This window comes from Dysidea avara, chromosome 1 (genome assembly GCF_963678975.1).
Source record: "Dysidea avara chromosome 1, odDysAvar1.4, whole genome shotgun sequence".
In the NCBI taxonomy this organism is placed as follows: Eukaryota; Metazoa; Porifera; class Demospongiae; order Dictyoceratida; family Dysideidae; genus Dysidea; species Dysidea avara.
Genome location: NC_089272.1, coordinates 59,545,154 through 59,617,242, shown reverse-complemented (window position 1 = coordinate 59,617,242; position 72,089 = coordinate 59,545,154). Strand labels below are relative to the sequence as shown.

At 38.1% G+C, this 72,089-nt stretch overlaps 5 protein-coding genes across 7 annotated transcripts in view; 3 read left to right on the top strand and 2 right to left on the bottom strand.

The window, feature by feature from the left end:
- LOC136251364 (uncharacterized) overlaps positions 1–223 on the top strand; it is a 12,833-nt gene extending 12,610 nt beyond the window's left edge. The window contains exon 3 of one of the 2 annotated variants that reach the window (XR_010699052.1): positions 51–131. Coding sequence is in view for 1 of the 2 variants with exons in the window: in XM_066043800.1 (XP_065899872.1) it covers positions 51–85 (35 nt within the window). In the remaining variant the exon portion in view is untranslated. Of the gene's footprint in view, positions 1–50 lie in introns of both variants that reach the window. The other variant, XM_066043800.1, reaches the window with a different exon arrangement.
- A 1,387-nt stretch (positions 224–1,610) lies between these two features.
- On the top strand, positions 1,611–4,736 carry LOC136251354 (uncharacterized). The gene is made up of 2 exons (XM_066043796.1): positions 1,611–1,627; positions 3,671–4,736. Exon 2 carries the CDS (start codon positions 3,775–3,777, stop codon positions 4,651–4,653), a length of 879 nt encoding a protein of 292 aa, XP_065899868.1. The 5' UTR covers positions 1,611–1,627; positions 3,671–3,774; the 3' UTR covers positions 4,654–4,736.
- Positions 4,737–16,469: 11,733 nt separating this feature from the next.
- On the bottom strand, positions 16,470–29,187 carry LOC136238254 (uncharacterized). Of its 2 annotated transcripts, XM_066028614.1 has the most exons (3): positions 29,049–29,187; positions 18,697–18,753; positions 16,470–17,573 (listed from the first exon to the last, which is right to left on the bottom strand). In XM_066028614.1, exons 2-3 carry the CDS (start codon positions 18,743–18,745, stop codon positions 16,582–16,584), a joined length of 1,041 nt encoding a protein of 346 aa, XP_065884686.1. In that variant the 5' UTR covers positions 18,746–18,753; positions 29,049–29,187; the 3' UTR covers positions 16,470–16,581. The 2 variants fall into 2 exon arrangements, with proteins under 2 accessions (XP_065884686.1, XP_065884690.1); XM_066028618.1 differs by lacking the exon at positions 18,697–18,753.
- A 6,964-nt stretch (positions 29,188–36,151) lies between these two features.
- Positions 36,152–63,316, bottom strand: LOC136238244 (transcription initiation factor TFIID subunit 7-like). The gene is made up of 9 exons (XM_066028604.1): positions 63,170–63,316; positions 62,842–62,914; positions 62,201–62,253; positions 59,950–60,030; positions 54,834–54,927; positions 45,879–46,013; positions 38,118–38,160; positions 37,078–37,154; positions 36,152–36,487 (listed from the first exon to the last, which is right to left on the bottom strand). Exons 1-9 carry the CDS (start codon positions 63,224–63,226, stop codon positions 36,411–36,413), a joined length of 690 nt encoding a protein of 229 aa, XP_065884676.1. The 5' UTR covers positions 63,227–63,316; the 3' UTR covers positions 36,152–36,410.
- Positions 63,317–63,408: 92 nt separating this feature from the next.
- LOC136238233 (mediator of RNA polymerase II transcription subunit 15-like) lies at positions 63,409–69,908 on the top strand. The gene is made up of 5 exons (XM_066028596.1): positions 63,409–63,610; positions 63,863–63,918; positions 65,511–65,651; positions 65,709–65,745; positions 68,926–69,908. The coding sequence occupies exons 1-5, from the start codon at positions 63,585–63,587 to the stop codon at positions 69,770–69,772; spliced, it is 1,107 nt and encodes a 368-aa protein (XP_065884668.1). The 5' UTR covers positions 63,409–63,584; the 3' UTR covers positions 69,773–69,908.
- The last annotated feature ends 2,181 nt before the right edge of the window (positions 69,909–72,089 follow it).

The following is a 72,089-nucleotide window of genomic DNA, read 5'->3' as shown; positions in this document are numbered from 1 at the left end:
TTGTTTGCTGCTGTGTGCCCTGTTATATTCTGATGTTGCTTTCTTTGCAGATTTGAGTACTGCTGCTGCAGGACTACATTTATGACAAAACTCTGTTTTGATTATAATAGATAATGACCTGAATACATGCAATAACTATACAGCATGGAAATGAGTTAGCATATAATTACATGTTAAAAAATAATTTGAAGCCAGTGTAGCTATTATAGTTAGCTATATAAGATGTGTGTGCAATGAGTTTAATAATGGCTATGGGAGACTTTCTGTTTATATGGCTTCTGTTGATGGTTGGTGGCTGCACTCATGAATACAAGCTGTACCCTGAACACAAGCTGCAAGCTACGAGTGATCACGTGATGCTAAGAAACGCTGCTTTGGTTCGAGATTAGCATTACTGTGAGTTAGATAGATTAATGCGTGAGTTTAGGGGTGTTGTGAGTGAGAGAGTGAGATTTTGCTTCGATGCGTGAGAGTTGAGAGCTCTGCTGATGTGACTTTCTGATGTTATTTAGAGCATGGCATCCAGCCTAATACTAACAGTGAATCTCTTCAAGTAGCCATTGGTAGCTAAACTTGAGATGCCAGCGCATCAACACTAATCCCTTTTTCAATCTGTTATTAAGGTGTGAAACATTCGGAAAATTTGTACCGTTGAAGTTGATGGTACAGAGTCAGGCTAGTAAGGGGGCATCTCCAAACTGATTTTGGTACGCTTAACGTCATAATGACGCTAACGTCACATTATGAAACAATGCATTGGAAATAGCTAGCTAGAAGCACGGCAAACGTTATATTCTTTACCTGCCAACATAGTCTACAAATAGTCTCGCGCAGCCAGACCACTATTTCTCCCAACGGCGCTTATCGATTAGAGATTATAAGCGCCTGCTCGAAATAGGGTCTGGTACACTTCCAATAGGCCAGTTGTGACAGCACCTCGATTAGAATTTATAGGTGTTGATAATGCACCCTTAAAATTTAAATAAAAAAGAACCAGCATGCAATGGCGAATTCTTACGTGTGCTTGTTAACGCCTTTTCGAGCGGTGTAATCGACACTTCACATTCCTGCCGGGTGCTGTCACAACTGGCCCATTGGAAGTGTACCAGACCCTATTTCGAGCAGGCGCTTATAATCTCTAATCGATAAGCGCCGTTGGGAGAAATAGTGGTCTGGCTGCGCGAGACTAGTCTACAAACAGTATAGCTGTTTAATCACGTCACTTTCTCTGTTCTATAGCTGTTTACACTATAACTGCTTTAATACTTAAAATTAATAACGTCATGGGCTGAGCCCCTCTCCCCCCTTAACGTAATTATGACGTTAAGCGTACCAAAATCAGTTTGGAGATGCCCCCTAAGTGCAGCACTAGCTAGTCTCGCGTGGCCAGACCGCTTTTTTCTCTTTGTCATTGGGTAGGGAGAAAAAGAGTCTGGAACAGTTCGAATCCCACACTCGTCTTGTCACTCCCCGGTTAATTCGGGGGTGTTAACCAAACTGAAACGTGATGCGTTTTCAAATAGTAGCCGCTTGCGTCAATCAATTTCAAGCGCGTATTTATAAACCTATCAGCATCTAAAGCTGCCTTTGAGGCGATAATAGATTGAATCGAATGTTAGCTGTTTAGGTAAGCTAAGTCTTTGTTTATTGTTGTGCTGTGGCATTCTTGTTACAATGGAGTTTAAGCGCATGGGTTGCATACTTGTGACGTAGCCTCGTGACGTGTCAAGACGATTGTGGGATTCGAACTGTTCCAGACCCTTTTTTCTCCCTACCCAATGACAAAGAGAAAAAAAGCGGTCTGGCCACGCGAGACTACAGCATTAGCTAGCACGTGTCAACACAAGCAAGGCAAATCCAGCAGCTCTATACGTAAATGCCAATTGATGCATACAAATTTTCCTTTTTCCCATCAACCATCAAATTATGGAACCAACTCCCTGCTGATGTAATTAATTCCTCTACTCCTAATGAGTTTTGTAATAACTTAAGTAACTTTTATGATCACACCTGTGCGTTATAATCTTTTGATTGCTGCACAGTAATCGTAAATATAATAATAATGCCTTTCTGGCTACTCATGATCAGGAAATACTGCATTTGAGAATTGCCGCCCATTATTCCGCTAATAATGCCAGTTTATTGCTGTATCAGGCTAGTCTCGCATGGCCAGACCGCTTTTTTCCCTCCCTACTCAGGCCATCACAAATTAATTTTATGTTTCTCGGATGCGGCGGGTCAACAATTTCACTTTTCTGAAAAAATAAAAATCACATGATTGGTTCATGTGAACTCACATGGCTGATGAAACTGGCACCACAGCTTCACGAATCGTTTAGTGTTGTTTTGAAACGAGGTGCAGTCATCGTTAAAACAGAATAATAGTGAAGTGCTCCTGCGAAGAGACATTTGGGTCACTGGTTAGAAAAGTCACTCCGGCGGAATTTCAAGAAGAAGAGTCAGGTAATGGGAATATAGCTTACAGTGGCTACTTGGCTTTAGTGATTCGACATGCTAAACATACATGTTAATGGAATTTAAACATATAAATTGATATCTAATAGTGAGAAGGGACATACCAATGGTATGTATAAAGTTTGTCTCTTCACTTGAACTTTGTGGTCACGGCAGGTTTTGCTGATCCAGGTATAGTGTGGCAGCTACTTATTATGTACATAGCCTACAGCACAAACATGGCATATAGCTATACATGCAAATGATATTTAAAAACTCATGTATTTTAAGATGCACACTGATCATATAATTTATTGCAGCTATATATGTTCTGCTGGGAGTCAATACACAGTATTGTTATAAATCTATGTATGTATTTTAATATAGCTACATGTGCCATCCTTTTCTTTCTTTTTTTTTTTTTCGACCTGCCAGGTCACCCTTGAGGGTAAAATAATCCGAGAAACATAAGATTTATTTGGTATGGCCTCAATGGCAAAGAGAAAAGGCGGTTTGGCCCCGCGAGGCTAGTATCAGGCCATTTTCTTGAATTCTTTAGCTGGTTACTGTATTAGAGTATTCCATTTCAATGTGAGAGCTTTATGACTACTCTATTAGAGTATCTCGATATTTTTTAACGGAATTGTGCAATCTGCAGATTTTCCTACTGTTAAAGCTTTATTATCACCTCAAAATGCTAGCATAACAACATACCTAGATGCCTGAAATTATGCTGGCATAATCGCCGCATCCCTAACAATGGCAGCATAATAGGATGATCAATGTGCATACCAAAGATACTGCAAAACACATTATCATTTCAAGAAATGTGTAATGTTATTATTTTTACTGTTTCTTGGCTGATTATTCACACAGGATCAAGATACTCTAATATAGCAGTCAGGTTTAATAGTCAGCTCTAAAACTTTTGAAAGCTAATTTTGAGCATAATGTGATTGATTGTTTGAGTTGCACTTCTCAAAAGCACAATAGGCTATTTTCAAAGCACAATGTTATTGGCTCAAGCCTTGCTAAGGGCTTACGATAAATAAAACTCTACCATTGTAGTAAGAATTATAAGTGACTTTACTTTACTTAACTGCCACAATCTGTCAGTAAGGATTAAAGTTATTCTGACCTTCTTGCTTTTCTGTGTAGTTGCATTGTAATTATTCATTGTGTGTGTTTTTGTTATGGTGTTGATTTTTTGTAACAGTGATCCTCAGCAATAAAGTGGTAATTGCTGCTGATGAGCAGTGTGGAGTTTATCATTTTTCAACACCTTTCTTTCCTGGAGGGTCATGTGAAACCATCTATAACATGAATCCAGAGAGTCATGCCAGGCCAGGATATTACTGGATCGCTGATGGGCCCACCCAGGTTTATTGTGGAATGAACTACACTGGATCATCTTGTGAGGACATCTTTGCCAATAATCCGGAAACTCGTGACAAGGAGGGATACTATCGTATAAATGGTAATCAATGGACACTTTGTAACATAACTTCTGGTGACATCCCCACCTGTGCTGGTGTGGGTGGAGGATGGAGAAGAATTGTTAGTATCAATATCAGTGCAGGAGATGCTTGCCCTAATGGATGGCGTGAAGAGACAAACTTCGGTGTTAGTTTTTGTCGACTTGACAGTGATACTGGTAGTACTTGCTCATCTGCCTACTTCTCCACTAATGGAACAAGCTACCAGAGGGTGTGTGGTAGAGCAAAAGGATTTCAGAAAGGTGAAACTCTTGCCTTCCATGGTGATTCCTTTAGTAGTCAAACATCTATTGATGGCTACTATGCTGATGGACTATTACTCACTTATGGTAGCCCTCGTCGACACATTTGGACATATGCTGCTGGATCTTTTGATAACCGTACTGATGGTGACTTCAGAACTTATAATTGCCCATGTGCTGCTGATGGAGGAACAGCCCCTCCGTCTTTTGTGGGAACTGACTATTACTGTGAATCAGGATTTATTGTCAGTGCGGTTTATACTGACTATTTATTTGCTGACCCACTGTGGGATGGATCTGGCTGCTTTACCAGTAGATGTTGCGAGAATCGTGTTCAACCATGGTTTTCTCAAGTTTTGAATGAAACCACTACAAGTGATATTGAAGCTAGGCTTTGTAGTCTTGGAGAAGCCTTTCGCAGATTTGTCATGATTGTGGAACTGGAGTTATATATTCAGTAACTTTACAGTGATTGATACAACTGAAAGATATTCTAGTCATTAGGTTTTTTTTGACTCTCTGTTGTATACTTTCCATGAATTTTCAAATAGTGTGATTCCATGGATAAGAATTATTATTGTAGTCTGAAACACTTTTTTTGGCCAAACCTTGCAATATGGTCTAATATTACTTTATACTACAAACTAGACAAAATTCTCTATCATGGGCTACTCAAAATCATCTGCTGGACCTCTGTCGACATTGAGCAATTTACAATATTCACTCAGGAAATTCTAGTATTTTCAAAGCGTTCGTTTCCAGACTCTCAGCCATAATTATATAATTAGCTCATAAGTACAACAGTTATTTATATAGGTGCTAATTAATTTATCAGCTTACTTTTTTACAATTTTGGATGAAAAGAAAGAATTATATACACAATCTTAAAATGTTTTCAGATGGTTTTATTTTAAAATGTTTAAGGGTACATATATGACAATCAAAATATTCTAAACAGTGATATAGCTATTCAGTACCTGAGACCCCAGTTTCTGAGATTAAGTTAGTTTTTAAAACATCACATCAACTTGTCGCTAAAGTCATTCCTTGAAAGTGTAAATTTAAGAAACAATTAAGCCAGTTTGCCTTCAAAATAGCATGCACAACAAACAGAATATAACTATATCCCCAGATTAAATCTCTAAATGCTTGATTTTAAAAGATTCCTTGTTTTCCCTTATGTATATAGCTATAGCCAGGAAAAATACACTAATATATTCCATCTCAGATAGCTACAGTGTGGCTTGCTTTCTTGAAAGATATCCACTTGATCTTTTGGATTGGTAGTGCATACAGCCAAACCAATATCTCATACAAATTATCATCGTTTATATATTCAAACATTCATATTATGCAGGGGCGGTGGAGCCGGCAGGCCAAAGAGTGAGGGGGCCATGCCAGCTGTAAGTTGAAAACCAAAAAAAGGGTCACTACCTGCTAACAATAGCTGCTCTCCACCAATTATATCTCCTTATTACACACAATGGCGGATCCAGGATGGGGCATTTGGGGCAAATGCTACCCCCCCTCCATCCTTTGTGGAGGAGCCATAGCTACTTCTTTTGATTGAAATACTACACCTTGTCAGCCCATGATCAATAGTATCTATATAACTTATATAATATCCATATATTACTACTATATACTTAAAACAAAACTTAAAGCAACTGTCAAACTGTCACCCAGCACCTTCGTGCGTACTAAGCGCCTCTAATAATAATTATCGTATTGCTGGTTCTAAAGAAATTCTAACCTTTTAAGACTTCACAAAGGCCAAAATAGCAATAATACAATACTAAGGTAGGGTCCGCAACACGAAAAATCGATATCCTCCAATCAACTATTATTATATTTATTATTATATTTGTTACTGTGCAGAAATCAAAAAGATTGTTATGCACAGGTGTGATCATAATGAATGTTCAGGTTAGTACAAAACTCATCTAAGGTAGGGGAGTGAATTACAAAGGGGGGGGGGGGGGGGGGGGGGGTGTGTTCCAGAGTCTGATTGTAGAAGGGAAAAAGGAAAATTTATAAGAATCAATGATAGTGTCAAGCTGTTTATAATAACCTTCTCTTGATGGACGATGATTAGGTATTAGATCATTTGTGGGTATACTTAGATTGCCATTAATTATCTTATACATTGTAGTTATCTTAGACTTGTTTCTTCTTTCTTCGAGGGTAGGTAAATTTAATGATGACATCATTCTTGTTACACTACTAAATCCAGAAAAATCATTGTAGCAAAATCTAGCTGCTCTCCTTTGGATGGACTCAAGTTGGTTTATGTTGGTGTGGGTGTGGGGGGCCCAGACAGAGGATGCATATTCAACAATGGGACGGACCATCATCTTATAAGTTATAACAATTGCTCTTAACAGAAACAGGGCATTGGTGAAGGTTACGGCGCAAGAATCCATTAACCTGGTTTGCTTTGCTAGTGACTACCTAGCTATTGTCATGTGTTAGGCTAAGTGTAATAACACCAGCGTGGCAGCCAAGTTTGTCACTTTCTTCTGGTAGAAAACGATACAAATGTCCTAAAATCACGTGATTTTTCGTTGCAGCAGTTCGTAGGGTTCTTCGTATGCCACGATATTCACTCTCAACATTGTTCAAGTAGTCTTTCATCAACTCAAAGTATTGTTGGTTTGATTTTATTGGTCAGTTTTCGGTGGCAGCACGATCTGTGCAGCTTTTTGGCGACAGACAAAATGTTTCTTGCTTTGGAGCACAGGAAAAGCAGAGCAGCAACTGCGCCGTGGGTCAGCAATGACCAGTACTAAGTAAAGTACCTGCATGCGGAGTATGGTTATAATTGAAGCTTGTTAGCCATCTGGCTGAGCCATCTATATGCTGAAATTCGGCCAAAATGACGCGATTTCTGCAAACAAATACCAAAATGGTTGATACATCAGTGAGACAGTCTCCAACAACAATGATACGAAGCTTATAAACAGCTAACAATACGGCTATCTCGTCCAGTAAACGCATAGAGCAATCCAATGCATGAAATAGGCACTCACGTAATCGATATTCAAATCTCGGAAAATACAACCATAATCTATTCCAATGACATTAAAATCACTTGGAATCAAGTGAAAATCAGTTTGTGCGCATTAGGTTCAACATCTCGATTAACCCAGCAGTCTGAGACTCTCCCTATGATGCCATCACAGCATAAAACACACCTGCACTGGCCCAGACCACGCCTGAGTGAACAATTAACACAAATACTTACAAAAGGAGCAGCTCAATGCAAAGATCATTTATAGTCACTAACTGTTCAGTCAAAGTTTGAGAGTTCCGCTGAACTAGAGAGCTCCTGTAAAACTTGGAACAGGCTACTGAAGGGATTCCACCCCGGTCAATTGTCATTCCTCCTTTGTGCAGCATCTGACACTCTACCCACCGCTGTGAATTTACAGAGATGGTCCATCCTATGTGAAGCGAAGTGTTTGCTTTGCGATTCACGGCGCCCAACAACTGCTCATGTTTTAAGTAGCTGCCCTGCAGCATTAAATCAACAGCAGTATACCTACCGTCATGATCAGGTTCTTCGTGTTTTGGCCACTAAACTTTCTGAAGCATTTGCTGACATCCCATTTGTTAAAGTGTTTGCTGATATACCTAATTTCCATGCTGATAATTCTCCACAGTCTACAATTCCGATGAGTCTCCTTATTACATCCTACCGTCCAGACATTGTAATATATAATTCCCAGAGTTCTTCCATCACTCTGTTGGAACTAACATGCCCTCTGGACTCCATCCATCACATCCAGTCTGCTCGCAATAGGAAGCAGAGCAAAACTGAGTATCTGCAGCTGTTGGCTGAATTTGATCGCCTAAATATTGCTAACTATTATGACACCATTGAAATCACGGTACTTGGTCATTTTCAAGTGTCTTCCATCAAGAATTTATCTAGTTTGTTAAACTTCGTTCAAGCTGATATAAGGATTTCGAAGCACATTATTAAGGAATGGTTAGATGCTGCTGCCTCTGCCAGTATCTCTGCCTCTCAGAGAATTTTTCTAGCACGAAACTGTACAGAGTGGTGCACAAATTAGACAGTTTTATTTTTGTAATTACAGTAATTAGCTAGTCTTTTTTGTTGTTGTTGTTTTGCCTTGCCATGCCCACAGTGTAGTCCTCTACTTTTTGTGTTCGCATGCTGTCCGAGGTTTCACATGCCTATTTGTTTTGTTGTACATCTTTTCATCACAATTGTCAATGATGGTTCTCTCTCAGTGCATGGCTCCCATTCAGAAATGAAAGCAATTTCATAGGTATTTCCGCGATTTGAATTTCAATCACGTGAGTGCCTATTTCATGCATTGGATTGCTCTATGCGTTTACTGGGCGAGATAGCCGTATTGTTAGCTGTTTATAAGCTTCGTATCCTTGCTGTTAGAGACTGTATCACTGATGTATCAACCATTCTGGTATTTGTTTGCAGAAATCGCGTCATTTTGGCCGAATTTCAGCATATAGATGGCTCAGCCAGATGGCTAACAAGCTTCAATTATAACCATACTCCGCATGCAGGTACTTTACCTAGTACTGGTCATTGCTGACCCACGGCGCAGTCGCTGCTCTGCTTTTCCTGTGCTCCAGAGCAAGAAACATTTTCTCTGTCGCCAAAAAGCTGCACAGATCGTGCTGCCACCGGAAACTGACCAATATAATCAAACCAGCAATACTTTAAGTTGATGAAAGACTACTTGAACAATGTTGAGAGTGAATATCGTGGCATACGAAGAACCCTACGAACTGCTGCAACGAAAAATCACGTGATTTTAGGACATTTGTATCGTTTTCTACCAGAAGAAAGTGACAAACTTGGCTGCCACGCTGGTGTTATTCAAGTTCCACTTAGCCTAACACATGACAATAGCTAGGTAGTTGATTGGAGGATATCGATTTTTCGCATTGCGGACCCTAACTAAGAGGTGATTATTTGCTGCTTCTATAATCCAAGAGAATTTGCTCTCCCCAACCACCTACAACTTAGCCTGTTTGTGCCCCTCCCCTTGCCAGCTCCTGGATCCGCCCCTGCGGTCATGTGAAACCATCTATAGCAGGAATCCAGAGAGTCATGCCAGACCAGGATATTATTGGATCACTGATGGGCCCACCCAGGTTTATTGTGAATGAACTATACCGGATCATCTTGTGAGGACATCTTTGCTAATAATCCTGAAACTCTTGACAAGGAGGGATACTATCGTATAAATGGCAATCAATGGACACTTTGTAACATAACATCTCCACATGTGCTGGTGTGGGTGGAAGTTGGAGAAGAATTGTTAGTATCAATATCAGTGCAGGAGATGCTTGTCCTAGTGGATGGTGTGAAGAGACAAATGCTGGTGTTAGTTTTTGTCGACTTGACAGTGACACTGGTAGTATTTGCTCATCTTCCTACTTCTCCACTAATGGAACATTCTACCAGAGGTGTGGTAGAGCAAAAGGACATCAGAAAGGTGAAACTCTTGCCTTCCATGGTGATTCCTTTACTGGGGCAAGTAATCAAACAACAATTGATGACTACTATGTTGATGGGCTATTACTCACTTATGGCAGCCCTCGTCGACATATTTGGACATATGCTGCTGGAGCATTTGATAACCGTACAGATGGTGACTTTAGAATCTACAATTTCCCTTGTACTGCTGATGGAGGAACAGCCCCTCCCTCTTTTGTGGGAACTGACTATTACTGTGAATCAGGATTTATTGTCAGTGCTATTTATACTGATTATTTATTTGCTGACCCACTGTGGGATGGATCTGGCTGCTTTATCAGTAGATGTTGCGAGAATCGAGTTCAACCATGGTTTTCTAAAGTTTTAAAGGAGACCACTACAAGTAATATTGAAGCTAGGCTTTGTATCTTGGAGAAACCTTTCGCAGATTTGTCATGATTGTGGAACTAGAGTTATATGTTCAGTAACATTACAGTGGTGAAAGATATTCTAGTCATTATGTTTTTGTTGTTTTTTACTCTCCGTTACAATTTTCCATGTATTTCAAATAGTGTGATTCCATGGGTAAGAATTATTATTGTAGTCTGAATGGCTTTTTTGGCCAAACCTTGCAATAATGTTATGGTCTATCATTATTTTATGCTACAAACTATACAAAGTTCTCTCTACCATGTGGACTACACAAAATCACCTGCTGAACTTCTGTTAGCATTGAGCAATTTACGATATTCACTCAGGAAATTCTAGTATTTTTTCAAAGCATTCATTTCCAGACTCTCAGCCATAATTATATAATTAGGTTCAAGCTCATAAACATAACTGCTATAGCTAAGTGCTAATTAATTGTTTATATAGACTCTTCAGTTTATATGTTAAGTTTGTTTTGATTGTGGATGAAAACTAATGAAACAAAAACAAGTTAAGAATTGTATACACAATCTTAAAAAATGTTTTCAGATGATAAAATTTTAAAATGTCCAAGGGTACATATACAACAATCAAAAATTTCTAAACAGTGATGGCTATACAGTATCTGAAAGCCCAGTTTCTAAAATTAAGTTTATTTTAAAACAGCATGCTCAACTGGTTGCTAAAGTCATTCTTTGAAAGTATAAATTAAAAAAAAAATTAAGCCAGTTTGCCTTCAAAATAACATGCACAACCAACAAAAATATGATTATACCCTCAGATGAAATCTCAAAAATCTCAAAATGCTTAAGCTTAACATTTAAAGCTAGCTTGATCAAGATATTTAAAGATTCCTTGTTTAGAATATTCCATCTCGGATACAGTGTACATAGCTTGTTTTCTTGAAAACTATCCACTTGATCTTTTAGATTGCTAGTGCGTTGTGGTATCATACAGCCACAGCAATATCTCATACAAATAATTATCGTTTATATATTCAACACATTCATGTAGTAGTAAAAGAATTGTCATGTGCATGCACATGACTGAGCAACACTCATGCATTAAACTCTACCAGCCATAGGATCTGGCCTTACCTGTTTATGAAAATCACCATGCACTCTTATAACAAGCAAATATTTTTACGGGTGTGAACTGGGATAAGTGTACTATATAGACTTTCTCCCAGGCAGTTATCCCTCACATTCCCCAAAGAAGAAATCCTATAGAATAAACACTGCATGGTAACCATAATGTCATGATCTGCCTTCCGTGCAAATCAAGGTACAAACCCTCTAGTATCCAACTGGTAGACTTGATATTAAGTTGATAATAATAATAATAATAATCATACCATCAATTTATTACTTACGCTGTATTATTAATGTACGTATTTAATTGAAGGATCCAGTGGCAAAGGGGACAAGTGTCATTGGAAATTTAAGAGACCATGTAGCTAGTGAGCATTAAACAGAGTTTTGGGACTTGATTGAATTGTTGTAATATTTGCTAAAAATTAATAATTTGAGATTGCCATGATTAAACTCTGTTGTTTACTTGGTGAAAACATTAAACACATGGCTAAAACAAGCCATTCTATTTTTTTTAGAAATGGAAAATCTAAAATGGCACATGTCGCCTTTTCTCACTGACCCATTCAATTATTAATACATAGCTATTGTTTTTAAAAAATACATATTGCATGCTGTGGTCTTGTCGCCTCCTGACCCACCTTACCTTTTGCTCTGAAATCTCGCTATAACATAATTTTTTTTTTAAATTTAAGGATTTGAAATTTCGTACAAGAATTTTTCGAGTTGTTGATCTGAAATGAGCTAGCTAGCTATAATCAAAATTAAACAATTCCTGAACAAAATGTGAAACTTGAAATTTTGGAAGTGCATGCATTGGTACACTATAGCTATAGCACGATAAATACCCGAGTTTCCGTATACGGGGCATCAGATGATGTGAATAAATTGCATCCCATCTCCAAAACTATCGGCAGCATTTACTTGAAATGTTAGTAGGCATTCCAGTATCCGAGATTTTTTAATAAAAAAATTCTCCGTATATTCCCCAATAGAACCCTGGCACCATAGATATTAGAGAGAGCTCTAATATTTTTTTTAATTTATTTTATTTTATTTTTATTAATTAGCAAACACCCAACAGGGTTTTTACGCTAATGTACAAGGTACGTACACATAAGTGCCTAGTTTAAGTTACAATAACATAAGTGCTATAATTTAAGTTACAATATTGATTAGCAGTGGCGATTCTAGACCTGACCTACAGGGGGGCCAAGAAGGGAACAGCATAACTATTGTTGTTTGGCTATAGTATAAAGTAGAATTTTCAGGGGGGTCTGGGGGTGCAACCCCCAGAAGCTGCAGGATTTTTGCAATTTAAAGAAAACAGCCTAAAATTTGTTCTAAAAACATGAAAAATGCTAAAAATAACAATGCCAATCTATACAGCAACTTTTCTCCAAGATTTTTTAAAAAGTTATTTTTTAACAGCCCCCCCTTAGAATCGCCTATGATGATTAGTACTAAGTTACAATAAGTATTAAGTTACAATAGGTGCTAGGTTACAACTAGTGCTAAATTACAGTAAGTGGTAAGTTACAATAAGTGCTAGAATTACAATGAGTACTAAATTACAGTGAGTGCTAAGTTACAATAAATACAATAAGTGCTAAGTTACAGTTATAAAGTAGGAGATATGCTGGCACAAAATGACAACTCGTGTTTAACTTGGGATTGTTCCGTCGTCCGAGCTGCAATGAGGATGAAAATCGCTGTGGGGTTTGTCCACACGCTGATCATCATGAAAATCTTAGTTTTATCGTGCGCGTTACATATAAGTAAGTTCTGTGTTGTTTTGTAATCTTTTCAAACCTTGTAATGTATGTAGAATACTTTAAAACTTAAAAAAACGTACTGTCGGGTGGAAGGTAGTCACTGGTGCTTACTTTAAAGTGCGTAGTTACTTTACTCGGATTAGCGATTCATTTCAGCTCCAGAGCAATTTTCTGATGGCTGTGTCATCAGCTCCAGAGCAATTTTCTGATGGCTGTGTCATCAGCTCAAAAGTATAAACCACTTCAAAGTCGGCATAACAATGCCATAATTGAAACCACAACTCCACCTTAGGTATTGTTGCATCATTGTGGCACCTCCACTTTAGTTGTTTACCTTTATAAGTTGCTAACTTGATGTTTTTACCAACTTGAGATAGCCACTTGCCTATGGGTATACACCACTGTATTGAGACGTGTGCAGTAGGTGAAACATATTTGCTCACCACAAAGTATACAAAGATCGCTGAGATCCAATAAGACCTGAAGTTACTCTCATTACATGTACAAATTTGCAGCTAGGAGCAACTGCAGTTTCGAGATAGTCCAGATCGCTAGATGGCTTCCTGATTCAATTGTGCCATTTTTCCTTGTAAAATGTATGGGGAGCCCTGGAGAAAAAATGCATGATGATGTATCTTTTTCCAGTTTTTAAGCACTGTGCATGCCAAAGTAGCTAATTCCAACCAAACAAACTATATATTTCTGAGATCGACAATCAATACTCTATCTATTGAGCATATAAAAAGCCCGTTTTTCCAAAATTTAAAAATCGGTCTGGAATGCCTAATGTTAGGTGGTTAATGCTTCATATACAATGATACTGTTATCCCTAAAATCAGCTTAAAAGTCCTGGTAGTTTGTCTAAACGAGGTGATTATTTATTGCCGTGTGTGGCAAAATTATCAAAAATGCTTCGATAATCACTGCTTATTCTCAAACTCAAAGAGCTATCTGGCTCATTTTCATACAGTACAGAGGAACAACTATGAATTACCACTGTACCAAGTTTCGTTTGCAAACAATCAGCCAAACACTTTCTATGGACGATTTTGTAAGAGCCAGTCTCATTGATGCTGCATAAATATTTGCGTAAATATACCTAGATTTGAAATACCCAAAACTCGGAAACGAAAGGTACTATGACTCTCAAAATCGAGTACGAGGTGGGCAATAGATGGAAGTTTAACGTGGTGGTGTTTAAAATTCGAAATCAACTTCGAAAGTGCTGTATCAGGCGTGATAAAAAGTGTCCGGAGTTAGGAGCATGCGCGAAATTTACACATTGTTGAATTTTGGAGCGCAGCTCCTCGAAGGATGGAGATATTTTGATGAAACTTGTAGGACTGATGCACCATAGGATAGGCTTTATCACCATATTTCAAGGATTGAGTAATTCGCTTGCATGGCGGAGATAGAGCACCGAAAGCAAACACTGTCCGGAGTTAGGCGCACTTACCTTACTTCGTTACTAATGACAACCAACAATAACCCACAAAAAAAACAATAACCCACAATCGATCCCTAAATTCGTTTTATCTTTCTTGGGGTACGTTTGATTACCTGCTGGAAGTGCCACTGATAACTTGTACAGCAATGGTAAGCTGCAAGCTTCAATCTGAGAAAGCATTCTGTTCCGCAGTTTAGTCCATCATTCCGTTCCGTTCCGTTCCGTAGAATAGACCCCACCTGCAATAATAATTATTGACATAACACATGTACATACTGAAAGCTACACCATACTACTACTTATTACCTAACTATATACTTATTACTACCTACATACTTAACTTAACCAATGTCAAAGTCAGGAAAGTCGTCTTCAGCAGTAAGTGAATACTGGCGGAGTATCATTGCTACACTCAATACTGGCGGAATACTGGCAGAGTATCAATGTCAAAGTCAGGAAATTCGTCTTCAGCACCTGCAATATCTTCTATATCCCTTTCGCCAGCAAATAACCTTGATCCATGTATTATTTTGTAGCTGCCAAATGAGTGTAGCACTGTAGCCAGCTACGTACTACTACTAGTGTAGCAAAGGTTAAGTAGCGTAGCTAATATAATATGCATGGCGTCGCTGGCAACTGAAAACAATGGGAGAGACGATATCTACAAACGATATCAAGATAACAGTGACAACATGATGCTGTGACAGTCTTATTATAGTTATACTTGCAGGTAAGTCTCCCATGGAGCACAAGCACTGTTCTAATTCTGAATGACATAGCTACAGCAAGCCGTGGCTTCCATTGACCTTCCTCATTGTTAGCTGCGAAGAATTGGATGAAACATGCAGCGAATGTGATTGTGGGCAATCTGTGCATATATGCATGCAGTGGGTATGTATAGGAGCATGAAAGTGTATTTTTAGAGCAATGACCTCATGATAAAATGATCTACATAATAGCTATATACACATCGCAAGATTATGTTGAAAGTCAGCAGTGGTTTATAGGTTGCAACCATCAAGATTTATCTTGTTGAATGTGCTGCCTCTTGTCCACCACCTAAATAGTTAAGTTGACTCCTTATAAAATTTTATTACACTATGCATTGGACACAGGACAGTCTTGAAAAGCATGTTTCACTTTTATTAATAGTTTCCATAGATTTCTTATACAAGCTAGAATTACCAGTGTTACATCCACATGCTTGCTTCCCATTATCACATATATATAAAACCACTCAACATCGTGAACTAGACCCAATGATTGTAAGTGCTATATTCCCCGGTATTCCACTTGGGACTGGTGAGAAAAGTAGTATATACCTGTCATTATACAGTCAGAACTTTATAAATGAAACCATAAGAAAGATAAATATTCTAATGTACTGTGTGTTAAATGATTTTTCAGCAGAAGTATTCTAATGTGACTTAGTTACAGTATAACATGTATGGCTTTTATTTGCATTCAGACACTGCAAAAGGTCCATTTACTCTTAGTACTCGACGCATGAATCTGTAGTTAATGTACACACAGGAATGTCACATGACACCCTGTTTACCAAGGAAAATAAATTTCCTGTGGCTAATTGTAATTAAATCTTACAGCTTACCAACTACTGTACACCACATCGAGGCTGCATAGTAATGGGTTTCAGAGCAATAGACAAAACTGTGTCAAAAACAAGTTTAATGTATATAGCAACACTAGTAATGTTATGGCTACATCAGATATATACAAAGAGTTTTATATATATATTGTTATCAGAGGCATAGCATTTTAAAATACTAAAAGCAAAATTGGTTGTTTGTACGATGGCTAGAATTAGATCACATACTGTAGCTAGACATTTATCCATTGCCAATTCTGATGTAGAATTATTCATAGTAAACATGTAACACAATGAACATCCATCAGGCTGTGATGCTATGATAATTGTTATAAAAGAAAATTTCTTGGAGAGAAATCTTCTTTATAATTATATGTAAATGTTACTTAGTAAAGTGCGTTGTATGATTGTGTAGGTATAGTAACTAAGCCATGTAAATCAATCTTTTGCATGGAATTACACTAACTGTAATGCATAATAGAAATGCTTTTAAATTTGTACAATGCTGCATGTATGTAAAGTGAATAGCACAAAGCAAAACCAAAAGCTTATACTGTCCATACCAGGTTTACTGAACATATAATTCTAGTTCCACAATCATAACAAATCTGCGAAAGGCTTCTCCAAGACTACAAAGCCTAGCTTCAATATCACTTGTAGTGGTTTCATTCAAAACTTGAGAAAACCATGGTTGAACACGATTCTCGCAACATCTACTGGTAAAGCAGCCAGATCCATCCCACAGTGGGTCAGCAAATAAATAGTCTGTATAAACCGCACTGTCAATAAATCCTGATTCACAGTAATAGTCAGTTCCCACAAAAGACGGAGGGGCTGTTCCTCCATCAGCAGCACATGGGCAATTATAAGTTCTGAAGTCACCATCAGTACGGTTATCAAAAGATCCAGCAGCATATGTCCAAATGTGTTGACGAGGGCTACCATAAGTGAGTAATAGTCCATCAGCATAGTAGCCATCAATTGATGTTTGACTACTCGCCCCAGTAAAGGAATCACCATGGAAGGCAAGAGTTTCACCTTTCTGAAATCCTTTTGCTCTACCACACACCCTCTGGTAGCTTGTTCCATTAGTGGAGAAGTAGGCAGATGAGCAAGTACTACCAGTATCACTGTCAAGTCGACAAAAACTAACACCGGAGTTTGTCTCTTCACGCCATCCATTAGGGCAAGCATCTCCTGCACTGATATTGATGTTAACAATTCTTCTCCATCCTCCACCCACACCAGCACATGTGGGGATGTCACCAGAAGTTATGTTACAAAGTGTCCATTGATTACCATTTATACGATAGTATCCCTCCTTGTCACGAGTTTCTGGATTATTGGCAAAGATGTCCTCACAAGATGATCCAGTGTAGTTCATTCCACAATAAACCTGGGTGGGCCCATCAGTGATCCAGTAATATCCTGGCCTGGCATGACTCTCTGGATTCATGTTATAGATGGTTTCACATGACCCTCCAGGATAGAAAGGGGTTGAAAAACGATACTCTTCACACTGCTCATCAGCAGCAATCACCACTTTATTACTGAGGATCACTGTTGCAAAAAACAAACACCGTATAACAAAAAAACACAAAATAAATTTCATTTTTCAACAATGTGCGACAGCTACACCAGAAAACAAGCAGCCAAAGCAATTTGTCCCAACCAACAATTGTGGCAACTGAACAAAGTAAAGGTGCTAATAATATTGCTAAGAATTGTTTTCTAAGTTGCTAAAATGTATCCTGATTTATACAAGACCTAACTATAAATTCAACCCATGTGGTAGCATTGCTTATGATATAGCCAACAGTATAATTATAATATTACTCATAAATAAAATGATTATAGACAGATTGGACGCCATATAGAATTTGTTAGCTCACAAGATTGTAGAATAGCTAATGATGTACAGTTTAATAATATATCAATGCATGGTTGAAATTACACGATAAAAGGTTCATAAAAACTAAGTAAAACAGACCTATTATAGTAATTTGATGATGGCAGCCTACAGCTATATTACATGACAGTAGCCTTGATCATCACTGGGTTTCCTTTGATATGAGAAGTCAAAGTGGCATGTACAAAGTAATTATCTGCATCTAGCTATGTACAAACTTTTCAAGTAGCTAAATGTGTGTTCTAGGAAACTTAAACCCTCTGGATGTCATTATTAAAACAAACAGATCATACAACCATGTCTGATGTTTAGGCCTGAGTCAATATGCTCAAAATTTACCCTAAATACTTTCAGGAATTTCCCTAATTAAAATTTTTCCTATTTTACTCTTCAGTGTTCCATTACGCTTGCTAGTTTAACAACATTTCCTACCATGGTTTAGTAACTGCTTATTAGAGTATTTCAGTGCAAAGTGACTGTTCTATTAGAGCGTATGAGTACTCTATTGCAGTTTACATTTTTCACTGGCTGCTCTATTAGGAAGTATCGATCAATTTTCAGGCAATAATATTATGCTCCATAGTTACATAATATGCTAGCATAGCACTCTAACCAATAATATGCTGGCATATTTGACACAGGCCTACTGATGTTAAAATTTAATCCATGATTTAATTTAGTCAAGCAGAGATGGTTCATACTGTTTTATAGCTTCTCCTTACATACAGTAAACACTTTGTATCATTATACAATTAGCACTGTTACAGTTCTCACCTGAGCTGATCAAACCACACAGAACCAAAAGCATCTTAAAATCAGACATGCCTGGACCTGTATAAGTAATAATACTGTCATGCTACTGACTTACTGCATACAAGCTTTTTTATAAGTCATAGGGACACTGACAACTAACAGAGACACCACTAGCATGTGAACAATCAAGACACACACACTGAAAATGCTCTCAGGTTCATCTAACGGTGAAATAAACTACTAAAGCATTCCATGTTGGCATGCTTGTATTTTACACATTAAAGTTTCCTTAGTTTCTAACCCTGTATGTAAATGATTGCAAGACTTGATTGTACCAAAGAGAATTCAAATAGTTGTAGTTCCTAGCTACTATAAAGTTCAAGTTGTTTGCATTTCCCTCCCTCAGATGTTCTGTGATTTTTGGATATCCTGATACTTTTACTAAGTTATGGTGTCCACCCTCTCCTCCATTCCAACAAGTGTCTGCTATTGTAGTAGTAAATACAGTAATAATGATAAAGCTATAGTCAAACAGTGCTATGTGTATACATGTACTGTAATAAGCCAGGGGGTCATGCAGGGACACTCTCACACATGCATAGTCCCTATAGTACAGCGGCATACCAAAAGTATTGTGCACTTTTTGATAAAAGCACCAAAATTGGTACACATGTAGATTATTACCTAATAATTATTTTTGGATATGGAGGCACTCCCAATTGTACTCGTAGTAGTCATAGCAACAGTTAACAAAATGGCTGCCACGTAAATGATTTCAAACCACTATTAGGAATTTCATTGCTACCAATGAAAAGTTCATGGCAACAATTTTGTACAAAAATGACTGCATTTCTTCTATAGAATCATGCTAAATCTTTATTGACATGAATGATGAATAATGCAAATATTAATCATTTTATCTTATTTATAATAGACAATTACTGCACGATTGATTATTATAGTTATAAATACTAGAATAATATATTATAAACTCTCTGTGTGATACAAAATTGAACATTGTTCAGTTTATTGGACATTCTCCCTCACACTTACAGAGAGCAGTGCATTGAAGACCGGCTTTTTTGCACTTGCAGTTGGTATGACACCCCTTCTTGCAGCCACAACAGATCAGCTCATAACAGGTCTTCGATGCTTCTTGAAGTGTGGTCCAGTGTGGTTCATATAGGTCACCATCTGTCTTGATCCAACCCCAACTAGGAAGTACAGGGTCTGGAGTAAGTGCTTGACCCCAGACATGACCACCTTGGAAAGCAGCTTGCTTGACATGCTGCTCCAGAGCAGCGCGTGTGGGTGGAATTCTCTTTACAGATGCTGTCTTTGCAAAAAGCTTCTTCCTAGCCTGGTTAACATCAGTGCAGGTGCTTGTTCGGTCATAGATAAGAATGACAAACCTCTCAATGACACGCATGGCTTGTTATGAAATCTCAGTTGGTGCATGTGCTAGCTCCAGCAGTGTATTAGTAAGTTCTGGGAATGAATTCCATACAGCCCATGCAGTTTTCTTGCCATGTCCAACAAATGCTGACATGGTGTCACATCCAGTTAGTGCATGGAACAGAAGAAGGGCATGCAACTTCTCTGATCCCAGACAAGCTGCAATTTGATGGGCTGCCAAGTATCGGAAATTTTTTCCTGCTCCAAATGCTACCCAAACTTCATGTTTAGCTGGTAGAGTTTCAGCTACCATAACTGCCAACACCACAACATCTGTATCAACAGTACGTACTAGTATTTGATGATGGCCATGTTGTGCAGCATGTGCAACATGCAGCATCATGCGACTGTCAGCCTCTTCTATGCTGCATGCCGGACCAATTAAGTAAGCGTCTTGTTGTTGTGGCACACAAAGAACCTGAACCCCATCTGTGACAACCAGTTCTTTGTTACTCTCTTTGAACGAATCAACAAGTGCCTTTGAGAGGAAACTAAAAAGTTCTTTCTTGTTGAGGTCTACACGCAAAAAGTCTTGCCAGTTTGCTGGTATGGGTGCAGATTCAGCAACATGTTGATGTACTCCTTTTCCTCGTTTTGCCCTGGTTGTTGCTTTGAGAGAGTCAGCTACATAGCTGTTCCACACCAGATCTAGCCGTGATGCATGTTGAAGATGTCCTAAGATGTAAGGGAGAAAGACCTGATGAGCATATTGCTCAAATGTCTCTGCAGCACCTGGCTTCAGCATCTGAACAATAGCAGCTCCGTCAATGACAACAGTGGAGACTTTGGCTGCTTCAGACTGTGCCTCAGAAAGATCATCCAGACACACTAGCATGTCCCTTCCTGCAACAGATAGTGCTGGGGGACATGCTTGATTTTCATGCCGGAAAAATTCTTCCAGATTTCCATCACATGTCTGACAGCTGATATATAATCTTGCAAAGAGTTCAACATCACACTTCAGGGAGTTCAAATGTTGCTTTCCTTTGGAAGCTTTAGATGCTGGGGTGCCAAGCAGTGGTAGCTTGTTGTGACGAATTGTATCATCTATAGACTTAGTCTTGTCTATGAAACATTCTTTTGTAAAAACATCAAATTGATCCTGACCAATGCGCTTTACATTATTTATCGTGTTCAATACAGCAGAGTCTGCAATTTCCTTTGTATCAAGAACAAGCAAGTCCTGACTCTTCTCTTCAAATGGGTTTCCAAACTCTTCAATAACAGCCAACAGAGTGTGAACATCTTTTGCAAAAGATGTCTGCACACTTGTTGTTTGGTCATGGTGATGAGTGTTTACTCTTCCATTTTCCTGTTGATCAGAGTTTTCAAATTCTCCAATTATTCTAGCAACCTCTGGCCCAGAAATCATCCACCTCTGCAGGGCACTTGGATTATCAGTGAGGCCAACTGCACCCCCATCACCCTTTACACAGGCATTATTTTGTTCGTGTGCTTGGTCTATAGGGATTGCTGAGAAAACTCGCTTGGTGTTTTGCACCGTGAAATGACCAATATTGACTCTCCATAAACATCTGGGTGTGTCTTGGGAAGTTCAGCCATATCTCTTAAATGCACTGGTATCCAGTGAGCATAGTTCGTGTGGTCTAGTGCAAAGAACCAGGGAACAAGTTCTGTTAAGGCATCTAGATACATGGAAAAGTTGGCTTCTCTTAGGGATCGCACGTAAGTTAGAATACAAACTTCTAGCTCCATTGTTGTTGCCCAGTACTAAAACTGGGGACAATTCTGTTTTCTCTCATCACACCAGGTCTCAAATTCCATCTGGGTCTGACCATCTTTCAAGCAGGTAAGACTATAATTTTCATAGGCATGGTGTTGCAGAGTATATAAGGCAGCAGCTATAATTTGGTGAGCCTTTCTTGTGCGCATAACATGTGATGCCTTGTACAGCTATTCCTGCTGTTGCAATTTCTGCTTGAACCAGTGCTTGTGCCCATCTGCTGCTTTCTAGCCAGTCACTAATAATCTTCAGTGCTGCCATCTCGATGTGTAAGCCACCAAACATAACAACAAACTTTTTCTCTCCGTACTTCTCTGGCCACTTCCACTGGATTTGTTTAGCCAAAGCAAAGAGTGGCTGGTCAAATGTTGGAACTGGAGTCTGTCCTGTATTGAGGTGCTCAACAGCACTCTTTACTACGTCCATTGAATGTCTAATCATTGCAACTGTGTGAGCGTTCTCCTGAAAAAAGGGGAGTAATGCTGTTGGTGTGATGATTCGATCACACAATTCCTGATGCTCTGCATGATATGCAGCCCATGATACATTCTCCAGCTCAGCATTTTCTTCCAGAACATGCCTTGTGTTCTCTAGCCATCTGTACTCTCCCTCAGCATGCTTCCTGTAGTTATCCTGTTTAAGAGATATCATACTGGTGGTAGGAAGAGTTGACTGTTTCATAGTGGATGTAATAGGCGGCACATCAGTATAGAAATGTGGCAGACAGCTAATAGTTTTTGAATCGGCATTACTTCCCATGATGACGGTGCCCATACACATACCCCCATTAGCACTAGTGGTATGCTGTAATAAAGAAATTCCAGTTCCATGGAATGAATCCTTGGCAGTTGTAGCACTGGGATTATGGTCAAGATTATCCACAGCAGCTGTTGTAAACGTGTTGCCCTTCAACGTTGGTGGACAGACAACTTGCTCCACATGAAAGCGCTGGCATACACTGTTTCCCATCTCTGCTGAAAGACATAGCACACGATCATAAGAAATGTTTAGGCCAAGGTTGAATAAACTGTCCACCAAATCTCTCTTTCAAGTTTGTGCATGCAGCAATAGCCCAACATAGATTGGGAGTGGTGTTTCTTGTGCAGAACTGTGACGGAGAGATGAGGTGACATCTACCTGTTTATGCATGTGTTTAACACTGTTATACTTCAAAATCTGGGCAATGAAAAGTGCTGCTGGTACGGTGTTGAACATTCACGAAGTTGGTCCTTGATACTTGGACCTTCCAACGCCATACTTACTAATGAAAGCAGTAAGTGTGGCACAGACCTTTCCTGACAATTTTCTTCAAATGTTCCAGTGAAGGGTGTGGGGTCAAACATGTGTTGGCGTACAATCTGTGCAGCACGTGCTAGATAAACAGCTTCACTGTCACTGTCTTGGTCACAGGCTTTGTCAAGTGCAGCACCAATATCTTTATCAAATACAAGCATAACACCTCTCTCCTTACTCTGAGCTCGCATATCTGGAAAGTGTGCAAGCAGTCTTTGTTTCAGTCAGGTTGTATGCATTCTTTTGTCCCTCATGACTCCAAACTGTTGCATTCTAGACATGTAGAGTTGTGAAATATCAGTGAGTTTGAAAACTGGCGAAATGCTTGCTTCCAAACAAACTTCTTCAATATACATTACAAGCTCAGCAAATATGATTCCTGATACTACATCATCTTTACTACTTATTTGTTGCTGAGGAGCCTGCACCTTCCTTGCACGGTTGTACAGAGCCAATAAACACTTGGTATGGTACTTAGCTTCCAAAGCTACCATATCACCTAAACTCAGTTTTGCCAAGAGAAAACTGTCTCCAGTGAGTTTAGCACACTTGTGTACACGTTGGTCCACTTGAAAAGTTGTCAGCTCATGTAGGCCATCAGTACCACCTTCTTCACCACAGAAAAAGCACAATTTCCCATCAGACTTAAGTAAAGACTTCAATCGACTACACTTGCGTGGAGCATCATCTATTTCTGGGCTTTGATGCTCCCTTTTTCCTGCTCTTTGTAGCATTTGGTTGTTGTAATGGAGCCTACATGTCTTATGCCACTTAACCTTATTGGTAATCATAGCTGTTTCAATACCTTGTCCTTCGTTCAGTCTGTCTAAATGCAAGGTCCTTGGTAACTTTCCCAATTCATCAAATTTGACCAGGTTTTCAGCAAGTGATTGATATCCCTTTCCAATGTCATTTCTTTTTGAATTCAAAGGAGAAGTAAGTGGTTCTGCTGTCACTTCCTGACATATAACACAAAGCTCCCAGTTTGTACCAGCTGGCTGTTGAGATGAAGATGTTTCCCAAGTGTCAATAAGTTTAAACTTCTTGGAGGATGACATGGTTGTGTTGACAAGCTAGTCCAATGGAACTAAGAATGACCTGATACACAATGGTACAATATATATTATATTGCTTGCATAATATATATACACATGCATACAAACTTTTCTGTAACTGCTAACTTTAGAATTTTCAATAAGAAACCAAACTAAAAACTGCTGAGCTGCTCAGTACTTCAATTAGAAAAGGTACCATGTGCTTTGACAGTGCTCTATTCAGAATAAATGCCATGTGTTCTCTATGCATGTGGTAATTTGTTTGTTAGTTATTGTGTAGTTGTTTACTTGTTTATATGTTTATTTGGTTATTGTGTACTGTTGTGGCAAAGTTTTCAGCTGTTGCAACAAGAAATAGTGTTTTTGTAGCAGCCATTTTGTAAATAGTTGCTATGGCTACCGTGAGTACATTTGTGAATGCCTCCATATCCAAAAATGATTATTAGGTATTTACCTACATGTGTACCAAATTTGGTGCTTTTATCAAAAAATGCACAATAGGCTTGATATGTTGGACTATGCCGCTGCACTACTATGTCTTTATCTACTTTGTTTGACCTGACACTAAAGGATGTGTCAATATCATTAATGGTGGACTTTATAATACTGTATGCACGTGCACCTTTCACCACAAAAATGCAATAATTAAATTATGTTCATCCCACATCTAGTCCTCTAGTTGTGTGACTTATTGATAATGCCACACAACAAATGAACACACAAACTTCAAGAATGTTATGTCATCCTGTTTACTTCACAAGTTATACTTGCTGCTATGATTACATTTGATTAATAAAATTTAATTTAATACAGAGCACAACAGATCAAGGAATCAAAACTGCACTGAAGGTTTTACTCTTGTAAGTAGCTATATTTATGCACATAGCTATAGTACCAGATGCGTGCCAGCTAGTGTGTATTGAAACGTGATACCTGCTTGACTATCCCAAGAATCTGCATTGATATACGTATTGTGATTGGATTGGCTAAATACACACACTATAGTGCTTCAAATACATCCAAATGAAGTAGTGTATATATGTGCAATGGCATAATAATTGTATACACCTTTATAACTTGTATCATCATGGGTAAGGCTAGCACCATGCAACTTCTATATGATATAGAATATTCTATTTCAATCTTTCAATACCCTAGCATCATCATTAATTTTAATATCATTATAATTGGGTGGTCCTCTGGACAAGTCATGAGTATCATAATCCTGACTTAACTACTTCACATTCAAACACTGCTGTGCAGGGCTGCAAGCAAGCCAGTTCAGCTGCGCTATATGTACACATGAAATTTGTTTCCATCTTAGCTTTGATCCAGTATTGAAGGGTGTGTCCAGAATCAACAATGTTGAACTATGAACTTTATGTACACCCCTCACCACAAGAATGTCATGTGGTGTTTCTTGTAGTAGTAAAATAGTAGTTAAATCTAATTACGATTTACAACTCATAACATGTCACTAAAAGTCTGACAACAATAAATTTATGTGCAATGGACAAAATTTTGTTGAAAACAAGTTAGTATTTTACACTAATTCCCAGTATAGCAGTTTATTCTAATATCAGTGATGTCAATAAGTTTGCATCGGAGGAATGCATAATCTATTGTCTAGCTCTGGTAATGACTGGTATAGCTAATCACATGTGCTAAAAGAGTTGATATAGCTACTGCATGTAGCTATACCGGTTTGCTGACAGATTATTAGTAGTAAGGGTTTTATGGGACACCTGGTTCCGCTAGCTGCAGCTAGCTACAGCTTGTTTAAAGATGTTAGCTATAAGCAGGCCCGTACGCAGGAATTTCAAAAGGGGGATTCTAAATTGAAGCGGTAGGTGATCCCAGACACGGGGGTCTGGGAGCATAGCCCCCAGACGCTGAGAAAGGTTTAATATTCAATATCCTGAGAATAGCCTCAAATTGCTTAAATGCAGAAATGCATGCACTGATTAAATAAATTTGTCACACATCATTGTGCCGACACAAATTCCTCTCAACATGGGCCAATCACACACTAATGCAAACAAGAGATTAAAATATGGTTGTAGTGCATTTACACTCCATCATTTCTAAGACTGCTCAGAGTCATTCATTTGAGCTATAAGCTAAGCATTACATTTCACCATTGTCCAAACATGCATGGCCCATGATAATAACAATAATAAGGTTAGCTAATATGAAAACAACTGACAGACTCACACACTTAACACTTTAGAATTCATATCATTGAATGCAACAAGCCAGGCTTACTTGTGTTATAGTTAAAAGTCTATCAGTCGCAGTGTCCATCCAGTCTGGTGTTCATCATTGCTATTCCGGGCTCTTATTAGAAAATATTTAACGAATTACGATTGGAATTAATCAAAATATATAGTATAGTGTGGTCATGGATGGCCTATATAGCTACTGTATGTAGAATAATAGAAGCCTTAGCGATAGAGAGATAACCACTGTCTATATTCATGCATCATTAAAGTGGACCTCGAAGCACTATATCAGTGGTTAATCGAAGTGCTATGGTTAATTATGGAAGCCACACGCAGCTCAGTTGGTAGCTATAGGAGCTCACCTAATATCGGATGGGCTCCAATATCGGACACTATTTATCCTAAACTACAATGAATATTCAAACATTCTGCACATCTCCAGGTAGGCCAATGCTTCATAAACTTGTGTACCAAGTTTCAGATGTCTCGGGTTCTTGGTCTCGGTACAGCAACCTTTTGAAGACCAGTCCGAATAATACGTAAAATCGGAAAAAACGCTTAATTCAAGGACAGCCATTGTTTGCAGATCACTCTTGCATTAAATCAAAAATTTCATACCTTCAGATTGTGGGGCTACTCATTTACTTTCTAAATATGTATGGTTTATTTCATTTAAAGTATTGTACTGATGAGTTATAAACCAAAGAAAAGAGGCTGTCACTGCATGGAGCAATAATCGCCCTAGCTATTTTTGCTCAAAATCAGAAAAAATGGTTTGAAAATGCATACAAGGTGGATGATTGCTTTCGATTGTGTACTGAAAGTTGTTAAACACTATAGTTCCTGCAAATCCAACACTATAAAGACATAAAATACTGCAGATTTGACTGCAGAAATAACAAAATCTTTAATATGGCTGTCAAACACTCTAACATAAAAAGTCAACCATTTCAGCTGAAAGCCTAAAACTATAGGCGGCGGAAAGGGGGGACTGGGGGGCTAAAGCCCCTCCCCCCCCCCCCCCCCCCCCTCAGAATGATATCACACCGAAATTATCTTTCTTGGAGTGGAGCTGAAAACCGTGATAAAGATCGAGATACTCTAATAGAGCAGTCACTCTAATAAAGTAGTCAGTGTGTAGCGAGCTATGTAAGGATTTTTATGTAGTTTATCAGCTAGAAATGGTAGCTGGTGAGGTGGAAAGCTCTTGTCAGTTGGTTGTGACCTTTTTTTTTTTTTTTTTTTTGTGGTCTCACCTTACCAAACTATAGAAATAGGTCTGGGTCAGCCCAGCCCCCCCTCATATCAACTACTTCCTCCGCCGCTGTACACCTATCAATGTATTGCCCCACCACCCCCCCTCGGGCGTAAGTGGGGCTTTACAGGGGGAATTGACACGAAACTGCTGCCCCACTATGGGGCATTTGATGATCGTTCAGTAGCCACAATAGATCTTGAAACATTTAAGAACGCTGTAAGTAATATAATATAATATGTGATTGTAATGCTCATTAGCGTGTTGCCCCTAGTGGGCTTTGCTAATTAACAATAATAATAATATAATAATAATAAGCATCCAAATATTTTTTTTGTTGTAACTTCCTTCGCTATGTCAAATCCCACGTTGCAACTGGGGCCAACGGTGGGGATTTGACACGATAGGTTTGCCTTACTATGGGGCATTTGACATTCGGCTGTGTCAAATCCCCACTATAGCCCCATATATGCCCGAGGGGGGGAATACATTGATAGGTGCATTATACCATAGATAATAGAGTAAACGGATAGGAAACGCAAGCGATTTCCGGTTTAATTTCCGTTACGCGTGACTTGAAAGGACAAGACAGTTTTGTGAGAATTAGTGTTCTAAGCAGCGTAAATAGTAATCCAACAGACTACAGTAAGTATTTAGGCCTATATGTGAGAGATTTTGGCGAGAGAATTCAGACCGTAGATTTTGTAACAAAGCGTATCGCATTAACCATGATTGTTACACGCTGTCACACTTTCACTCATCGTACCTTCATGCCTCGTCCATACCGCTTCTTTTATAACCGGTTCCACTTTCGAATCTTGTGGTAAGCTAGGCGTGTCACCAACACAGTCTTTTACTGTTGCGTTGTACTGCAAGGTGGTTAAAACTTTTGGTTAAAAATGGAAGATACTTAGTCGTTTCTTCAAGCAACAGTTCCTGTTTTGCTCCGATATTTCCTCTGGTTCCCTCTGTTAAATGGTAAGGAATAGGTTTATCACAGTTAAAAGGATAGAATATATTTACGAAGAAAGTAAAGTGGTTTAAAGTAATTTTTGGGCCGTTTTTTTCACTTTCAATCTCCTTTAATTTTGCGTATAACTTCCTTGAGGGTTGGTACCATCCTATTTCCCTCGATTACTTACTTGAGTTCACTGTAGCGAAGTTTCACAGTCGTTGGTTACAAAATTCTGTCGTTACAACAATTTGTTTCTCTTTGATACAAGCGCAGCAAGCGTAACGAGTATGTTCGTGACGTACTACACGGAATTCCAATAGAAATGTATGTATTTTGTGACGTCACGTTATTGCGTTTCCTATCCCTTTACTCTATTATCTATGATTATACTCACCTGAATTATGTAGCCAGTAGCTCTCTGGTAGCTAGAACCTTTCTAATCTAGACTCAGACAGGTAACTGGGTGTCTCCTCGTACGCCGGCTGCTATAAGACGGGTTGCCTATTTAGGGCGTGTCCCTTGTGTAACGCGAGAAAACGCGACTTTCCGTTTTACGCATGATTACAATGTTGGTCAAGAAGTCAACAAAAAATCCACTTTTTAAAATAGTTTGACAAACGTTTTTGATTCTTCAAAGGTACAAGGTGAGTTAAAATCATCCAGTCTATCATTCTAAGTAGTAGCAAAGTCTTACAAAGAATGTTTTCAGCGAGTTTTATCGCTATCCAAAAACCCGAGATTGCCGAGAGAAAAGCATCTTCTCGTTCAGCCTTCACCTTACACGCTGGATATGTTATAGTTCGAACCTTTCTCTATAACATACTTTCTGTTCTGAAGGCTGGCTAACTCTTGCTTGCTAAAGTTAACCGAAACGTTCATTTTCCGCTCCATTAGCCGTAGCTAATCAGTGACATTTTTGTCTTAGCGAACTGATTTGATTTTTAAATTAGCCTCAAGTCAGTAGGCAATGCCGTTCTTCCCTGACTGAGGAGGAAACACAAAAATAGCATACATATACACATATAAATTACAACAGCACACACACAATAACTGAACAAAAAATTACAACACACACCATAGCACATACAAAACAATTAAGCAAACAATTTACAAACACAAAAATCATCAACAAATTTTACACAAATAAGAAAATAAATTGTCCTGAAAAGTTGGAGATGTTAACAAATCATCCTGAAAGTAAATCATCCTGAAAGTTGAAGATGCCGGAAAAGTTGGTGGATAATTTAAGGTGTTAGAATCATAAACATGATCAGGGGTGTGGGGGACAACTATTTGTCCCTCCGCACAATCTTCCCGTTTTTTATTTTATAGATTTATTTAACTCTAGAAGTTATTTTCTTGTTGTTGCTTTGGAGTAAGGTCTGGTGTGATATAAATTCTTTGGATGTCTTCAGGATGGTCTTTATTACGAAGCTTTGTACAGTTTTTTAATATCGAACCTTTTTCATGCTTAGAGCTGACAGAAATTTTAAGTAGTCTAAGTTTGGCTCCCTTAGAACCCAATCTGATTGCGTTTGTGATGGTAGCAGGTGTTCCTATATATTTCTGGATTAGTTTTGAGGAAGCATCTATGTCATCAGTCTTTCTAGATTTTGGATCTTCTTTAGTGGACTCAGCTAGTTGATGTACAATCAGATTGAGTTGGCGTTTCTCCTTCTCTCTCTCTTCAGACAAGATGGCATTGATAGTTGAAATGATGGTAGGATTAGGTGTTTGTGATGAATTAGTTAGTGGTGGGCCAGTACTGGGATTGTCGGAAGGTTTAGGAGTGGAAGAAGGCTGCATTTCACTTGGAGTATTTGTTTGCTTAGTGGTAGATTGATCTTTGAGTTGCAACTTCATTGAGTTTAACTTACTTGTGAACTCGGAAAGTATGTGGAAAATTTATGGTAAAACGACCACGCCTTAAAAAGGCAACCCATCTATATGGCTACCTGCTTGGGTGTATCATGGAAATTTCCCCGCCCTATCTTATACGTTCTATAGTCTATACGCCCCATTGTGGCCACATATATACCGGCTGACGTTTGCGTCTGTTAGTGTTAGAATCACAAACAGTGGAAATGGAAAACGGAAATAGTCAAGGCTGTTGCTATTGTTCGGCAGTCATGTGAATAATAATAAAACTTAAGACAAAAAAGGGTCCTCAAACAAACAACTCAGGGCATAGCTGAAAAACAGCCTTTTTGGCTGATGCTATTTTCCCTGATTAATAAATTAAAAAAATATATATATAGAAAAAAAACGCTAAACACAAAATCCTTGATCAGAAATCGAACTAATAGCAACTTCTAAGCTTCAAGCATGTATTTCATAACTCGTATTAATGTCATCTCTTTGTCAACTTCACTTATATCATCATCGCTTAGTTTGTACCAGAATGTGTCATACAAAAATATATTCCATGCAGTACACTACAACCTACTGTATCAACGAAAAAAGAGACCTTAAGAGCCTATTGTTTTGATAAAGTCATGTAGCTAATAGGATGTTTAGAACCTTTGCAATGTGAAGAGGTGGTCTTTGTAAAGAGGTGGTCTTATAAAGGTGGCTGTGAAGTGGTCAGTATGTCTTAGCCATCTTTGAGATCTAATTACAATGTGGTCATTGTACAGAGGTGGTCTTTATAACAAGGTGGTCTCTAAGAGGTGGCCACTAAACAAAGGTTTTACTCTAGGGTATGAGGATTTGACCATTTGCACTTTTCGTTTCCAGTTTCCATTTCCACTGTTTCCAATTGCCCATCACGAAGCGTATATATACAATAGCGTCATGCTTATGGTGGTTATCGTGATGTAAGGCACCAGACGAGTGTATATGTGCATATGTCTACAGTGCATGTGACAGTTCTAGTAAGTGAATAATAGTCAGTGCTTATTTTAGTGTTTATTTTTAGGGGGGAGGGAGAGGAGGACCCCCCTAAAATTTCAGACTCACCCCTCTATAGTAGCTACACTATACAGGTACTTACAGCTAGTTTAAGCTTGCATGTTTTTATGCACACAACACAATCTTCATTATACGGAGATGTATAGTTGCCCTGTAGTAAGTATCTAAACAGCTTCAGATTAGTTACCCATGATGAAAATTTTTATTATATCCATATGTCTCTTGATTGCCTAATTCTAGTTACAACATTACCCAGAAATCATTGTTGAAAGGAATTGCTAATGATCCACTTTATCTGTAAGGATTTACCTACCAGTTAGTTAGTTTAGAATTGGGCTATAATTGGCATCGCCTTTACAGTATATTATAGCTTGAATAGTTTTTGACTATGTTCTACCCATCACATAATCTTACACATGGAGAATGATATGTGAAGGTATCATACAACCAATCTGTTTACTTTTGACTGCTTGAGACGTGGTGCAAATACTACAGTTGCGAATTACCATCAGGGGCAGATCTAGGATTTCCCAAGGGTGGGTGCTAAACTAGAGGCATCTATATACAGTGGGGGCTAAGAAAAAGTGGCAACTGGTTGATACAGCTAGTTGAACATATAGTGACAGAGCGGGATGCACACTCAGCAAGCAGAGCATGCTCAATCTGGGGGCAGGAAAACTTTACAAGTTCAGCCTTCTGAGATTGAATTGAATTTTGAAAGAGTAAGCATATAAGCATTGTGAGCCAATTTATAAAATCACTATTTGTGACAAGGCCTGCGAAAACAGGGCATGTGGGCACATGATTTTTGCCTATTTTTTCAAACTTTCATCACTCATAACGTTTTGTACCATTATACTATGGCTATGTAATTTTCAGCTCTTAGTAAGCATTTAATTGGCTTTGTGATACAAGTTACAGAATTTAAATATTCTGTTCCAATACTGAGATATGGCCTGTAGCACGACAGCGTGTGGTTTGTGCCCACATGCCCTGTTTTCACAGGCCCAGTCGCATTTTCTAGCTGTCATGTATGTTTACTATGAAGGGAACAGCATTAATTAGCCTAAAATGATGCTAATAACACTAAAATGAAACCATGACCAGCATCACTGCATCTATACTTTCAAAGAGGTTTCAGTCTGTCTTCACCAGGGAAAGGCAACTACTTATGGTATATATAGGAATCCCTGATTGATACTGTGTACACTATTGTAAAGCATCTCCTTTGGAAAGTTGGATTTAAGGCGATGGTCCGGTGTACTTTCACCATTATAAAGTTGATATAAACACCTATATATATAATTATGTACTTTCAAATGAAACATCCAAGTAGATGGAATGTATACAGTGTTTGTTTGTTTTGTTCTAAAGCTATGATTTTAGAAAACGTGGGCTTGATCAAGTAACTTTGAGAGCATAACCCCCAGGTGCTGTAACTCCTTTAATTTTATAGATAGTAAAATTTCAGTAGGATTTAGTTGCAAAAGGAAGCATTTCAACTCAAGCGTCAATTTGTAGTTAATTACCTATTAGATAGTCCATTACACCAAAAGAAAAATAATTGATGTCTTATGATTTACAGCACATAAGTTTGTAACTTCTAAGCAATTGCTATGTCATGCAGGATGTTTGGTATAACGGTGAGGTAGCAGTGCACATTCACAGGTAAAGAAGAAGAGATTCAATTTCAGCTCATACTCTGGTCTCTGTTCCTTATACATTACAAGAGTTTTAGTGATGGCTGTTCTATTACAGTAGTTGAATACTCTGTTAGAGTATTTCCATTGTAGCAGCAGTTTTACTTCTAAATTTAATTGTGATCCCCTCTTGTTAATTCCTAGTAGAAATTAATACTTACTCTTTCCATGCCCATGTGTACTTCAGATGCATTTGCACCTATACTGTATAGTTTTATTAGCCTTCTAGCTAGTACATAGTAGGGGTGCTTCACACTCCCTCCTAAACCTGCCCTTGGCTATTAATGATAAGATTTGGAGTAACAGTGCTAAGTTACTATAATAAGTGTCTTCTATCAAGAACTTGCTAATCTGTTCACCCAGAGATGAAGTTTGTTATTAAGAAATGCTTAGATGGTGGACTGCTTTATACATAGCTACCAAATTTTAGTTTTAGAATTAGTTCTATTCTTTCTCCTTGCCATGCCCACAACTGACCCAAGTCAGTTAGATATGTGGATGCTTATTGTTTGAGGACTCATATATGTACTTATTTAATTGTATACGTATGAAGATGCAGCATATATTTATAGCAATAAATATATGCTGCCTCTGCCAGAATTTCTGCTTCTCAGCTATTTCTGGAGAGAAACTGAAAAGAGTACATGGTCCACAAACTACTCATAATTATTTTGTTTACGCATTTATTTTTGTAATACATTTCCTTACCGTACCAACACTGGTTCTCTACATGGCGGTCCAATTTGTGGTCACAAGTCATACAAGGACTCACATACCGTTGTTTTTCCCTTTGAATTGTACATATTATTTTCATCACTAAATGATGGTTCTCTCTCTTTTATGGATGACTCTGGCACAAAGCTGCAGCAAATCAACACCTTGCACTATCAGTGAAAGAAAAAGGACATACAAAAGGTGGACAAACATAAGTTCATACTCAGGCATTGTGAACACTACGGCATGCCAAAAGGCACCTGTACATCAGGGAAGAAGTCAAGCCAGTACCATTAGCCGATACTGTTCATGAGTTATGCTTGTGTGTGTAGGCATTTATTACTGTTAGAAGAGAAATTTATGTAATGGAAGCATTTTGGGTTGAAGATACTTGTGGTCTTGACTATACACTGCCCAGGCACTGTGAAGTTATTGTGAGGCTGGTTCCTGGACGATATATTTCATGGAAAGGTGCAAACCTACTACATACATGGTCCCTATTATACAATACCATTGCTTCTTGAAATTTTAGTATATTTCCAGTGAACAATCCTGAAACTGGTGACAAGTCAGGTTACTATTGTATCAGTGACACACAATGGACATATTGTGCTATGATGGCAATTTCTACTTGTTTTGCTGGTAATGCTGGTGTGGGTGGAGGATGGAGAAGAATCATCAACATTGATATCAGTGCTATGATCAGTGGCGGATCGGGGGGGGGGCACGTTCCCCCCTTCATCCCTTAAAAAATTGCATACAAGATCGAGGTACTCTAATAGAGCAATCAATCACTCTAATAAAGCAGTCACAGTGTTCATGACTATCATGAGGCAGTGTAGCTTAACTATGAAGCTATGAATAAGGATCTGTATATACTTTATAGTATATATATTTGGTGAAGGACAGCCATTATTGCTGCAACCTTTTTTTTTTGGTCTTCAACTTTTTTTTCAGCAAAGTGCACCCCCTTTCCAAACTCTGGATCCGCCCCTGATGATCACATATTATTATAATAATACTCACTTCATTAAACATTAGTTTTATTTGAAATAATACCATATTGTGCTTTGTGTGGAGGAACAAAATCCCAAAGTGTACTGTACTTCCATAGAGTATTGTATTTGCCCATATTAGCTACAAATCAAAGTTGCTTACAATGTCTGGATTAGTTGGCATAGCCAGGCACAGCAGTGTCATCGTTTAATTAATGAACTACAGTTGCTGTATTGTTGACACCATTGTATAAATAACTAGTTGATATTGTGCTACTTCTAAAAACACCAGGCACTGGTGGAGTATAATACATATACGTATGCTGGGCACAATGAAGCTTAACATTAGCAAATGCCATACTTAGGCACCGGCCTATTATGCCCAAAATTTTACCTATTATGCTTTTGAGCATTGCTAAAAAATTAAGCCTATTATGCTCAAAATTATGCTTTCAAAATCTATTCATACATGTGTGTGTTAAGCAATATACATTGTAACAATCACTCAGTTCAACCTGCACAAAGGGAGGGTACCACTGCTAGGGTATGTATGTGTGTAAGTTGAGCACACTGCCAAAAATTAGTATTTTTATACTGAAGCAGTTTCCCTTTACCCCCCAAAAAACTTTGTTCCTAATATGTTGCCTCATCTCTTTCACTACAGAGACTTGCTTGCTTTGTTTCTCTCAGCAACTCGACTTTTATCACCGCATCCCATGCTATACTTTCAAAATTAAATTCACCATTGCAATGCAAGTAGGCAACCATGACCTTCTTCCCCGCTAGATAGTAGTCTCATGTAGCCTGCTTGTCAATGAGAAATTATACACAAAGGAGCAGGCATTTAGTTCTAATCAATAAGCACTGTGTACACATGGAATTTGAAGTTTGGTGTACTTCCAACCAAGGCATTATGAGATATACAGACTACGGTAACACCTTTTGGTTGAGTTAGGGCATGGCAGCTTGCACACTTTGCTGCAAGTAATAGCATCTCAAAGTTGATCTGGATTGTCAAAATGTTCCATCAATGAGACTTCAACATAAAAGACATGGGGTGAAGGAGGGCAGAAATCATCTCAAGTGACCTTTGAAATATGACCATCAATCACAAAGTACTTATTATAGCTAACTGACGCAAAAGTGTAGATGCAGCTATGTATTACTGAATGCAAGCGTGTAGTTAAGTTAGCTATTGTACATCAACAAACACATACACACAAGATACACAACTAGCCATGACATTGTAAGAAGGGTAAATACATTATATGAACAACATAACTATGCAATCTCATATAGTTCTTATACTGCTAATGTACAAATCAATATAACTACTGAAGATTACAACATGTCGTGTGTCACATGAACTACAGTATCTGCCAACATTGCATATCAGTATAAGCTCCCCCCATCAAGGTACATACACATTGTGTACTGCTACACATCAAAGTCACTGACAGATCCACTACTGTCACTGCTTGCTTCCTCCAGTATCTTCAACAATTCTGGATTAACTGGAAAGACAACAAGTACTGTTATATGTTTGAAATGTGGAGCAGGCCAGCTTTACATAACTACAAACTGTATGTAATCACGTATTGCATGCCATTTAGTTAATTCCAAAGTCAAGTTATTTCCGATCAATAAAGTACTCTGTGAAATACTGATCTTCTTAAAATTCAAGGGTAAAAAGTTCACAAATCACAGCCTATTGTATTTTACTATGGAAAAACTAGCAGCTGGAGATTCACCAGTAAAAGAAGTTTCATAAAAGGATTGTCAAAATATCACAGCCCTTGTTCGCTATACGGCAAATACATCAAAACAGATTCTAACTATGTACAGTGAGACCTCGAACACCTGTGTACTAGTTCAAAACACAAAAGTGTTTAGATAAGTGAATTGCTCAGATAACCATTCATTTATATACAGGGCTCTGCTAAACTACTCTAATAGAACACACAGTGGTTGTCAAAATACTGTAATAGAACAGTCATTCATACTGAAGTCTGAGGACCTCATTACTTTCTCCATCCTATATATCATATTTCTAGAAACCTCAACACAGCTTAAAAGTATTACGTGTATGTGACTGTAAGCACACCTTGATTTCTTGTGTCCATTAATTCCTTCTGACTACTAGCTGGTGTCTGACATCTTGATACATCAGCAGATGCCATACTACATAAGAACAACAACAATCAGTGATATTGTAAGCCATTCCTGAACTTGTAGAATCTGCTAATAGTACTCCATTTCTATGTTATAGTATTTTGTGGTTGGGACAACTAAAAAAAATATTTCCAAGCTATGGGTACTTATGAGCTATGAACATTATAGTTGATGAAAGTGTTTATGTAGCTACCAGTGTGTGTGTGTGTGTGTGTGTGTGTGTGTGTGTGTGTGTGTGTGTGTGTGTGTGTGTGTGTGCGCGTGTGTATGTGTGTGTGCGTGCGTGTGTGTATGTGTGTGTGCGTGCATGTAGTTGTGTATGCGTGTTCCGGGATTGTCAGTACACAAGTGTAGATCTTTTGCCCAACAACTTTATTTTAACCTTTTCGCTTTTGTTCCCTTCATAAGAAGGGGCCGTGTGACCATTTTATGGCAGTAGTACCACGGCAGTGGTATGGAGGAGCAACATACCAGAAAAATAGGTGGAAAATTGAAAAAAATGAGCACCAAGGAATGGCAACTTACGTAGCACATTTTGTATGAAAAAGATAAAGATGCTCTAACAGAACAGTCACACATAGTATATATGCTAATAGGAACAACTAGAAATCATAAAGCAGTCACTAATAGAGCAGTCACACATGCTTATAAGCTTGAAGTACTACAACTCATTTTTATTGATGCTCAACAAAATAGAGAAATTTTGAGCAAAATAGGTACAGGTGTAAGAAGGGGAAATGCTGGAAAGACAATTACGTGGGGAAAAAAGCAAATAGGGTCATCCCTAAAAAAGGGTCACGTGACCATTTTATGGCAGTGGTATGGAGGAGGGTGTGTGTGTGTGTGTGTGTGTGTGTGTGTGTGTGTGTGTGTGTGTGTGTGTGTGTGTGTGTGTGTGTGTGTGTGTGTGTGTGTGTGTGTGTGTGTGCATGCGTGTGTGCAATGTCTGTGTTACTGTACAGCGCAATTCACCTGGGAGTATTGGGTGCCTCATCTTGTTTGACCAGTTTGAAATCTGTTGTATTGTTGTTAAGGAACATGTTCACAATATATTTAGACACATACACAACAACCATTATCGAATTTAACAGACTATCAAATACATCAATACATAAGAGTATACAAGTTATAGTTGTAACACATCCATGATGTTTGTATCTGATTTGTAAACACAACACCCAAGGGCCACTGGCCCAAGTGTAGAATGCTATAAATCATATACAAACTGAATAGATTTGTTATGACTGATCAGTGGCATGGGGAATGTGCGGATCAAAGGTGCCCATTTGTATCACGAAAGAAGCCAGAAAGCCAGGCTAATATTTTCTATCACAGAGTACCATGCCCAAGGAACAAACTATTTTATTCACTGATTACTGTCTAACAAGGTTACTTAATTCAACGGTAGCGTTTCCCAAGAATGAGCACGTTGCCAATTAGTCCAGCTGTTGAACTATTTTACAATTAGATGTGTAGCTCAAGCGACATTGTTGAGTGGTATATCTTAATTTATTGGTGAACAAGCATGTGGTATATGGACAGCCCAGCTGCTATACTCTTTCCCACTCATTTAGACAAGTAACTGCAAAACTAAAGCTGTGATATGAATTACAGAGTGATTCATCAGCTTGATGTATTAGCCAAAATTCATAGTCTGGTATTGTAACTTCCTGTGGTGGTGCCATTTATGGTTTATTTTTGATGTCTTTAAACTACTGTAATTAGTGGCCAATAGGAGGGTAAAGTTATAACTGATTTGTACTGGAGGCAGCCTTTGATCCACCATGCATCATAATATAAGTTTTAACTTTCGGAAGTGAAAAATGCCACCAAAATCTGCATTAGTAATTCATCAAGTGAACATTTACAAATTTCATGTGCTACCAATTTAGCATTGAAATTGTCATGATGCTGTCGGTCTACCTTACCAAATTTATATTTGCTACAGTAAGCTGACATTCTAAGAATTTCTGCATTCATTAATAGCTATAATTATCATGGTAGTAAAATCCACACAATTACTTAAAACTAGGGTGTACTGGTATCGGCACTGGTTGCACCGATACCGATACCAGTGTGTCAGTGCACCTCTTAGAGCTGGGCAGTATGAATTTTTTTTTCTATTAAGGCTATACGGCAGGGTCTGTAGGACACCTGGTCCTACAGCCTGTTAAAAGATGTTACAGACAGTGTGTTTGAACAGGTGGAGGAAGGAGAAAAAGTCCATGACTGGACCTGGGCAGCCTTGAACCTGCAGCCATCTGATTAACGCTCGAACGCTTACACGACTCTGCCAGGTAGTCAGAATATTTTCTCCTTGTCAGTTTTATGTATATGTATCCATAGGAACTCTAGAGAGTGATTTATTGTCTCAAAGTACACCATGTGGAACCAAATGAACATTAGTTTATTTGTCAAAGATGGTATGGTATTATGGAAAATATCACGGTACAAATGCATACCATGTTATGGATTGAATTTCTAATATACCAAATGGACTTTCTTTTGGAAGTGTGATAGGTGGCGGTTAATGAAACATGCATGCTTTAATGTAACTAAAAAAGGTTCTCTTTACATTGATAAAGTATCATCACATTGGTAAATGCAATGTTATGAATCAACTGTCATCTAACTCTAGATGGTACGGCAGTATTTTCTAAATTAACCCGGTACGGTAACATTATCATTAAAATACCTTCTCCTTCAATATCTACTGGTATATCATCCAGCTCTATTACACCTACCTAAAACGGCATGCTTAATGGCAGGCAGTGTACATATCATTTTTCATGAAAATTTCTCCTGGAAAAATAATTTGAACAACACTTTTACATGAGTACATCATATGGTAGCTACAGTGGAAAGAAAGATTCAAAGATGGTATGCCATGTGTCATTCTTTGATGCTTAATATATCTGGTTGAAAGCCAATAGCTCCAAGTATTAAAGCCAGTAAGCCACACAGTTAATATGTCAAGTAGATAACTAAAGCTAGTGTTGTGATCTTAAGTAAAAATATAATTTTGGCCTACAAAATTTATTTTATAAAGAGAATTACAGTATAAACAACAGCAGTGTTAAGTGTATCTGAGTAAGTTAAAACTGAAAACTGATTTGGCTGACATGACTATCTCTAATAAAACAGTCACACACCCACACAATGATGAATGCTCTATTAGAGTATATTACAACACTGGCACAGTTAAACTGAGTGGAAAGACTGACCTAGTGTATTCAAATGTAGTACTAGCATTGTAGCACTGATAGTAAGAAAGAAACATACCAGTCTTGCTGGATATTCATAAATCTGTTACTGGTTGTTAGTATAACAAAATCAGTTAGCAACATTTTCTTTCTAGTGCTGATGTGATATTGTAGCTGATGCATTACTTTGTTTACAGAAATAAACCTCGTGTGCTATTGTATGTACGTAGTTCCATTATCATGATTCATAATATGATACCAGCAACTAGAAAGAGCAGCGTAACGTAGCACAGCCCTCCTGACCATTTTAGATCAACAAACTGCTAGAAATAAATACGGTTAGCTAAGCAAGATTATAGAGAGAAGAAGGTAGCCAGGATACAACAGTATGTGGCATACAGATGATGGGATGATCAAGTCAATGGTTGTGAGTTATTGGTTGTGTGATCACTCCATTAGAATCTTTGACTGCTCTAAATAGAGTATCTGCAGTGCCATATAGTTTTTTACTCAATGCTTTACTGAGGAGGATAACACTGGAAAGGAATAACTTCAACAGCTGGACTAAAGCAAGTAAATTCTGAACAGTTGAGCATGCAACCAGATGAATAATCCACAGTATGGACCTCCCAAACTCACTCCACTGAAGTCAAACTAGCCATCCTAAAACATATTCAGCTAGTAGCAAAAATGTGAAATAAGGCTATAAACACTATTACATGTGACCGGTATACGTAATATCTCCGAAACAATAATGTAAACAGTCACTGATGAAGTTTGCTACTTTCCTATCCCACTAATACAAGTGAACAAGCTGTGTTAAAAGGGTAAATTATTAAATAATTCCTCTTACATAATAAGCATTGATCATGGTGCTGTGCTAAGCAATATCAATCATGGAAGTTATATTACTGAGGTGACAAATATTTCAATAAACAAATTCATTCCATCTTCCCCCAAGAGTTTTCAAAAACACCATAAAATGATTATACTGTGGTTATTGGCTTGCACAAGTTTTGTCTGTGTAAGGCTTCTGTTTGCCGTACTACAGGCAGTGAGGCATATAGATGGAAGATGAAACGGGATCTAAAAGGTAGTTTCTGGTTCTCTGAAGTGACTTCAACCTTTGGTAGTCTGTAACTGGGTGATCAATTAGTTACCAAAACACACCGAACACAAAGATTCTCATAACAGTAATGCAATGTGTACCACTGAATTCAGAGTTAATGCTCGCAGAAATTTATGCACAAAAATTGGCTATATACAACAGTGTTTGGTTCACTATTGTCAACATCCACCGATACTTCAGTTCTCTATGTACGCTACCACGGAGTGCTTACTTGCTTCCCAATCTGGGATTATGCAGCACACATCTCTACATTAATGCCAATTGTCTGTTGTTTCAAACATGTCACAGTTTAGAGGAAGCTCTTACTTAATCACCAGTAGAAGGTGACTTCACAGGGTTAATGATGCGATGATTAACATGATCATCGACTACACTACAACAGAGCACAGTATGGCTTTTTGTTATATTGCACAACAAGAGATACACAGGTCTTGGAAAAGTGATCACAGCATTAGTATATTCATTGCGTTCAGTCTCATTGCTGTCTAGTATATAATCACATTAACAGATGCTATATACCAGTTTCAGCAATACTCTACAATGCGATTACAGACAGATGCATTAGTACTGTTACAGCATACACCAAAGAAACCAGTCACATAGCTTGAACGCAGAGAACAGATGTTGCAGTACTAGCAGGTCAACACAACATTACTATGTAGATCTTCAGTGCTGGACACTGTAAAGCAGTAATAACAACAACAAGATTAGAGGTGCACCAATAATCGGATCGCTATATCGGCCTTGTTTTTAGCATATTAGTATCGGATCAGTAACATGTGTAAACAAGTAGCAGATACAGATATCAATATACTCACGGGGTTGCGCGCCGGCTTCTTGGGCCGCACGACACACTACCGTGTGTCTTGATACATGATGGGCACTAATGCTCTAGTAATATCCTAGCAACATCTGTTTATGTTATGTCAGCTGTTAATTATAGCCCCACTCTGTCACTTTATAACTAAAATTAGAGTGCAAATTTTAATGTATCCACCATATCAGGCCTAATGTGTCTACATTGTTTTATCCATTAATAAATAAATAAATAACGGATCGGGTTTGTTTATTGGCTTGATAATTTAATATCGGCTATCAAAATATCATGCAGCTAAGTCATACGGTGCACCTCTAAACAAGATGTGGTCCATGCACGTGCAGCACACGTCCATGTATGTGCTATGCACGCCCTGCTGTTGGCTTGCAAGCAAGGACAATGAAAGACCATTCCACCACAAAGAAGGCGTATCACACACATCATGTTGCAAGAGAGGGTGCTTGCATATCACCGAGTAAGGTAACTCCATGTATCCGGTTGTTATCTAAACTTGAAGCTTGTAAATAACTACATGGAAGGTGACAACAAGATGAAGATGACTGGACAGGCATTTAATCAAGTGTCTACATATGTAGTACAAATATGTATGACTGTGTACATTAACTACTCACCAATACATACATGGAAACTCTATTGACCAAGGTACAAATATGCATACACAAAACCAAAGAATGCAAAAAGGCGCAAAATGTCACCACCTTGTATAGCCTTGTATAGCCTTGTATAGCCTTGTACGTGACCTACGAGGGCGCCATTCTGACATGGCACTTAACTGAACAACACCCAAAAATGCAGCTTTACAACTATCAACATTACACCAGAAATCTGTTTATTATGTAGGTATGAAAAGACAGGTTGATCTTGGGCAGCTGCAACAGCTAATTGGTATGGTCAACATGTCTAAACAATCCCAGCCAATTACTGAATTCGTGTAACCATAAAGCAATAACACACATTCTGGTTGACTCTACCCAAACTGGCCACCCTGAACCTGTTTACAGTGATCAAGATTAAAAAGCCCCTAAGAAACAAGTAGAGATTGATATGATAGAAGATTCTTCCAGGCATGTGTTAAATAGTGGGCTATCATTATGCATATGTATTAGTTAAAGCACTGCCGCGAGTGCTATATGAAAATATAGCTCTAAAAGAGCGGGTGAGACAACACAAATACACGACGCAAGGCTGAGTGCTATATTTCGTCTTGAGACCACTCCTTTAGTGCTATATTTTTCATATAGCATGAACAACCTGTAGTGCTTTAACTGATTTAAAGAACTTCCTAGCTATGCACTTCGAGCTCAAACATGCATGAAACTATTCGACACTCACCAGTCTTCAGTGAAACAAGTTTTCACTCTGGATAATGATTGGACGAACCTTGAAGACCCTCAGGAGTGCATCATCCCTATCACCTCGATTTTAGGGTCGGGTACCGCATGACTGATCATTGTCAGCCCATGCACAGTGCTTGCTATAACTAACCTCTATATAGCACTGTGGTCACCAATATAGCACTGTGGTCGCATAAACTGTACTGTATGGCACATACAGCACTATTTTCGATTTGATCTTTCATTCTAAAGTTCTTTAAACATACATAATATAGTCATAAAATGTTTGCTTCAGTTCTATGAGCAGATTGCTTTGCTCATTGGCCAAAAGACTTTTCAGTCACTTTAGCCAACAAGTCATTGTAGCACGATTGCATCCTTAAACAGATTATCCCAAAATTAATGGATTTTATAATCACCACAAGGTGAATGGTCTTTTCATAAGGTATTTGCACAAAAATAATAAACAAGAACTCAAAACACATATAAAGTCTAAAGTACTGGCTTATGATTACACAAACTATTGTTTAACAAAACTATACCACCTTACCTCAGTCTCAATACCCGCTTGCAATACATAAACAGCTTTTGGTCTTCCTAGACAGGTGGTGGCCACATTATACAGGTGGTTTATCATGCTATACTACAGTGAAAGCAGCATAGCTGGCTACCCTCAGAATCGATTTCATGGGTAGCTGACTACAAACATAAGCAGAGTTGTGAGCTCTAAAGCAGTTTATACTCAATGTTAACTTTTTGCACAGATGGTCAAAACAAAGGAGGACCAATAGCATTACCACTTCCAGTCAGCCCCCTTACATGGGAGCTAGTTATAGCCAGACAAAACCACCTCTAACAGGATTCACTAAACCTCTATGCAATGAATACAACAAACTATTATTTTGACTATTCCTTAAGAGTTTCCTGTGAAGTCACTATAAGGCATTATTAACATGCTGCAACCTGTCAAAGATTCTTAGAATGAACTGAATCCTGTTCTTGTTACAACTTGTCTAGGGATTATTATTAGGAATTGATTTCTTGAGAACAAAGTTCATTATCTCACCTGAGCATGCAGGATTGAGAAGATGACTCCTACTGCACACATGTTGAAGGTTTGCAGTAAGGCTTTTAAAACAGCCAATCAGAATGCTAATCGTAACTACCAGATAGGTACAAGTACATTGCTACACTGCAAATATGCTTCTTCACTGTTACAGATAATGAGGTGATCTTATTAATAAAGCTATGTTTGGGACCTACTTGATATGGAGGTGGTCTTATTAGTGAGGTCACGAAGTACTTACTTGACATGGTCACTATAATGAGGTGGTTGTCTAAGTATGTTTAGGACATTAAAAGAAGTAGTCTTATCAATGAGGTCATGAAGCTATGTTTGGGGCCTCCTAGAGGTGGCCGCTAAGTCACTGTTCATTGTACATACTTACATACATATCCACACATTAAACCCATTATTCATTTCTTGTTCACTAGTCAATACTCAAAATAGCAATGCAGGCAGGCGGATTTCAATTTTACTTTTGTACACTAGATTATGATGGCTGAATTAAATAGCTCACATGATCAAGAATGCAACTTTTCAAAGAATGCATTACTAACTAAACAGAGTTGCTTAGTGGCTGCATTCAGCCATCAGTATTACAAAACATGAAACCATTACGCAGGCAGGCAGGGATGAGAAACTAATTATTAAGTTTATGCAGGTACACCCTTGTAAACCATGTACACACACTACCACAAATCTGTAAACAGTTTATTGATGTAACCACAAAACCGTGTCAAAAACATACTTAATTTTATTTCAGCATTGACGACCACACACAAGTAAGCACGCAGCATGCACTCACACACATCACACACGCATGCACGTACTATACACACAAACAAGCAAGCACTCACACAAGCACGACACAATGCCACGAATGTAAAAGTACACACACTCACACACGCACGCACGTAAACACAAGCACACAGTCATATTGAGAGAAAGGAGATGTGATAATGTATGTACATACGTACGTACATAGTAACAACATGGAGGGGGCTACATACAGCAACTGATATTAACAATATTGGGGGAAGCGGAGATGACTAACCAAACTGTAATGGAATTGTGTGTTTACGTTCACGTTTGTTACAAGCAACATAACATATATGTACGCTACAACAAGTAATATACACAGATAGGTATATAGATAAAAAGGATACCAACATTAATGGCTGCTAGATCTTCTCTTATCAACCTCTTCACCTCCTTCTCCACCTCAGGGGACTCAAGTAGTTTGTTCTTTCGTGCTGTCTTCCTGAAGCGACGTTTGCGAACATTCTTCAATGGTGGAGTAACTGCAGAAAACCAGTATATAACATAAAAACATCACACAAAAATGTTTTGACCAAGGGGAGCCTATATGCACACACACAACACACTACATGAATATTTATGCTGTATTGTATAAGGGAAAACATTAAAGCACATATACAATGCATCCCCTTTTCAAAATACCCCCAACCACTGTTCAGTTGACATGACAACAATGAAACCTTCCTATGAATAAGGTAAAACATAGATAATAAAATGTGAATGACCTACTAATGAAATTAATAAAAGGAAAAAATGCCCTCACAATGAGGATAAAGAATTGAACTTTGATAAGTATGTCTTCATGTAATTGTACCTCTGAAACATGACACTCACTCTCTATGGACAGGTTACACATGACACCCACACACAAAAGAACCAGCGAAAACATTGCAGAGTACACACACACACACTGAAAACAGAAACCTGGTAGAGAAAGGTCACCATCATATTGTTACCATTCAAGGAACAAAAAACGAAAACAAATCACAACATATCAGCTGTTCTACTACCATATAATATTTCATCTACTCAGGTCACTCCATAGCAAAGACCTGTCTAAACTGACCAGCTCAGCGTAGTCACCGCTTAATATAGTCAGAGAATTTTGGCACGTCAGCCAGATTAATAAACAAATTTCACTATGCCATGCAATAAACAGGATTGGTGACATAAACAATTACACATAATATAAGTGTGTAAGTACATCATAAATACACCACACCTACATTGGTAGGCATATAAAATTTGGACCTAAATACATGTACCATCTGGTCCCATTTCTGTCTATAGATATTCCAACCAAAGGTGGGATAAAATGTTTTGACACATACTGAAACACTTTAAACATTTGGTAACTTGATACCCACTCAAATACAGCTACCTCAAACCAATGAATAACCACACGCCATTAAACACTGCATATACCATATAGCCAATTGATGACTATACAAACAGGACCGTTAGCTTTCCCTGCATTGTAAGGATTCGCCACGAGTTAGATACCATAGCAACGATAGGCTAGCCAGTGATAAGTGCCTCCGGTACTGGCAGGATGGGTCTCTTCAATGGATCATTAAAAATTTGTTATGTTTTTTTTATAGCACAGCTGTTGTTTACAGCTCAGATAATGGGTCAATTTTCAGCCATAAGCATTTGGGTTTGGCTACTTTATAGCCTGTTTCACCGAGACAATAGAATATTCAAATTAGCAATTGCCTAAATTAATCATGGCAATTAGATTTTGTTGAAAGGAATAGGAGAACAAACGCTAGAAAGCACATAATGATGTCCTAAGGCAATGGTTAACAAAATCAGTTGTGTACTATTAAAATTGAGATCAAGCATAGTTGTCATATTTATTATCAAGGTATCCTCACTGTCCTGATTTCAGGGGTCTAAATGTGTGTACAAATTGGACCATGGAAAAGTGTCCTGATTACCAAGGTGTTCTTATTTGAGAGGCAATGGCCCTAAATGTGTGTAAACTATACAATACAAATCGGACCATGGATAAATGTGTCAAGGTATGGGACTGTGGACAGGAAAGTGACTTGACTTTAACGCAAAGATTGTACTTTGTAGAAGGCTGTGAAGGGTACATAGGTAGTGAATGGACCACACTGACTAATGTAACCGATTACATAGCTGTGGTCCGTGCCATGCACCACGACAACCTATTGTACAGGTTGAATCACTGGTGGTAGCAAAGTAAACATGTGTGTGTAGTGTGTGTGTGTGCGTGCGAGTGAGCGAGAGAGAGAGAGAGAAGAGAGAGGCAGCATAGCCAAGTGATTAGGGCATCTGCCTGGTGATCAAATGGTCCCAGGTTTGATTCCCCATGTTATGCCAGTTTGGTGTTGTTGTTTCATTGAGCAAAGAAACTTTTCTCACATTGCTCCAGTCTACCCAGCTGTTAATGGAGACCTGGTGGCTGGTATTAACTGGGAAAGCAAATGTCCAATTGTCCTGGTCTCACTTAATGGTGTTGTGGTCATTGTGAACTGTGGTTGTTGTGAAACTTTAGGTTCCACGGCTTCTCTCCGTGAGACCTGTACAGTCATCCTGTGGGTTACTAGCCCTGCCCCAGGAGGATTTGCCTGCACAAGGTTCAAGTGCCTGAGTAGTGCACAGGCATCCCAGTGCTGGTTCGCTGGGCGGCAATAGCTGTTAGTCTTTGCTTTGTATGTGTGTTAGTGTGTGTGTGTGCGTGTCTAATATATGTAGTGTGTGGTGTGTGTGTGTTTAGCCTAAACAAATGAGACTCTGGACTTGTTTCACAACACAAGGTAAGAAATTAATGAATCCTTCTAAACATTACTTTTGAACAAGGTTTACATCAAAGCATAGTTTCATAAGTCTTCATTCAGCACAAGCCAATCAGAAGCCCTCCTTGGTTGTACACATCTTTTATGACTGAAAACATTCTAATAAACACATACACTTGATGTGTGAAACATCATAACAGTGAACAAAAGTATTGTGGCCTGCCTGACAGGATGTGTATTATGTGCAGTTACTGAGGCTTATATCAAGTCAATAGATTGGAAAAGAGTATAGGTGGTGAGATAGCTCCCCAGCTGTGAGTAATAGGCCAATTGATTACTGCTACCAGTACTCTTATAAAGATAGCTGTTCACCGTCAACTCTTTTTCGAAAATGAATTGGCACGCTGTAACTAGTGTACAACATTCGTTTAAGTAAAATTTACCTGCATTCTTCAATTGGAACACTGTCAACATTTGTAAAGCTTCCTTGCATCAACACAACCTTGTATGGCTTTCCTCTGGTGTGTGTCTCACCACAACAAATGATTGTTAACATGAGGCCACTAAACTGGAATTTGTCACCTTATACTGAGACCACCTGTTGATTTACCCACCTTTGTATTAAGACCACCACAACTAAGTGGCTGATGCAATCACATTAGTAAAGAAGACTTACTTACCTTTTGGTAGAGCCAAGGGCCTGTTGGCTACTCATACCAAGAGTACATAATAATAGAAGAGGGAGGAGAGTGTCTAACTCTCAATATAGGCTGTACAAACGCACAGCGCTCAAACCCTCCTACTTCAATCCATAGAACAGCTAGCCATATATCAATACCTTTTTGTGAACAGAAGACTTAATATCTGTTGATTGAAGCAGTATAATGCTGAAGCCTACTTCAGAGGGCAGCGCCTATAATCGAGATAGCAGCGCCGTTTGTAACCTTTGGTGGCTATAGATGATTGCGTAATGTCTGAGCGCTGTGCGTTTGGCGAATCTATAGCAGTTAGACACTCTCCTCCCTCTTCTATTATTATGTACTCTTGCTCATACTAACTTGGAAATTTGCTTCATGGGTGTGAAATAAAACAGTGGGTGAGCTAATTAGTCTAGTATAATCATTGCCATATACTTCTTAAGATGGCATAGGACCAGGACAAGCTATGGTCATTTCACACACACAAACACAAAAACACAACACATGCATCTATTTGAGACACAGGCATAAGCTTTCAGTTGTGACCATACTGAATAAAATACTGTTTACCTGTATAATGAGACCATGGTTTAACCTTTCGATTGAGACCACTTTCAGTTTCACATAAAACTCTACACCTGCGAAAAACATAACACATTTGCTATTGAGAGCCAATTGAGTTTGTGTTTCACGGTTTTGCTTAGCAACAGGCATAAATAAAGCCAACGGTAAAATTATTACTAGATATTGCGGTACACTATTCAATGAGCTGTGCTAAATTTGATAGACAATCAAGGTCAACAACATAACCCCTAAGGCACGTGTTAACACTTGATGTACATACTACTACATGGGTGTAATATAAAAATTCTACACCTGCGAGAAACATTACACGTTTGCTATTGAGAGCCAATCGAGTTTGTGTTTCATGGTTTTGCTTAGCAACAGGCATAAACAAAGCCAGCGGTAAAACTATTACTAGATATTGCAGTACACTATTCAATGAGCTGTGCTAAATTTGATAGACAATCAAGGTCAACAAAGTAACCCCTAAGGCATGTGTTAACACTCGATGTACATACTACTACATAATATGGTTAGACAAATGGGACTGACATTAATGTGGTACTTTAGGTACTAAATTGTAGTGTTGCACCGATATGAGATTTTGCTGATATTCTGATAACCGATATTGGATAATATTTTCAAGCCGATAAACATAACCGATCCGATACAGCACAACATACAGTATCTATCCTGTAGCAATTTTTACCAGAAATTTGATTGTGAAGGATCAATATTTTTGTTTATAGCAGCAGTATTGCTATAACAACAGCTGACGGTACACTGAAGCAGTAATAACAACACTGTAATGTAGGAAAATGCAACTTGATGCATTTGTAAACATCATGAGCATGTATTTCTAAATAAATACATATATCTGTATCTACTGCTTTTTTCATCATGGTGCTGATCCGATACTGATATACAAAAAACACAGCCAATATATGGTTTTTCTGATAACGGATCCGATTATCGGTGCAACACTACTAAATTGACCAGTTGCACACCTTACAAAGTAGGTAGTTTTGCCAGGCATCATCACACATCTCTTAGCCTAAGCACCTATTAAAAGCCACTGCTCCCTTTAGATATATTGTGCTATATTTATCTGTACTAAAACCACTGGTCCTAAAAGAAGGCCAGTAGGTGCTATCTTAATACAAGGTCTTGTCTTGTACAAGGTTATAATAGCTTAGTTTTTTTTTAAAACAAGGGTTACTACAATGAAACCCATGACATTGCTACAAGGAGCAACAGCTAAATGTGCTTACTGTATGTGGAAATTATTGATCAATGTCACCATACGTACATACACCTCCCAAAACTATTGTGTCTTTCACCCTAATACCGGTTTCCTAAGTAAGTAGCATGGAGTATTTTAACCGCATCTTGCATTACGACATTCAACATCACAGGTACATGCAAGTAACATGTTTGTATTGCATTATCACGGACCAATCTCTCTTTGGTAAGGCTTCACACTTGATTGCTCATAATTATTGTAAGATGTGAAATGGTAAACAGCCTATGCAGCAAATAAAAAAAAGATTAATGGCTGATTGAAGAAAAAGAAAAAAATATTGCCTTGTTATTATAACTATACCTATACATGTAGATATATCAAACAAATGTTAGTGTACGTAAACAGATTGACAAAAATCTGATACGCAGAAACTTGCATAACAAAACTTTCTCTAAAGATCACAATTGCTAAAAGGTTATTATTTTACAGTTTGGGCAGCTACACCACATGTACAGGTAAACAGACCGATGAAAAGACTAGACAATATTTTATGGTTCAAAGTAAACATACCAAAAAGCCACAATTGCCAAAACTAGCTGATCCATTCACAAGGGGATATGGGATGAGATACAAGTACAGCATAGAGATATGTAATATCAGCAGTACTACATGCAGTACATATTCAATATGATATCTCCTAGTATGAGATGACAGTCTGAACAGTCCTGCTTGAAAGACAGAGCTATTGCGGTAGGTATAAAATAGAAGCTGAACTCAGTTTGGTTGTTTAATAACAACACCACGCAAGGCTGTACTTGTACAGGCTACGCAGCTGTAATTTTTTCTCTGATAATTTAAGGTTCCAATGGTGGTGTTTTATCGTACAGCAATTTCAGTATGAGGAAAACATAAGGCCAAAAGAATTTACGTACGCATGAATGCAGCAAACTGTTGAAAGATCATAAAGTTGAGGAGCCAAAATACATGGTTGTATAACCACAAAACACTTTGATGTGTAAAAGGGTCACAATAGATTACAATCACACACACACACACACACACACACACACACACACACACACACACACACACACACACACACACACACACACACACACACACACACACACACACACACACACACACACACACACACACACACACACACACACACACACACACACACACACACACACACACACACACACACACACACACACACACACACACACACCACTAACAGAATGCTTTGGGCGGTCTTTGTGGTTTACTCACACAACAATACCAACCTATATACACTGACTAATAAGTGAACACCACAAGTTTGGTGTAGTGGTAGAAACATTGGCGCCAAACTTGGTAGTTGTGGCAGCTGCCAACCTGCCTAGCAACACTAAAAAGGCGCCAATAAAAGGTCAGCTTGTAAGCTTTAGTCAGTAGTGTCATTAATTAGACGAATTGGGATTTATCAGCCGTGAATGATTCCACTACAATAATATTCTGTTGTCGAGGAAACGTTCAATGAGAAGTGGTAACTGTAGTAAATTGCATGTACTTCTGAGTCAATCTGTTTACGTACACTAACATTTGTTTGATATATCTACATGTCTACATGTATAGGTAAAGTTATAATAACAAGGCATTATTTTTATTTCTTTTTCTTCAATCAGCAATTTATTTTTTTTTACTTTGTAGCATAGGCTATTTACCATCATCTTACAATAATTATGAGCAATCAAGTTTGAAGCCTTACTAAAGAGAAATTGGTCCGTGATAATGCAATACAAACATGTTACTTGCATGTACCTGTGATGTTGAATGTCGTAATGCAAGATGCGGTTAAAGTACTCCATACTAGCACCATCATTCATACCGTGATGTCAACATGACATATACCACAGATCCATGCCCTTACACATCCCAAAACCGTCTCAGCTCAAAGTATTATTTCCTAGTTTATAAAACCTGATGTCTTGCCTGGTTATATAATCGCACATCACATGGTTACAGCATGTGACCAACCTCCACCGAGTATTTTGATAACGGCAGGAAATGATCATGTTGTAAAATCGTACAATGTTGCAGGCTTCAGTAATCTCTAAATCCTGAAAACAGAAAACTACGTACCTGTCTTGCTTCCAAGAAACTTTACAATAATGTAAGTGTTCAATGGGTATATGTATAGTACAAACAAATGTACAGTATAGCAAGAAATGTTGTTTAATGGACAAGTAACTCCTATACGCTACTTGTGTAACTAGTATTCCTAGTATTAGTATTGCAAAATAATACAATCTATCATACAGACTCAATGCACATGCTACAGCACAGTTTGGTTGCATTCTAATTTTCTGATATCAGTAGACATTAAGTTTGAATGCAATCAAAATCCACACTAGCAACACATGAATCATATCTGTGTGAGTATGGCGCCATATCTGTATGTATGTATGTACGTACGTATGTATGTATGTATGTATGTATGTATGTATGTATGTATGTATGTATGTATGTATGTATGTATGTATGTCTGTCTGTGTGTGCGTGTGTGTGTATGTATGTATGCAGTATTTCTCCCTTAATAAGAAAAGGGTAGCCCACAACATGTGAAGATCGGATGGGATGGTTGAGCTGAGCTACGTACCTATGGTTACTGATGATGTATATACATAACTAAACAACTTTCTTGTAAGTTTAAGTTCTCATGAACAACTGGCTCATAAGGTAGTTTTATTAAGGTCATGAAGTATATAACCTTAGCTGTGTTTGAGTCTTTGACATGGTCACAATAATGAGGTGGTCTAATTATGAGTTCATGAAGTACACCTTAGTTGTGTGTATTTGGGACCAACTTGACATGGTCACTATAATGAGGTGGTCCCATTAATGAGGTCATGAACACACCTTAGCTATGTTTGGGACCTACACTGTAATAAAGTCTTATTAAAGAGGTTACAAAGTATGCTCTAGCTGTCTGTGTCAAGCTCGCATACAACTGGTCGCTAGTAGCTTAAAATGAATACACGAATAAGACAGATAAAAATAGAAAGATCACAGCCACCACATAAACCACACCGTGGTCACAAAACAACAATAAAAGTCAGCACATTTCACCACTAAACATACCACAGCAATAATGCCAGCATATCAGCTTAAATATCAAACATTGACCTAAACACACTCATGCACAGTTTGTCTGCTACCAGGTTTCGCCCAGCAACAATAATGACAGTTTGTTGATATGGATAAGCAGGTATGTATCTACACGTTGAAAAATATCTGGTGAGCCAATGATGCTGTATGATAAACGAATTAAGTCTTGTAGCTAGCAAACAATAGAAAATGTTACCCAAACTGAATGCTCATCACACCACCACAAATCACACCACCCCAGCCACAGTGTAATAGTGATCAGTGGAAACAGTTACATGTATGACACCAAAGTACACCAAACAATTAGCTGGGCTAGAAAGACTTCGCTTATACTTTGTAGTGAGTCAAGATACTTCAGATTTTTTTGTGATGTCAGTGAAACCTGTCTAACTAGGCCACTGCTCAAGTAATAATAGGGTGGTAATCTGTAATGTCTATAAACAGAAAACCTTCCAAATGTGTACAAATGACCTGCCACCCAGCAAATTTCTTGTCTAAAATAGACAGGTTTTACCGAGATAAAACCACATAGTATAGAAAGCTGCCATGCTTGCCTGTACACTTAGGGGCTGGCTTATATATGTGACGTGTAAATATTAACAGTGTAGTATAGCTGTACTGCTGCAGTAAGACTGGAAAATGAAGCTAAACTAAAGATACATACACATGTTATGTAAAGCTGACATGACTTGTCTTCACTATTACACACAGCAACTGATATTTTTCTTTTTCCTTTAGCAATGAAATTTGCAAGTCAACAAGAATCCCATAAAACCTACACACGCGCAAGGCTACACGTGTCAATACAAACGTTGCTTAATGTACACACTCACCCAAACACTGCATGTAAAAACAGTCTGTGTATCTATAAACACTTACTCCCATGGTTCAACTGATATCTCTTGTAATGGTCTTTCTTGTGAGGCCTTTCTGTTTCATCACCTCCATCATCCGTATGACTGCAAATCATAATCTAAAATGAAATCCCACAATCAAATAGTATACAGTATGCGCACGCACACGCACATGTTGGTATGATGTAAGGAACTGATGCATCTACTACGTTACCAATCACAACAGATAAGTAGTACGCATCATCACGATACGTGACAAAGTGTAAATGAAGTTATAAGTGCATGTACCCATTGTGAATAATCCACAACAATATTATTACTGAATAACATCAAGTATCTTACACAAACATTTTATAACAGGAGGGATGTCACTTAGCTTGCAATACACAAACTTGTTTGTTAACAGGAGGGGGGGATGAATTTTTTACATAGGGGTGGGTTATCTACTGTATGCATAATCCTATAGTGTATAATATATTTATCCAAACTTCAGAAACTAGCACTAAATTCACAGAGGTTCACTGGAGTTAGGAATTTTTTTGGTACAATTTTTTTGACATGATAATTAGTCTTCATATATTCACAGGCTCTCCCAAGTGAGATGGCTCTTATGATACAGTAGATCAGATGGCTGCAGGTTTGAGGTTGCCCAGGTCCACTCATGTTTTTTTTCTTTCTCCAACTTTTCAAACTTTATGTTAGGGGTGGGTGGTATTGATCGATATCATACCAAGGTATTTTAATTATAAATATTGCGGTGTTGCTAAATACCCACTAAATATGTATAAACTTCCAATGAACCAATAACCTCATTGTAGACTATGCAGTGCTTACTCTTCAAGTGGGAAAACAAATTGGAGACGTTAGCCAACAAACTTTTTAATAAACATTTTAGATGGAGGTGACAAAATGCACTCTCATATTCGACTGGTCTCCCGTTAGTACCTTACTAGTAATCCCATACTACACTATTTGCTCCACTCTTGCTAACAAGTTCTGCTATAATACTGTTTAAATAATTTGAAAACCGGTAATTTCCGGTATTCGTTGGTATGCGGTATTACTAAATGTTAAATATTTAGTGATTCAGTTTTTCAAAAAAAAAACATTACACAACAACTAAACATCAATATATTGCACACCCTACTTTATGTATAACAACTTACAGTAAAACAGGCTGTAGGACCAGGTGTCCTACAGACCTTCAGCACTTGTGCTATAAAGCCTTAACCCTTAAACGCACATGAAACTTTTAAGGAATTAAGTCGTAAATGTGCACGTAACTTTTAAGGAATACGTGTTTAGACAAAGCAAACTTATATGGTGAGGCTAGATAGCCTTTCCTAATTCTGTTAGCCTAAAACAAGATATCAATAGAAAGCTTATTCATTGGCCTACTTGGGAGGGATAAATAACCACTGTAACAACAAAGGATTACTTGTTATAAAGCGACGAGGAATAACGTCCCACTTTATCGCAACAGCACATTCTTCGTCTTGCCCGTCATATTGATTGTGGGTTTAACCACGTGAGCTGTATATGGCCTGATTCGCCATTGAATGGCGATTCGACTAATACTTGTTTGCAGCGATTCGGACCAACTGGCAAGGAGTTATGGATCATTTTCTAAAGGTATGTATCACATTTTTGTAGTTCTTTGTTAAGGATTATTTTCACGGTTCCTATACTTTGGTCGTAGGAGGTATCATTTTAATGCTTATTACATCACGAGTAGAATGGCCCAAATTACAAAGCCATACGATGAATGCTTCGAAAGTTACAGCGCTTTGTTTACAGCCATGTGTAAAAGCCTATATATAGGCTTATGCGGTCCGGATTCTATGAAAGAAAAATGTTCTCTTTAATAAATCTAACCACAAATTATCTTACAGCCCCATTTCCTTTCAATCCAATAGAGATGATCAAATATAATTAGGGAATTACAATGAACTATTGTATGTAATGGGGCAATCCCTGGGAAAATACTGTATAGGGAGAATACGCAACATCAAGCTATGTTTTAATCAACAGTTATGTAATTGCATCCGGTGCACTAAGAAATGTAAACATCGTTTGTATAACAGTTTGTAAACCGACAAGGAAATACAACACATACAGTGGATAAACTCACTGGATTAAGGACACAACAAAACTGTAAAAAAAACCTCCCGACATGGCTATAACTCAAAGCATTTTACTTCTAAAAAGGAAGCCTCTTTATTGGATCAAAAATTCTATGTCTCTAAAAAGTGCCCACTAAAGACAGGTTTCATAGCACTTAAATAAAAAAAAATCCAATTATACAGTACATACGTCTGGCTGTGCAAATTACTGCTATGGTCACAGTGTTAAAATAGGTCACTGTTCCCAATTCAGTTCCCAGACAGAGTTGTTGAATTAGGACCGCCAAAGACAAAAGCAAAAAGTGACATGGTTACATTCCCATTCATCAGACACACAACAGACCAAGCTGTAAAACAACAGTTTCAACATGTGGTAGATTATAACAACTCAGTCAGGCATGTGGTACAACTGGGGAATATCAGTTTGACTGTGCCTTTCCTGTAAATTATGTAACATCCCTTCCACCAACTATTTTATGGACTATCCAACCATGCCAATACGTTCTCAATGAGTGGGTAATCACCACATAGTACAAACAAACCTTGGGAAAAGTAATACAGCTGTTTAGAATGAAATGGAAGCTTTAAAATTTCTGTCTTGGAATTACACTACTTAGTTAAATCCTGCTAAGCAGCTACTTCAATTAATAAATAGGCCTGGTGTACTCCGAACATACGCTTCAGATATCACAACAGTCATTCAGTTTGCTGTTTAAAAATTTAATATTCTTGTAAGTTAGCTGTTTAGTTCACTCACAAACATCATCACTGACTTCTGAGTAATGCTGGCAATGATTACAAGCTTGAAATATACTGCGGCAAGCCCTGAATGGTTTGCATGCAATCTGGAACCTCAGTGGAGGTTTGCATGGTAAAAATAAAGGACCTATTAAATTTCCAGCAGCAGCACTAGTGTACACTTGGTAAGCCAAGTGCGTACTAGTGACATGTGTCCACCATAGCATAGTCCTTCCTTTCCTTTTTTTGAAAGGTCATGCAACAACCCGTATCAGGCAGAGAGAAGGTGTCTGTGATTTTGTCACTTGGGTGTGCAAGGGCATATATAGATGATGCAATAACATACATACACATGACGCCACACATCTAGACTACAAACCACACAACCACCCTACAGTAACCAACTTTGCAGTGTACGCACATTACAGGAAAGCAACATCAGAAGCAGCGAATTAACAATGAAATATTGTAAGGGTATTAAATTTCACGGGTCAAATTCTTTGGTCATTTGATGCCCACAAAGGAATAATATTACTAAAAATTTTCATGGATAATTTTACATTTCAAACACTTCACATTAACTAAAGCCCAACAAAATGCTAGCAACTAGTCCACGAATGTAGTTTACTTCCAGCTGAATTCTATTCATGTGATGTACAATAAACCCATAAACAGGATTCAAATGCTGTTGAAAGTGGTGCATTGTATATATGAAGTCTTTGAGCCGATTACGTGTGAAGTACATTAAATCAAGCCTCCAACCATTATATTTCCACAATGGATTTAGCAACAGGGTACTTGCTTATCAACAAAAATAAAACATTGATATTTCTCCACTTATTTCGCTGAACAAAGATAAAAGAAAATTAACAACTAAATTCCTCCTATGCACGTTTTTAGTATCAACCGATGTACAGCCTGCAAAGCATAATTATTTCATCAAAATCAGCTATTTTCTTTGAAATACGTAAAATTCACTGCCATACAACAATTATGTGAAAAGCACAAAGCACATTTAAAACATGATGTGGTGTTTTCATTCTTGCAGAAAACTTTAACATACTAATTATAACAATGTGTAAAAGTCAAACTACTGATGTTGTTTTATAACAAGCACTGTACCAACACATACAAGGACAAAATGCTATCACATAAAATATATACGATTTCATTAGATTTGTGATGCTAGCAAATTCTGAAGAAGCCAGTTATGAGTTAGGGAGTAGAATTGGTTTCAAAAAACGCTGCTGACAGGGCAATACTAATAATAGCATGCTTCCTGGGTGTATACAGTCTCTTAATTACTTGACAAGTTGCATCATGGTGACCTGTATGATATAGTGATTTGTGGTTTATGAATACAATACAAACAGCATGTACACATGCATGCACACACTCACATACTCAAGGTACATGCATGTGCGTATGTGCCAATGCACACACACATGCACTTACTAATGCACACACTCAACACACACACATACTCACTCAACACACACACACACACACACACACACACACACACACACACACACACACACACACACACACACACACACACACACACACACACACACACACACACTCACGCACGCACGCATGCACAAAACATACACACGTGCATGCACGCACACACACACAAAACATACACACACCACACACACGTATGCACGCAAGCATGCACACACACACACACGCACACGCTACACCTGCACGCATGCAAACACACAGAATGCACACAAGCATGCACACTCACAGAACACACTTATGGTTAGAACAGCTGTACTAACACAAACACATATAAGGTAACCCCACTATATGTGGGATGTAAAGCCAGTATAGAGCTTCAACACTATGTAGTGACAACTGATAGTGAAGCCCAACTTACCAACCACACACATACAAAGGACCAGCGAAAACATTATAATGTACACACACTGAAAACAGAAACCTGGTAGAGAAAGGTCACCATCACATTGTTACCATTCAAGGAACAAAAATGGAAAGCATATATTAACATATCAGCTGTTCTAAATACCATGTAATAAACAGGCTTTGTTAAATATCATTACGTCTGGAAATGCATGATATGTAAGCATGAATAGATATGAACAACTGCAAAATAATCTGCTTGGAAGGTGCTCACAATATTAATTCACCATGAATAAAACATTGTTTATTGTTTAGATGTAATATTAGCACATCAACAAACACACACGAACACTTACACATGCATGTATTCCCACGACACACACACATGCACACACAATGTAAATCTACCTGGCAGATGTCCCCTGTTTTGTATAGTGATTTCTTATCCAAAGTCTTATGGCTTTCAATAATACAAGGTAAGTCCATCAACTGTAACATAAATGAAAGCAAACAACAATATATGTACATGTCCCTTATGAGCCACCCGGCTACAATACAAATCTTGAGTATTACTTGCCGTGTACAGGGCTTGTTATGTATTATAGAGATACTTGGAAATCAGGATATATCTCTAACAAGAACACTTTGATGGATTCAAGGATAGTTTAATAGTATGTGTACACACACGTACTCATGCAAACTTCACACACCACACATATTTCACTTGGTCTACGTGTGCACTGTACAGATCGATACACAGAAACACACTTGATGAGGTTTTCATTGCATAACATGTCTACCTTTCTTCAAACATGGTATATGCACACAAAGAGGGATGAATTCATGAACTCAACCATGTCACAGAGTGAGAATATAGTAATAACAGTAGGCTGATTATCGGGCCTGTGTGGTTCTTTTGTAGAGGCAATGTCAACAATTTTGCAGTGTAGGAAAAAAGTTATTATAACCTCTGCATATTTCTTGCCTAAAATAGTAACTAGTTGTCCTTACTGGTTAGGAAGGGAATTGCTAGCTTGAATGAGTTCACAATGACCTTCTCCGAGGGATGACTAAGCCTTGCAGTACAGACAAGGGGACTACTCAAAAGGACACTACAAAATGTGGACACCTAGACAATTAAGATACTTGTTCGCCATAACCTATTTATTAGTGTGCAAACTTTCCTGAAATCAGGACACCTCACGGGTTAGTCCCTTTGTACCCTTTGTATTAGTGACGCCTAAAATCTAAAACAAGCCCCCAGGTTGTCCAGTAATGAGACCTGAATTTTGTTTGTGAGAACAACACCGTATTGGTTATGTTAAGTAGGTTACAGGATATGTGAAACAGCATTGTTCAGTGTGATTTGACATGGCCACAGTTTACTTATAAGGTTGCCACATATAGTAATGGTGTAACTCACAAGTTAACCTATATACACAAAGGGCTGGCTTAAGCCTTCATGGCACCTTCAAAGCATGTTCAAGTACAAGATCACTGTTATTGATGGCTTGTATTACTTTACTGAACTCTGCAGGAACCAGTTGGCCTTTAATTATACAAAGCTTGCTCCACCTACCAAAGTAATTACCCCCAGCAAGTTTTCGCCTGATAAACCAGTTCTGTGCCAGCCTTTGTTTTGCTAAACCTGCTGGGCCAGACAGAATGTAGTGACTGCACTAATTCATCATTAGGTATGTAGAATAAAACAATATAGTCAGTTATCTGACACATGTGCTGTGGAGATTCGAGATCTCTCTCCTGGTACCATTGTAAATGTGGTACAATAATACTCGCCATATTGTTGTTGTAAGACTTCACTCAATGCCCCCCCAACCACCAGTATTTTTAGCACATGTGCAATTGTGAATGGAATGGTGTATTTTTGCCTATATTTCTAATACAAACATGTTCCTGAACAAAAGCATGTATGCAATGTATGCAATGTACACACACACATACACGTGCACAAACACACACATTCTACAGACACACAGACGTACACACCATAGAGTCTGATTGTTAAGCACATGTATATTAAGCGCATACTGGTTGATAAGCGCATGCGGATGAGCGCACGCGGATGAGCACAAAGCTCCAACACGAGGTGCAGCTAAATAAGATGAGAGGTTTGTCAAGCTCGAAATTTCGCATGATGCATGGCCAATAATACATAAAGTGGATTTCACTATGCTCACCAAGTGAAATGTCTTCTGCAGCATGAAAACCATGTTCCACGTACATAAAGTATTTGTACAGGAACTGGACTCCAAATATTAATACACGTGGTGCTACAAATCACTTTTAAGAGAGTTAATCCATGAACACTTACAATGAGGTTTTCTTATTAGGTGCATGCGGTTAACAGATAAATGTTAATAATAAAATAGTTTTATCAAGCACATGCACCTGACAACCAGACTCTACTGTATATGACAGATACACACACTGCACATGCATGCACGCACACTACTCAGCATGCACATAGTATGCCAGCATAACAACCAGAGTCCATAAAATTCACAAAGACTTCTAGTGCTAATGGATTTTGATTAACCTATCAATTACCTTGATCACACTTCTCACTACAACAATGGGCTGGTTGCCCATAGCAACATAAAAAAGACAAAGTTACACAGCACACATATAATTTGTGTACCTTAGCAGACAGCGTGATGTCATCAAAGTGGAGAAGTCCTTCCCTCACATCAGCTAAAAGTGTGGAGAATACACAGGTAGAAGCAAAGCTAGTTTGACAGATTCAACTTGCATGTACTTCTTGTTGTGCTATGCATACTCACTGAACATTATTGACACATAGCAGAACACAAATAGACAATATCTGCAATGACATATTTGACAATTTGTTGACATCACAAAACAAAATGGCCTGTGGGGGGTTTGTACAGGGAAGTATTGGGAGAGGTAGCATTTTACTATAAATTTGAAAATGGGCAAATGTGAGGCATGTGCAATATAATGCAATAAAATGCATGTATTTGCGTACATATTTAAGAATCTCAGTCTGCTTTTCACATTTTGCATCGTCACTTTACGTTCTACCTTTATTATCTGCTGATTTCATGTGTAAAAATTATGAACATTGTTCATGTGCCAAAGTTTCTGAAGCTCCCACACTAGCATGGCCAATTTGTCTTAATTTTCCAGGAATTGCAATGCATGAGATGAAAAACCATGCGTGAGACAACATCTGATGCGTGTGCCCCTCATGTAATGCATGAGAGTTGAAGTGTCTGATAGCATATCGTACATGTATTTGCCACAACACTAGCAACTAACAGAAATCTGAAATCTGTAGTCTCTCTGTCAGCTCATCTTCTCTAATTGCTTCGTGCACTTTGCCAGCAACGTCCTACAAAGATAAAAGTGAAGTGTACATCAAGACCTTAATACCACCAACAGACACTAACGATGACACGGAAAGTTAAGAATTACTGATATTTAAAATTGTACCCCGTGAATGATTAGGGATACAGCACAAGCAGTATACAAAATAGTTCAATGACTCAGTCTTCTGAGTATTTGGCGGGAAAGCGGACAATGCTACAGTGCCATTGCTCTTGTTTCCAGTACATTTTTAAAGGTTCAGCGTAACATAGCTACTCACTTGAGGTAGTCTTAAGATGAACTGTCGCTCTGTTCCTTCAGTTATCGGCTTGTCCATGTCGTATTCTTATGTTTTTGCGCGCTACAACCTTTCACCCTGTGAGACACACGTGTAATAGGAACGCTTTGATATCTCAAGTACTTAAACCGCAGAGTTACCCTAAATTGTTTGAAAGCCGCAGATATTTCTAAATCGATGTGATTTACAAATATTCAAACAATTTCATCATCAACGGAAGTAGATTTGAATATTTTCAGTGAGGAGTGGCTGCTTCGACAAGTAGTTGTGTCAGCTGTTAGGTTTGAAATTGGACTTTAAAAGGCTTCGGGATTTCACGCGAGGTCCTTTTTAGATCATTCAACTACTGGTGGCTTGTGTACTGTCTTGGATCACTCGGGTAGCCGAGTTGTAGTGGATGGCGGCTAGTTTAAGAGTTTTAAGGTTAGTGAAACAGGTGGCTATCCTGTTAATAGTCCTATGATTATCTCAACTTGTTTGCGCTGGTCGTAAAGTTTCACGTTAAGTAGTTTACTGTTTTGTAACGTTGTCGCTACAGCTTTACAAGCTAAACTTAGCTATTAAAACTGCTAGCGTTTCAAATAGCCCTCAAGTGTATGGGCATTTAGGAGTTCATTGTTTGTGACACTTAGATGACAGCGGCATGTTTTTATGTGTATATTTTGTTACTTGTAGATTAAACATGTCACATTACTGGAGTTATTTGTTCCTGTGCTGTTTGATATCGTCAGGTGAGAACTAATGGTGTAGCCAGGGTAGGGAGGGTGTAACTAAGGCGTCTAAAGGTGTGAAAAAATCAGGGCAACCAGTATTGCTGTTTGCGCCTATGCGTTTTTTTGTTCTCTTGTGACCGGCAAGCTATGCAAAGTGCTTTATAGAAACACATTTGTGAAGCCAATCCTTGTTAGTTTCGGTGGTAGGCGTATTAAATCGCTTGGCAACTGTGTGTTAATAAGTGTTATTTAACACCACACACAAAGGTGGAGCCTCAGCCTTTCCTTGTCACTAAGGTTGTATTGTAGATGCCTCGTGACCTAACCTATTAAATGCTTTGTGTTTTGTGGTTGTAGTGTGAGGTTTCGTTAAGTACACTGGTGGACCAGATATTTGTTCCCAAGGGGCTTGTCTATCTTGGATATTGTTGTTGGGTGGTTATGTTAGTGGTCAATGGCTTAGAAACATGTTACCATGGAATAGTGTTGCTTCTGTAACTAATTGACCATTTACCATTATTAGCAGTTTAAAACTCAAGAGAATTAATGTATGTTTTACGATAGGGTCATCCTGTCAAGTAAGTCAAGTGGTGTGATTTTTACCATTCAGAATGCATAGGTTTTGTGGACACTTGAATGAAATCATTTATCTGCTGGCTGTGGCTAACACCACCATTTTACACACATATCTTTAGTTTCCATAATAACCAGTATTGCCTATTTAGTTCCAACCATCTACATATCTTAGTTGTTATTCAACAAATACTAATTTATATAATATTAACCAAATATTTGTTGCCATTTGCCAATAATGATATCATTTTTCTGTATTTGCACATCAGTTATGTACTACAAAGGAGCCTTGGTTATGTGGTGGCCACAAAGTTGACTATTTATCCTGTGATTGTTATGGGATCATATCAATGAATTCAGTTATGGTCAACCTTTTTAGCATTCACTGTATGACCCTTTGGTCATCACACAGATGTGGTAATTGGTGATAAGCCATTCAGCCCATCTGCTATTGACTAACTTGTGTTGTGCTTAAATTAATTCATTGAATTATCCCATCTGTATTGTTTTTAGTACTGCTGGTGGTAGTAATTACATGTCAATTTGGTGAGGTCATTTTGTGCCAGCCCAAGCAAGTAGTTGACTTAGTGGGTTTCATGTCTTGGGCGAGTTTTTTCTTGCCCATTGCCTTGCCATGGTAATTAATTAAGCAGCAAATGATTGAAAGTGGTTATTTGATTCCATTGCTTTGCATGTGTGTGCTGTTGCTGATGCATTCGCACATACAGTTTGTATAGGACATATGTACAGACCCAAACACCCTGTAAAGGTTTACTTCTTTATATGAAACTGGTATCCTAGAATTATCGTGCAAAATAAATTACCCATTCTTTTAACAGTCAGTACATTACACAGTGTGTACGCTTCTTACTTGCGGATTTTAAAAGTTGGTGTTTTTAGAAAGGTGGCAACTTCTATACATCTGGTTATTATGATAGGTTTTACATGTATCAAGAACTGTGGAGCCTCTATAAATATATATGAACTATTTGTTTTATCTTTACTAAGTATGTTTCATGTTATTTTTTGATTTATAGCACTTGCTGCTGATAACAAGGAAGAATCAACATCTGCTGTTGTATGGGTGTTGCTTGTTATCTATTTTATCATAACAGTGTTGTTGGGAATTAGCCTGTTATTTGTTGCGCTCCATTTCAACACAAGAATAAAGAAGATCGGTAAGTAGTCTAAATATAGATAATTGTTCATGCCATTAAGTATTTCTTCTCCTATAGAATACAGATTTTCAAGGAGAGGATCCATTTCATCTGGGTGAGTGGTGGTCTTTGTCAAAACAGAATCCTATCAAATCCGTATAATAGCAGCACAACATGGCCTTTATATCTTACCACATTAATGTGAATCAAGTTATTGGCTGTGAGAATCAATCTGGTGGTTGCCTAGCAATGTCCTTTATGAGTATGTTATTTAAGTGCTCAGAAGGTTTCTGTTTCAGTAAGAAGCCCTGCTATAACATTAGGTTGTCTCCAAAGGTTTATGAGGTTTCCAATGAATTTAGTTTATCTATTTTTTACCAGTTAGGTATATACTAGAAGGGAAAACATAAGAGCCTGTGCAAGGTGTTTTCCATAAGCAAATATGTATCTTCTAATAAACAAGTACACAGAAAAATTTGGAATTTTCAACTAGAGTAGGGATCATAACACATCGATAAAAAGTACTGAAACAAGCTGGAGTAGTGCACGATATTAATTCACAGTAAAACAGTAAGAAGTGTTATATCCCTACTGTGCATTTCCATCATGGTATCTTGAGCACAGTAGGGATATAACACTTCTTATTGTTTTAATGTGAATTAATATTGTGCACTACTCCAGCTTGTTTCAGTACTTTTTATCTATGTGTTACAGTCCCTACTCTAGTTGAAAATTCCAAATTTTTCTGTGTACTTGTTTGTCAATTTTTTTGGAAATAATAATTATAACTGGTGAACCCACGCAACCGCATCTGAAATGGTGCACGCCCCAATTATCGTCTGAAAAGTGAAGTATCCTTTACGCTTCGTTGTCAGCTATGTTCAACCCGTTATGCAGCATTTCGAATCAAGAACTGTTCAAAAAGCACCTCTACAATCCACACATACCAAAAGAAAGAAATGGTGCCGCACACCCCAGTTATATAAATTATCATCTGAAAAGTGAAGTATCCATTATGCTTCGTTGTCAATCCGTTACATAGCAGTATGAATCAAGAACTGTTTGAAAAGCACCTCTGATATCAAAATAGCCACTGACAATTATTACGGACGATTTCCATTACGAAGGGAAGCCATCACGTACTATCGCCAAATAGACACTTTTCACTGTCAGCAAAGAATGGGACACAAAGGAGGACACTGGTAAGTCCATGAAGAATGCATTGTACGTACTGCGGTATGCCAAAAGGCACCTGTCGGGCTGAAGCGACGTCAAACAGTGAAAAAATCAAGCCAGTAGCCTTAACTGTTATCAAGTTACGCTTGTCTGAAGGCATCAGTCAGTAACTTACTTACTCAGTCAGCACAAAATTCCGTTAAATTATTTTTAAAATTCCGTAGCAACTAGTTGAAAGCATTTTGGGTTGATCTGAAAGCTTTTTTGGACTTAGTTTCACCTAACCAATACTGCCTGATTGTCGTTAGGGGAACTTGAAGCTGTTTTAGGAAGATATTATTTTGTGGGCCATGCCTACTCCTTTGTGGTCCCTACTATACACTGCTATCGTAGTGTATGATGTATTCCAAGGTGAGATGGAGCATGATATTTATTACAATTAATACAGTGGTGACATGGTCTTGTGACCCGCTGAGTGCAAAAACTTGGCTAGTCACCGTGTTTTTTAAAGATAAAAATACATTTGGTAAAAAGTGTGAACATACAATACACTACACAAATTGATATAACTTTACATCATTTGATTCACCTCTTCATGAAGAGTACGAATATGTTTGTGCTGTTTCTGTCACAAAGCAACGTGAGCTATGTGTTTACATTACAAAACAAAATGAGCATTATTGTCCACTGTTTATAAGCTTGAACAGTTTCATGCTTGAATGGATGTAGACAAAAAAAACTGTACCTTAATGAATTCTCCTTATTCATGGCAAACACAAGGAGACAAATCCGAACTCCATTAGCCTCTTGCACTCATGACTTATGTACACCTGTAATTTATGTAATAGTTGTATCATGTACCCGAGTGATTTGCCTGATATGTACACCCAAGCTCGAGGGCCGTTAGGCCCGAGAGTGTGGGTGTACATATCAGGCAAATCACGAGGGCACGTGATACAACTGATATGTGTACCATGTAGGCTAATAGCCTACTGTGGTGGGCGACTTATCACCCAAGCCAATACGAGGCAACCCGCTGGATTTATTATATAGAGAGTCTTGTAAAATTCGATTATGGGTCAGCAGCAAGTAACGTTGCAGTTACGTTTGTTAACATATACGGGAAAATCCTATGAATATCACGGAAACACTCAATTTTGCGATTTAACAAGTGTTTCAAAGTTGCTACATCGTTTAACCACTGTTTACAATGTTTTCTAAACATCCGCTGTAGAGTGGTTACCTCGTGATATACGAAAAGTGGGCGTTGTATGTAATCAAACACGCGGACACGCGATTGTAAATTAACCATGACACTAGTTCTCACCCTAAACTTCCGTTTGTCAACTCATAGGGTGGTAAGGGTGTCGAATCGCCTTCGTATAAGTGCTGTAGAATGCAAAATCGGGTTCATGGTTTTCATCACGTGAGTAATAATAAACTCCCACAATCGAATACTGCCAGGATTCTTATAAAAACAAACGACGTTACCTCATCAGATATATCAAGGCCGTGGTACATTTAAATGTACCATAGCCAGTCATGGTTTATTTTAAATGTACCATAGCCAGCCATGGTTTATTTTAAATGTACCATAGCCAGCCATGGTTTATAAGATATGTACCCTGGAATTTGGCTTTGAAGTTTGGTGGTTTCATGGTACATTTTCCGTATAGTCACTGTATGAATCAATTGTTTTACTCTATTCCTTTATACTATATTGTAACTCCGAAGTATTCTCTAGATAAGGCTGAAACTTAACAGCCCATTCCCTCTAGACAACAAAGAAGTCATAAAGTAAAGTGCAAATAAGTCAGATTTTTGCTCAGCAGGTCACAATTGTTACTATTAACAGTGCTTTGATTATCATGGTATCCAGTCACTATACTGCGTAAAATCTAGTGAAGTGCTTTTGTCACATGATAAGAAATGTGGTAGTGTGGTAAAAATGGTGCACTCTACAAATTTGTAAGCTTTTTTAAGTTTGAAAATCCAAGTGTCTCAAAATGTTTCCCATTTACCAAACCCACTAAGCTTTCAAGTACCATATTTACTATACTGCATGCTGTGTGCACATCCATACAACTACTATTCATATATGTAATGTTTTCTATTGTAGCCATAATCACAAGGATACCAACTCCAGCATTAGATCAAGAAGCAGCAGTAGATATGAGAACAATCCCATCAAACATAAGAAGAGGCGTTCTCGTTCTCCAAGAAATTCTCCACAACCTGAGCAACAACAGCCAGAACAGTTCCGCAGTGCTCATGATGATCAGTTTTTCATATCAAATAATTCTGTGTATAGTAATCTGCGGCGGACATCACAGCAACAGGAGCAGCAGCAACAACAATATCAGCCATTACAGCAGCAGTTACTCCAACAAACACAGCCTCCTGTATCCGATGCCATAGTCAGTCATCCGAATGAGGGTCTGTATGAAGTACTTCCAGCAGAGGACATTGATACTACACAGACACCTCCACAAAGTGCGGGAGCAAATGAACAGTCAGTGGTAGTCCAGCAGCAACAGTCTTCTGTTCCTGATAATTCCCACAAGGATGTAGAAGATGAGCCATACATAGCACCATCCTACACTACAGTTATTAATCCCCCAGATACCTTTACAGAAACTTTCACAGATAATAGTACCCAAGAAGTAGTGCAGAGAGAATATTCAGAGGTGCCTACACCTCCTACACCAAACAAGAATGAACGGTCCAAAGTTGTTAAGAAAGGAAAGAGGCCTGAGAGCTCCGAAGAATATACAGATCCCACACCTAATGGTGTTGCTCTAATGAAAAAGATGAAGTCATCAAGTATGAAACAATCGCCGAACTCTTCACCGGGTGAGCAAAAGCAGCGACGAGCAAGCGAGTCAGCTCGACCTGGGTTTGAAGAATGGTCAATAAAGTCAACTGGTGCCCCGACATATCCAACACTGGATGAGTCAAATGTCTAGGTATATAATAATAATTTATAAAGCTACGTACATGATTTTTTTTTTCTTTGTGTAAAAAATGTGTTTCATTGTCTGTACATAATCATTTGTGTGTGTGCTGCAATATTATCATTTTATTAAACTGTCATTCATGCAAGTTTAATTTAATGGGATAGAAGAATGGCCTAGAACAGATAGGATTATCTGACCATGTTCAAACAGAACATTTGCCTGAAAGACATCATGCACTCGATAATGTAAAAGCTTATTTTCAACTAACAATACACATTAAATTAATTAGCGTTTGAGTGTTGGTACTGTTGGAGAACTACAGTTTCTTTTTTATTCATGGTCCAGTCTTGGTATGGGGAGGGAGGGTCCAAACCTGTAAAGTGTAACACAAAAGGTTTCCCTACAAGATGTGAATACATGGAATGTCATGAAAACCTTCTAACAAAGTAGTCACCAATAATTATTATTTTATTATTGTATATATATATATAGTCGTGCAAGTTGCATTCTGCAGCTGATATGCATGGTCACAAATCAATGAGATTTGCAGGCTTGAGAATTGAGAGTATAGTGTCTAATGTTGACTTGTTGATCACTGAATGAATGGCACTCCATAATTATTATGTAGTCATGTTTCTCACTGGACTCAGGTCATTTATCACCCATAATTATTATGAAAATATTATGCACACGTGCACACACTGTGTACGGGTCATTGTGATCATGTAACAACTCATGATCAGCTATGATACTCTAATAATGCAACCAAGATACCAATATAAAGTTTCTATTCATTCTGATAGAGTGGTTACTTAAACATTAGTTATTAAATACAACAAGCCAGGCCACATGCACGCACATTTTATTTAGCATGTTATCCTGGCTAAAGGGATATACTAGCTACTCACTACATGTGAGTCTGAGATATCAGGCAGTGATTTTGATAAGTGTACATGCTTCGTAAAGCTGTGTTGACTTGTTTTCTGATAACCTATATATTCGATAGTTCAGTGTATTCAGTGATTTTAAAAGTCAATTAGTGTTGCAATTATTATCAATTGACTGTTCTATTAGAGTAGTTAATGCTCTATTAGAATTATCTTGATCTTGACGCAAAAACCTGCCCCACTTTCTTTATAGTGTTTATACATGTAAAGTACTAGTGTTCTATTTACCCATTGGCTTTTTGTACTTCAATACAGTGTGAATATTTCTCAGTCTGTTTTTTTTTGGTATCAATATTGTCCTATAAGTCCAAAGAGGGCAAGAGAAAGTAGGTAAGGGGGCAAAGTCTCCCTTTAGATCTGCCATGAAGTGAGTACCTACATATAATTCTTATTTGCATGTACAGTGGAACCTCTCTTATCCAGACCTCTATATTATCCAGGCACCTCCATTGTCCGGACAGCCCATATTAGTCATGTGGGGTTGTAGTTTTTAATGAAGTGTGGCTTTAAATGAAAGCACCTAAAGGCTGTTTACCCTATTTGGTGACTTGTTTATTCTACTAATAATAACTACCTCTTGGTTGCTAGGTGAAAATGCTTCTTTACAGCCCAGGGGAGTGACCATGAATGCTCTGTAGTGACTACCCCCTCTGCACACTAAATAGCAATGCATTGCACTAACTGATATAATTATAGCAATATCAATATTACTTGTATTTTAAGTTTAACATGTTAGCATGCAATTCTTAGTTACGGACATTTCTGAGATATGAACAGAGTATTATTATTATTATTTGTTAATTGGTACAAGGAAGACAAAGTCTTATAAAAACCAATCTCATATACATTTAACTAAAATCAAACTGGCGGTCATATAAAAATACATCTAATTTAGTCTTAAAGGTCAGTACATTAGGTGCAGATACAATTTCGTGGGGTAAGGTGTTCCAATCATTGATGATTCTCTGTGAACAATTATGACCTCTAATAGCAGTGTTGAAGTGATTTTTGTAAAGTTTGAGTCCATTTGATCAGGTGGGGTTGGTATTAACAGTAAAAAAATAGTCTTTGTCCACAGATACTAAATTGTTCAGGTGTGTACCAGACTGCCCGGATAAGAGAGGTTCCGCTGTGTATTGCAAACTGAAGTGAATAGCGATTGCATGTATGTAATCTATAGCCCACCTCGTCAGTAAATGAAATACTTGCATAGTTTATAAACAGCGAAGTTTTAAACAGCATCAGTTTGCATAAAGAACTTTACAGCTACTTTGCAATGCATTGTCACATGGCTCATCTGGCTGCATTATTAGAGTATATTACACTATCAGTTATCTCAATCTTTGGATCAGCATCAGCAAATGGTAGTAAGCTCTTGT

What these genes read in the sequence shown, in the direction of transcription:
- LOC136251354 (XM_066043796.1), top strand. Translation starts at nt 3,775, where the DNA reads ATGAATCCAGAGAGTCATGCCAGGCCAGGATATTACTGGATCGCTGAT.
- LOC136238254 (XM_066028614.1), bottom strand. Translation starts at nt 18,745, where the DNA reads ATGTCTGATTTTAAGATGCTTTTGGTTCTGTGTGGTTTGATCAGCTCA. An exon ending in GTGTGGTTTGATCAGCTCAG is followed by an intron (nt 17,574 to 18,696) that starts GTGAGAACTGTA and finishes TTTTTGCAACAG; the next exon opens with TGATCCTCAGTAATAAAGTG.
- LOC136238244 (XM_066028604.1), bottom strand. Translation starts at nt 63,226, where the DNA reads ATGGACAAGCCGATAACTGAAGGAACAGAGCGACAGTTCATCTTAAGA. An exon ending in ACTACAGATTTCAGATTTCT is followed by an intron (nt 62,254 to 62,841) that starts GTTAGTTGCTAG and finishes CCACACTTTTAG; the next exon opens with CTGATGTGAGGGAAGGACTT. An exon ending in AATGGACACAAGAAATCAAG is followed by an intron (nt 36,488 to 37,077) that starts GTGTGCTTACAG and finishes TTGTCTTTCCAG; the next exon opens with TTAATCCAGAATTGTTGAAG.
- LOC136238233 (XM_066028596.1), top strand. Translation starts at nt 63,585, where the DNA reads ATGGCGGCTAGTTTAAGAGTTTTAAG. An exon ending in GCTAGTTTAAGAGTTTTAAG is followed by an intron (nt 63,611 to 63,862) that starts GTTAGTGAAACA and finishes TGTTACTTGTAG; the next exon opens with ATTAAACATGTCACATTACT. An exon ending in AGAGGATCCATTTCATCTGG is followed by an intron (nt 65,746 to 68,925) that starts GTGAGTGGTGGT and finishes TTTCTATTGTAG; the next exon opens with CCATAATCACAAGGATACCA.